Here is a 72089-nt window from a genome sequence, read left to right as displayed (position 1 = left end):
ATCTCGAGGGCAAACCCCGAATGAACATTAAACTACTTAAACTAACTTTTAAAATAATTATATAAATGTAGCTCTTATTTTAATACATTTAGGTATGTACATTTGTAACTTTTTAAAATGTTGAAAACCCCCAGTATATTGGTCATTCTTTAAATATAAATGATGGGGAACGTTATGCTTCTATCTCATCATGTTCATTGTTAAATGTAAGAATCGTTTATATTAAACTCAAAGTCAGAACTATTTGCATTGTTCATTGACTCCTTGTTCCAGGCACGTTCTTCCACTTCGTCTCCGATTGGAACTTTTTCCACGTTCGCATGAGGCCCTTTCCACAATTCAGCTTGATGGAGTTCTGTCACACATGTAGATTTTCTTTGCATCGTATTGCTGTTTCTGCTGAACGTCTTATTTTTCTCATTGGTCACAACCATACCCCCATAATTGGACTTTTCTACAATATTAGTGACAGAAGCCAAGTCAATATAGTTGACATATTCATTTTCACTTGAATTACTTTCCAAAGCGTTGGTGTAATCATTTATATTAACCACCTCTCCACTCTGTACAGTGGACTGATTGGAGCTGTCATTCTCTTCGACTTGTTTGCCTAACTGTGGCATTAAAACATCAAGTATGTCCTTTTTTACAAGGTTGGTAGTTTCCTCATCATGCTTGCTGTTTCTAGCTTTGATTGAATTGTTTTCATTGTTGCTGTTGTTCTTTGGCTTCGAAACAGGAATTTGAAATTTTCTATTTTGTCTTGGTTTTGTCATCCGTGCAGATGTTGTGTTTTCAGTTTTGTTACCTATCAGGAAAAAATGTGCAAATTCCAAAATGACAAATACTTTATGTAAGAGAATACAGTACAACAGAATGCAATTGTTCATGTTCATTGAATACAATTGCTTAGGTATAATTGCGTAACCAGGTACCCATCGAAAATGGGCATTCATTGCTCAATGGGGTTTTACCTGTGCCAAAATAAACCAAACTGCTTAGTAGGCATATATCAATTCACCTCTTCTATGTTTCTACGAACTGTCACAGGTGTGGTTCAATCATGAATCAATTCTGCTTCGCAATTCATGTCTGGTGGTATATTTAACATATATAATTGTATGAATATAAATAATTCATAGCGGTATACAAATATTACATTTACAGCATTAGACATATTTATAACTTGCAAGTTTCAATAAACCCATCACATCATGAGCATAAGCAATTTTAATAGTTGAACGTGTAACATCTATAATGCTTGTACCATTCAATATCCAACAGAAACAATATTACAGTATGCTCAGTATACAAATGTTGTGACTTGCAGTGTCACTAATGGCAACATACACACACGTGTGACGTCACTGTGCGGGGGAGCGTTACTACCCCGCGGGTCTAAACACACACACATGACGTCATCCAGTCTGAAGGTGGGAATGACGTCAGGGCCGGTTGAGTGATCGGGAGGCCGTGGGCAGAGGTCGCAATCGGGTACCCGATACCCGTACCCTACCCGATACCCGGCTACCCGTACCCGGCCGGGTACGGGTACCCGTTTGCGACCCTGGTGCGGCCGGGTACGGGTAAGGAATCAAAACCCGTTTGCGACCTCTGGCCGTGGGTGAGGCCACGGAGGTTGTGTAAGGCCGTGGCACTGAATGAACCCGGCTGGACACGTGACCGGATAAAGGTGGGGGCCGGGGGCACCTTGGGAGGCCACGTGGACAGCCGGACGGCTTCGAGAGGGTTTTGGAAGGAAGGCGTGACCGGGGTGGGGCCCGGACACGCCAAGGCCGATATAAGCGGCCTCCTCACGGGACTCGAGGCTGCCCGTGTCAAGAATGAAGATTCATCGTGAAGATGCCTCCTAAGAAGAGTCAAGCCTCCAGTCAGCGGACCTGCCAGTAGCCCACCTGGCTGGGTCACGCTCGTGTATCCGAGAGTCCATGTTAGCGAGTGATGGTGTGTGTCAGTTAGGACAGGTCGGTGGTTACCACCCTATTTTAAGTGTAACGTGTTGGTGTTAATAAAGTGTTGCTTCCCAAGAAGTTGTGTGCGCCTATCTGAGCCCATTACACAGATTAAAAGAAAAATAACTAATTATAATAATTTCTAGTCTTAATGCATAATCTGTGGAGGGCTTTTTTTTTAAAGGTTATGGGTAGAACCAGTGTTTACAGTAATTATAACTGTAGGCCAAGACGAATAGATTCCATACCTGTCAACCCCTTATCAGTGCTTACCTTATTATAGACCAATTCAGACCGTATTGGTCACCCCCGTGCCCTTATAAATCTCAACGGTCATCCTACAAAGTTAACTCACAAGGGAGAAACACAAAGACACTTTTTTTGCTCGTATTGAAACGGCTGTACACCGTATAGACCTGAAAACTCAATTTCCCTGTACAAGAATACGGTAAACCGTATGGGTTGACAGGTATGAAATAATCAAATAAAAATTTTTATGACATGTTTAATATATACTCATCATTCTAAATTGTTATTTATAAGACTCACTGTTCATTGCAATGTCCACTCCATCTGGTGCCTCATTTTCCAATTTAGACATCACAAAATTTACATCAACAGACGTTGCTTTTGCGCTGGGAAATTGAAGTGTGGTTATTTTTTCCCCAAAGGTCTTCTCTTTGTTTCCTTTTTCCACATCTACAGGAACGCCTTTCTTCTTGAATGTGTCACCTGGTTTAAAAACAATGTTATTTATTTACTGTGAAAGAAAATGTACGGTAGACTACATTTGAATACAATGCTATACAGTGGAAACTGGATGTAAGTATACCTTATTGTGTATAAGCATAGTTCTGGGGGGAAGGCAATGGTCAATTTTTGATACAGGCCCACGTGGGTATAAAACAAACATAGACATGCTCAGTTTCTACTGTACTGAGTAATGTATACATTCACGCTCAACATTGTATGGAACGTAACAATACTATAACTTGTTTTCACGTCAGCGCAGCCACGTCAAAATGTCAGGATGATTAATTAGCAATAACCCATTTAGGTCTGGTTTAAAAGCTGAAATGTGCAAATACTTTCCAAAATTTTACATTTACACAAAAATAGACGTCGACTTTAAATCACAAAATTTGGCAAAAATGTCTGATGTCTAGCCTCCTGTAATTTCAGAACACAATTACGCAATGGGGAACTATGTGTTGTTGTAAATCATGTGTAAGAAACACTTGTTATGAAGAACGATTGTAATTGTTACAACTTACAATTCATCTTTTTTTTTTCCATGGCTTTGACGTTTTTAACATTTTCACTTTCCTTGGCAAATACTGATTTAGTCTTATTCACAATGTCAGTTATATTGTGTTTAGCTGATCTGCTAAGTTTATTTTTTATACATATAGGAGCATCTGTATTCATTTCAGAAGGTTCATCTATTTCTTTGCCCACAATGAATTTCATTTTATTTGTATTGTTGAAATCAGTATCTTTATGAATGTCATTGCTACTCTCATCGTGGCTTGGTGTTTTGTCAGCATTATACCGAGATGTAATATGTTCATCTTTTTCATCTGGGAATAAATATTGATTCACCAATTACTAATAATATTTCACTAGTTTTTACAACTGAATGTCACGTTTTGTATGGAAGTACATTTGTGAAACATTGCACAACAGCGAACCTTAAGCACGTACAGACTACAAAAGTATATTTTTTATTCCAGCACCTTTGTTAATTATAATAAAGCCATCACAACAGGAGGCAGGCAAGTACTATTAGTGGTCTATCCATATTTGGGCTCCAAAGACAAAAAGCAGCAGTGAACATTGATTACTATACAGTACTGATAAGTCCTAATGAGTGCGAAGCCAGTCTATAGTCGTCTGTTTCCCTGCTGCCTGTTGAGCAGCATGGCCAAATCGTTATCGAGCATTGCTTCCACAAAGCTGAGAGCATTATGCATGCAATGTGGTGGTCACATGACATACGTACAAGGCATGATCGAGGTTGTGCCATCCTGCTGTTTGTGAGCAAATCTTTGTGTTGTTAAATATCAAATTAGTTGGTGTTCATAACCTGTTATGCATACCGTTAAATACTGTTTGTGTGCATAATAACGGATTTAAATTGATTAAATTACAATTATAAAATGGATATCTTCATATATAGTGAGATTACTATGACCACAATAGACATGTAAAACGTGGATAAAAAAATATATATTCTCGAATTTCAACAGAAACACCTAACAGTTAAAAAAATATATAACATTTAATTAATAAACAGTATATATTTTAACTTGCAATTTTTTGTTGAGTAAAACACTTGCCTTCTTTAGCTGTTTTCTTTGTTTTCTCTGCTTTCTTATCAAAGATAATTTCCCTGTTTATGGGGCTTATATTTTTACTGGTGGTGCACTGAAGAATAGTAGTTGTATCCTTTTCATCCTCAACATGTTTCATATCTGCATTTGAATTAGGAGCCTCCTGGCCTCTATTATAATTCTCTTCAGCAGATTCCTCTTTCATGTATGTAGGTTTAGCCTGCTCTTTGTTTTGTATGTCATCTTTATTTGATTTATCTAATGCCTTCTTTCCTGTGGAAGATGAATGCAACCCAATAGAAGTTACTTTCAAATGTATGACAAAGTGCAGACTTGATTCCTTACAAAAGCATAAAATGATGCCGCTTTATTTGAATAGATTTGTATTGCGTATATTGAATTCATTTTCCAAATGTCTTGCATTATTTACAAATTTTAACTTTTTTTTTTAATTAAATACAAATAATCATGGGTCTGCTGGGAAGAGCTTAAAAAAAACATCGTCGGAAGTTGTTAGGGGAAATGTGATGAACGCCCGTGTGCCCAGGCCACAGTACACTTACGCTTGCGTGGTGGTGGCTTACAAGGCTCTTTCTCCTCAGTGCTCTCCTTATCTGTTTTCTGTAATAAAGGAACATTGTTTAATCAGATGTCAAATTTTCTCATGATCAAAAATCTAAGACAGTTTAGCAAATTTATACGACAAAGAATCAATATATACCTACAAACCAACTGATGATTTATAGTGTACCAAAACTGAATCTATCAATTAAAAGTAACATTTACAGTCAGCTCTATGTATTCCTTTAAATAAAATTCCATTATCCATAACAGGTCCCTGCGGGGTGGGCTGGTAGGAACGAACAAATGCATGGCTATAATAAAATGAAATGGCGGGGGTACGATACGAAGGGAGAGTTTGAGGCCTAGTTCTAGGCTTTAGGCCTAGCTGTAGGCTTTAGGCCGCTGTGAGTTAATTTTTAATTTAAATGTTTTAATTAAAAACTATCTCAGGGAATTATAAGGGAATGTTACACTGTTTAGCCAGGAAAGCCTCACTGAGTCTAAAGGTTTTTGTAGGGTCCTGCCAAGTGTTTGCAGTAGGGGGCGATGTTGCTACACCTAATCGGACATCGGACGGACGGACGATATAATCCATTGTAGGCTGGTTCACTTCGTTCCTACCAGTATAAGGGGCCATCCACAAATGACGTCACGCACCGAGGGGAGGAGGGGGGTCAGACATTTGTGACGATGTGTGACGAGGGGGGGAGGGGGGTTGAGAAATGTGACGTCACATCAAAATGCGCAACTTTAAATAAATATTAATTAAATAGAACTGTTATAACACAAATTTGTATTAAGGAGCATTTTTCTTCTCCATGGGAGAATGGAGAAGCATACATTTTGTAAAATTTTTGAATTATTGTTATTAAAACATTTTGATTCTAATGATTCTACCAGGGCTTTTCATTGTGGAATGAATATATGATTGTTATAATTGTACTCTCCATTTTGCTTCGTTCTACTACGAAGTTTCAAGTATTTTTTTATAGTTATAATTACTTTTAATATTTTATAATTCTAAGAGAATTTAATTATAATATTCTGAACATCTGCAGTTTTATTTAGACGTTAAATGTTTTCAAGTGAATTTTATGCTAAATTTCAGCTTTCCAACGCCTCCTTATTAATACGTGTTTCCTCCTACAACATCAGAGTGCAGCGCCACATTAAATACGCAATACAATGACAATAGTTTAAAGTGATTTGAAGCATGTTTTATTTTCAAAATGGAAATATGGTTTTGGGGGGGGGGGGGCAGAGCTTTGTGACGTCATATTTGAGGGGGGCCTGACTTTTTGTGACGCCGTGTGACGAGGGGGGGGGGGGTAATAAATCGGCCAAAATCGTGTGTCATTTATGGATGGCCCCTAATATATTTCATACATCATTTAATACAAAAGTAAAAAACTAAACATTTTACCTTTCCCCGTTTGGCCTTCTGATTGAGCTCCTTTGACGTCTTCCTTTTACGTGAAAGTTCACCTTCAAAGTCTAAGTAAATTTGAAACATTGATACAGTAACTTCATACACCAGTTGATTTCGGTTTGTTCCAGAAAAATCAAAACATAAGTGTTTCAGTCTACTCAAGTTTACCTCAGATAAAACTGTTTATTTATCTACATTCGTTTTCAGAAAAGTACTCTTTCTTCATTACCATACAAAAACTATTGCATTTATTGAGTGGTGCTATGTAATCGTTCTGCCCTCTTATCTTGCAATGAAGTGTGAATGGAAAATGTGCGACATACTATTATATATCTAAACATCCCTTAAAAATGAAAACATTCGTAAATTTTGCGTGTAAATTGGTTTATATGAACTTCAAAGCCAATACAGGAATGGCAAAATTGATTATGGAATTGAATTGCAACCCCACATTGTGAGAATTCATCAAACTGCAAGTGGCTGAATCATTACATGTGTGGTGGTCAAGAATGACACAGGTCACACAGGTCACACAACCTAGGGGAGGGGTACGTACCGGTCTGGACCGGTCCGTACCGGCAGGGACGAGAGGCGGTTGGAACCGCTCTGAGGGGAGGGGGCTGGCAAGAGCCAGGGCCCCGAGACACCCCCACCCCTCAGAGAGGCGATATATAAGACGGCTCCCGGAGAGCGGGAGTCAGTCTATCTCATCTGAAGCTGAAGGAGGTGCCGCCGGAGATCCTGGACCCCAAGCCTCGAGGATGCTGCCCCGCCGGGACTGAGTGGCTGAGGGTGGCGTTAAGCGTCCCTGGGCTGAGTAGCTGTAGGCTAGGGAAGGAGAGTAGTAGGGAATAGAGTGGAGGCCATACCTCCCTAGGTTGTGTGGTTGGGCTGTTCCCCCAGTGAGTCAGGAGGACTAGTGTTTATTGAAATAAAAGCGTGTGGCCTCTAAAAGAAGTCTCCGTCTCATTCAAGATACTACAATTGGTGTCAGAAGCGGCCAAAGAACCTCGCCAACATGGAAACAAGACAGAAAGCGCTCACCAGGGGCCAGGAGAAGGACGTTGAGGGCGACGCTGAGCCGGAGGCGGGAGCGCCATTTCCGGGGGACGGGTCTGCGGCGGCGGGCTCGGGTTCTCCGGGGCCCTCCAGGAGTCCGCCAACGTCGGGATGGGCGATCCAGTCGGCCCATGCCCGGCTGGCCGATCTCCTCCATGCCGCTGCCTCCATCCTCGACGAGCTCACGCTGGGGGGAGCGGGAGCACCGGGTGGAGGACCAGGCCGGAGGATGGGAGGGGTTCCCGCCGAGAAACGCACCATTCCCGCGCAAAATTTTGACGTCACCTCCGGAGGGGAAGACGTCACTTCCGCCGGGAATGCGGCCGTCGGAGATGACGTCACTTCCGTAGGGGGGTTCACCGCTTCCGGGGGAAATGACGTCAACCGGCCAGGAGGTCAGGGGGCACAGGAGGCCCGCGTCACATCCAGCGTCGGCGGCCTTCCACCGGGAGGAGCAGAGTTTTCGGGAAGGTGCCCGCCGATTCGGTCGGATATTCTGCCGCCGGAAGACGCTTCAAATACTACACTTGGGACGTTGCTGTCTTCAAGGTGGGACTACATCCCGGCGCTGCAACAGCGCTTGCCTTCGCTGCAGGTTTTCGCGGCAAAGGGGGGGGACTGGGCTGCTTTTTCATGCCGTTTCGTGGCAAATGCCGAGACGGCTGGGTGGTCTGCCGACATCGCTCTCCGAGCCCTGCCTTCCGCCCTGGACGACGTGGCCTTGGCCACGTTCCTCCTCATTCCACGGAGGGAGCGCTCCACCTTGCAGGAGGCCCTCGATCGGATGGCCTTAGTGTATGGACCTCCATCCGAAACAAGACATCGTTTCGCCAGTCGGAGGAGGGAGGCGGACGAGACACCCCTTGCCTATCAGAGTGCACTGATGGCGTTGGCTCAAGCGGCCTATCCTTGGATGGACGATGTGGGCCTGGACTCCATCGTGCTCGAGAAGTTGCTGCTGCTGGCTCGAGAACTGAGAATTGCCGTCCACGTCAAAGACGAAGCTAACCTTTCCTCGCTGGGGGCGGCACATTACCTGCACACAGAATTGCTCCTCCAGCGGGATGGGCAGGTGGCGGCGTGCACCACTGCAAGAGTAGACGAGGTCCCGGATACCCAGGCCTTCGCGTCGCAGCGGGCCGCCAGTTGGAGGGGGGCTGACCGGCCTCGCCAAGGGGAACCCCGGCGGAGACACGGATTCCCGCGGGCGTGGGCCCGCGTCACGTGCTACAACTGTGGCCAGCAGGGTCACCTGGCATCGGGTTGCCCAGCACCCCGGCGCCGGGTTCCGGGTCGTCCACCATCGTCCGCCCGTCCGCCGGCCGCTCCACAAGAACCCCAGGCATGTCGCGACACCTCACGCACACGGTCCCTGCCCGCATCTCATACACCGCATACACCGCGAATCGGCGCGCCACTAAATCGCGTTGCGTTGAGCGGTGGGGAGCGGAACGGGGCTGATGTTCGGGGGCCACTTCGCGCGGTTCAGTGGTCCGAGTTGGCCCACAGGGTCATGGCCGCGGCGACGGGCTCATCGGTTATTCTCGGGGATATTGACGAGATTCAATTTCGATTATTGGTCGATACGGGTGCTTCGGCTACTATAATATCCGACCTCATATACAACGTGTTACCAAAGAGATGTCAGGCACTCGCCCCGGTCTCCGTCCCTTGCTTTGCGGCGAATGGGGGTTCCCTGGGGATTATTGGCCAAATAACTGCACAAATTTGTATTGGCGACATTAAATTATCTGGTCCCGTTTTGGTTTCCGATGCCCTGGCCGTTCCCTGTTTGTTGGGTACGGACTTCTTGGGGAGGATGCCCATCAAAATTTTAATTGACAAAGGCTGCATCGAGCTTCCTTCGGGCCGCCGGATGGCGTTTCTGCCCTCACCAACCCGGCTACGCACAGCTTGCGTGACTGTTCCGGCTAAGGCGTCTGAAACCGTGCGGATTCCGCCGGGTGCGCAGATGCTAATACCGCTTCAGTTACGCAAACCACTGGAGGCGGACGCTACGTCGGGGGTTTTGTTGTCTCCTTCCAATACGGCCGAGCGAGGGTTGGACCTGGTGGGTGCACAAACGCTTGTGCCTAGAGAAGGACAGCCCTTCATTCAGGTGCTGAATGCGGGGTTGCGGACGAAGGTCGTGCACCGAGGGGCTGTGATTGCACATGCGTCCTTGCCGCTGCACACTGACTCCGTCGCGGCTCATGTCGGTGAGGCGCCGGCGTTCGGGACGCAGGTGGGTGTCGATGAGGTATGGATGGATTCTCTCTGTTCAGGGGCTGAAAATCTTTCCGAGTCACAAAGATTAAAGCTGCGCATGTTGCTTCGTGAATTTCCCGATGTTTTTAGCAAACACAAATTCGATGTTAGGTGCACTAATCTATTGAAACACCACATTGATACGGGGGATTCCGCTCCCATTCGGCAAAATCCGTTCCGATTGAGTCCGGCAGAGAAGGAACATGTCCGGTTGGCGGTGAATGACATGCTTACCGCGGACATTGTGGCTCCCTCCAACAGCCCATGGGGTGCGCCGATTGTGCTAGTTAAAAAACATGATGGCAGTTTGAGGTTTTGCGTGGATTTTCGGAAACTTAACAAGGTTTCGCTGGCGGACGCGTATCTGCTCCCTCGCATGGACGAGTCGCTCGATGCCTTGGCGGGGGCGCGGTATTTTTCAACCTTGGACCTTTTGTCGGGGTTTTGGCAACTGCCCTTGGATGAGGCATCCAAACCTAAGACCGCGTTCCGTACGCCACAGGGCCTTTATCAGTTCAATCGGTTGCCCATGGGATTGCACTCAGCTCCAGCGACGTTCCAGAGATTGATGGAATTGGTCCTCGCTGGCCTGCAGTGGGACTCTTGTCTTATATATCTGGACGACGTAATTATTTTCAGCCGTACGTTTGATGAACATCTGGACAGACTGCGGGCTGTATTTCTCAGAGTGCGATCGGCTAACCTTAAATTTAAGCCTCAGAAATGTTTCCTGTTGCGTGAATCGGTGCGGTACCTCGGCCACGTTGTCAGTTCTACGGGTATAGCCACCGATCCTGCTAAAACTGACTGTGTAAGAACGTGGCCCACGCCCACGTCTGTGGGGGAAGTCCGCAGCTTTATAGGCTTTGCGTCCTATTACCGCCGGTTTGTCGAGGGGTTTGCGACGATCGCCAAACCCCTTCATGCTCTGACGGCTAAGGGGGATAAGTTCCATTGGGGGGAAGAGGAGGACAGGGCGTTCAGGGCGCTTCGCGATGCCCTTGTCCGAGCCCCTCCCTTATGCTATCCCGATTTCACGTTGCCCTTCATCCTGGACACCGATGCCAGCAATACCGGCATCGGCGCGGTGCTTTCGCAGGTTGTCAACGGGGTCGAACGGGTCGTTGCCTATGGCAGTAGAGTCCTGTCTCCGGCAGAACAACGTTATTGCGTCACTCGCCGTGAACTGCTCGCTATTGTCGTGTTTGTTCAACATTATCGACCGTACCTGTACGGTAGGCATTTTACGGTTCGTTTTGATCATGCGGCGCTACAGTATGCGTTGAAAATAGACCAGCCGTCCGGCCAGCTGTCACGTTGGCTTGAGGTCCTACAGGACTACACGTTCACGGTGGTGTACCGGAAGGGGACACAACATTCAAACGCGGATGGCTTGTCACGCCTTCCTCCGGGTGATGGGTGCGCGTGTTTTATGGGCTCGGGGAGATGCAAATCGGCCACGGGCACTGCTCCGGCTTCTCCCTTGGTGGCGGCAGCAGGGGTAGTCGATGGGGAACCTGGCGCCGAGGGGGACTCGCAGGTGTTGGTCGCTCGCGACTCGCTCCTCGATCTGCCTCTGGACGAATGGGGACGGTTCCAGATGGAGGACAATTCCCTCCTCAGGTTACGCCGTCGTGCGGCGAGAGGGGGAAATTGTCAGGAAAGGGTAGGTACTGTCATGTTGCGGGAGGGTCTCCTCATGTCATGGGACGCCAGCTCGCGGGGTTACAAAATCGTCGTCCCCACCGCTCTGCGGGGCAGAGCCGTGTGGGCGGCGCACGAACGCATCCTGCATTTGGGTATTCACAAAACGCTCGCTACACTGCAATTGGATTTTTTTTGGCCTGGAATGGCGCGCGATGTCGCCGACCTTTTGAATAGTTGCACGCAGTGTGCGCGGCGGAAACACCCGGCTAGGGCGGCTTGCCCACCCCTTCAGTCGATTCAGGTGTCCCGGGTTAACGAGTTGGTGGCTCTTGACATTCTGGGTCCCTTCCCTGTCACCGCTCGGGGTAATAAGTACCTGCTGGTTGGGGTTGAATATTTCACCCGTTGGCCTATGGCCTGGCCCCTCCCCAACCAGTCGGCGGCAGCCATTGCGGAGGCGTTTCTCCAGGGCTACGTCCTGGATAAGGGCGCCCCGGAACGGCTGCTAACCGACCAGGGAAAGAACTTTTCATCCAATCTTCTGCGGGAGGTTTGTGACCTTTTGTGCACACAGAAGGTCCGGACTTCCCCCTACCACCCGCAGACCGATGGTATGGTCGAACGTCTACACCGGACCATTACCTCGATGTTGTGCCATCAGGTGGACGACACACAGTTGGATTGGGACCTGAGGATTCCCGGAGTTCTGGCTGCATATAGGTTGGCGCCTCACGCGGCCACGGGCTATTCGCCCTTCTACTTAATGTATGGCAGGGATGTCGACCCCCCCATGGAGGTGCAATTGCGGGTCCAGACGGCGGCGTCGCGCTCAAAACTGTCCGAACACGCTCAGTTCAATATTCGGAAGTTGGTCGAGGCGAGGGTGGCCGCGCAGGAAAATTCCAGGGCTAGGCAACGAGCGAATGAGCGTCTCTATGATCGCCGGGTTACGGTGCACAAATGGGCAGTAGGGGATAAGGCGTGCCGCTGTCAACGTCATCGAAATTTCTGCAGGCCTGGCCGGGGCCGGTCGACATTGTTCGGGTCGTTCAGGACCAGTGTGTTAGGGTCGCGTGTGGACGGCGCTCTTGGTACGTGCACCCCTCGCGCCTGAAACCCTATGTCGCACCACGCACTCACACACCTTCATCTCGCAGGGGCCGGCCGCGTGATGGGTCCGGCAGGCTGGGGGAGGGGCCTCGTGATCCCCTTGTTGTTCCGAATCCCCCTGCCACTCTTTCGGATGCTGCAGGTGTGAGTCCACCAAGGGTGGCCTCACCGGAGGAGCGGGAAGCGGCCCGGCCGCCTGTCCAGCAGGAAGACGGCTCACGGGCTTTGTCCCCGGGGCCTCGGGACGTGCCGGACGCCCGTCATCTGGCCCCTCCTGACCCTCCGCAAGGAACGCTGACCTCTTACGATGGACCCGCCACACGGACTCGTTCGAAGGGTCTCAGGTTCTCCTGAGACCTGTCGCAGATACACTGCCTCCTCGCGGGGCCTGTTCGTTTGTGTGGTGTGTCCGCAGTGTTCTTGTGTACAGGGGGGTTGGGGTAAATTATTGGGGATTGTTGTGCTTTATTGTTTTGTTATTGTTGTGTTGAGGCTCACGCATTGTTCTTGTCGCGTTCAGAATTCCTGGTTCGCGAGTTAGGGTTGGGATGTGTATAGTGATGCAGCCGGGACGGCTGCGGGCTGTATAGGGGGGGGTGTTGTGGTGGTCAAGAATGACACAGGTCACACAGGTTACACAACCTAGGGGAGGGGTACGTACCGGTCTGGACCGGTCCGTACCGGCAGGGACGAGAGGCGGTTGGAACCGCTCTGAGGGGAGGGGGCTGGCAAGAGCCAGGGCCCCGAGACACCCCCACCCCTCAGAGAGGGGATATATAAGACGGCTCCCGGAGAGCGGGAGTCAGTCTATCTCATCTGAAGCTGAAGGAGGTGCCGCCGGAGATCCTGGACCCCAAGCCTCGAGGATGCCGCCCCGCCGGGACTGAGTGGCTGAGGGTGGCGTTAAGCGTCCCTGGGCTGAGTAGCTGTAGGCTAGGGAAGGAGAGTAGTAGGGAATAGAGTGGAGGCCATACCTCCCTAGGTTGTGTGGTTGGGCTGTTCCCCCAGTGAGTCAGGAGGACTAGTGTTTATTGAAATAAAAGCGTGTGGCCTATAAAAGAAGTCTCCGTCTCATTCAAGATACTACAATTGGTGTCAGAAGCGGCCAAAGAACCTCGCCAACATGGAAACAAGACAGAAAGCGCTCACCAGGGGCCAGGAGAAGGACGTTGAGGGCGACGCTGAGCCGGAGGCGGGAGCGCCATTTCCGGGGGACGGGTCTGCGGCGGCGGGCTCGGGTTCTCCGGGGCCCTCCAGGAGTCCGCCAACGTCGGGATGGGCGATCCAGTCGGCCCATGCCCGGCTGGCCGATCTCCTCCATGCCGCTGCCTCCATCCTCGACGAGCTCACGCTGGGGGGAGCGGGAGCACCGGGTGGAGGACCAGGCCGGAGGATGGCAGGGGTTCCCGCCGAGAAACGCGCTATTCCCGCGCAAAATTTTGACGTCACCTCCGGAGGGGAAGACGTCACTTCCGCCGGGAATGCGGCCGCCGGAGATGATGTCACTTCCGCAGGGGGGTTCACCGCTTCCGGGGGAAATGACGTCAACCGGCCAGGAGGTCAGGGGGCACAGGAGGCCCGCGTCACATCCGGCGTCGGCGGCCTTCCACCGGGAGGAGCAGAGTTTTCGGGAAGGTGCCCGCCGATTCGGTCGGATATTCTGCCGCCGGAAGACGCTTCAAATACTACACTTGGGACGTTGCTGTCTTCAAGGGGGGACTACATCCCGGCGCTGCAACAGCGCTTGCCTTCGCTGCAGGTTTTCGCGGCAAAGGGGGGGGACTGGGCTGCTTTTTCACGCCGTTTCGTGGCAAATGCCGAAACGGCTGGGTGGTCTGCCGACATCGCTCTCCGAGCCCTGCCTTCCGCCCTGGACGACGTGGCCTTGGACACGTTCCTCCTCATTCCACGGAGGGAGCGCTCCACCTTGCAGGAGGCCCTCGATCGGATGGCCTTAGTGTATGGACCTCCATCCGAAACAAGACATCGTTTCGCCAGTCGGAGGAGGGAGGCGGACGAGACTCCCCTTGCCTATCAGAGTGCACTGATGGCGTTGGCTCAAGCGGCCTATCCTTGGATGGACGATGTGGGCCTGGACTCCATCGTGCTCGAGAAGTTGCTGCTGCTGGCTCGAGAACTGAGAATTGCCGTCCACGTCAAAGACGAAGCTAACCTTTCCTCGCTGGGGGCGGCACATTACCTGCACACAGAATTGCTCCTCCAGTGGGATGGGCAGGTGGCGGCGTGCGCCACTGCAAGAGTAGACGAGGTCCCGGATACCCAGGCCTTCGCGTCGCAGCGGGCCGCCAGTTGGAGGGGGGCTGACCGGCCTCGCCAAGGGGAACCCCGGCGGAGACACGGATTCCCGCGGGCGTGGGCCCGCGTCACGTGCTACAACTGTGGCCAGCAGGGTCACCTGGCATCGGGTTGCCCAGCACCCCGGCGCCGGGTTCCGGGTCGTCCACCATCGTCCGCCCGTCCGCCGGCCGCTCCACAAGAACCCCAGGCATGTCGCGACACCTCACGCACACGGTCCCTGCCCGCATCTCATACACCGCATACACCGCGAATCGGCGCGCCACTAAATCGCGTTGCGTTGAGCGGTGGGGAGCGGAACGGGGCTGATGTTCGGGGGCCACTTCGCGCGGTTCAGTGGTCCGAGTTGGCCCACAGGGTCGTGGCCGCGGCGACGGGCTCATCGGTTATTCTCGGGGATATTGACGAGATTCAATTTCGATTATTGGTCGATACGGGTGCTTCGGCTACTATAATATCCGACCTCATATACAACGTGTTACCAAAGAGATGTCAGGCACTCGCCCCGGTCTCCGTCCCTTGCTTTGCGGCGAATGGGGGTTCCCTGGGGATTATTGGCCAAATAACTGCACAAATTTGTATTGGCGACATTAAATTATCTGGTCCCGTTTTGGTTTCCGATGCCCTGGCCGTTCCCTGTTTGTTGGGTACGGACTTCTTGGGGAGGATGCCCATCAAAATTTTAATTGACAAAGGCTGCATCGAGCTTCCTTCGGGCCGCCGGATGGCGTTTCTGCCCTCACCAACCCGGCTACGCACAGCTTGCGTGACTGTTCCGGCTAAGGCGTCTGAAACCGTGCGGATTCCGCCGGGTGCGCAGATGCTAATACCGCTTCAGTTACGCAAACCACTGGAGGCGGACGCTACGTCGGGGGTTTTGTTGTCTCCTTCCAATACGGCCGAGCGAGGGTTGGACCTGGTGGGTGCACAAACGCTTGTGCCTAGAGAAGGACAGCCCTTCATTCAGGTGCTGAATGCGGGGTTGCGGACGAAGGTCGTGCACCGAGGGGCTGTGATTGCACATGCGTCCTTGCCGCTGCACACTGACTCCGTCGCGGCTCATGTCGGTGAGGCGCCGGCGTTCGGGACGCAGGTGGGTGTCGATGAGGTATGGATGGATTCTCTCTGTTCAGGGGCTGAAAATCTTTCCGAGTCACAAAGATTAAAGCTTCGCATGTTGCTTCGTGAATTTCCCGATGTTTTTAGCAAACACAAATTCGATGTTAGGTGCACTAATCTATTGAAACACCACATTGATACGGGGGATTCCGCTCCCATTCGGCAAAATCCGTTCCGATTGAGTCCGGCAGAGAAGGAACATGTCCGGTTGGCGGTGAATGACATGCTTACCGCGGACATTGTGGCTCCCTCCAACAGCCCATGGGGTGCGCCGATTGTGCTAGTTAAAAAACATGATGGCAGTTTGAGGTTTTGCGTGGATTTTCGGAAACTTAACAAGGTTTCGCTGGCGGACGCGTATCTGCTCCCTCGCATGGACGAGTCACTCGATGCCTTGGCCGGGGCGCGGTATTTTTCAACCTTGGACCTTTTGTCGGGGTTTTGGCAACTGCCCTTGGATGAGGCATCCAAACCTAAGACCGCGTTCCGTACGCCACAGGGCCTTTATCAGTTCAATCGGTTGCCCATGGGATTGCACTCAGCTCCAGCGACGTTCCAGAGATTGATGGAATTGGTCCTCGCTGGCCTGCAGTGGGACTCTTGTCTTATATATCTGGACGACGTAATTATTTTCAGCCGTACGTTTGATGAACATCTGGACAGACTGCGGGCTGTATTTCTCAGAGTGCGATCGGCTAACCTTATATTTAAGCCTCAGAAATGTTTCCTGTTGCGTGAATCGGTGCGGTACCTCGGCCACGTTGTCAGTTCTACGGGTATAGCCACCGATCCTGCTAAAACTGACTGTGTAAGAACGTGGCCCATGCCCACGTCTGTGGGGGAAGTCCGCAGCTTTATAGGCTTTGCGTCCTATTACCGCCGGTTTGTCGAGGGGTTTGCGACGATCGCCAAACCCCTTCATGCTCTGACGGCTAAGGGGGATAAGTTCCATTGGGGGGAAGAGGAGGACAGGGCGTTCAGGGCGCTTCGCGATGCCCTTGTCCGAGCCCCTCCCTTATGCTATCCCGATTTCACGTTGCCCTTCATCCTGGACACCGATGCCAGCAATACCGGCATCGGCGCGGTGCTTTCGCAGGTTGTCAACGGGGTCGAACGGGTCGTTGCCTATGGCAGTAGAGTCCTGTCTCCGGCAGAACAACGTTATTGCGTCACTCGCCGTGAACTGCTCGCTATTGTCGTGTTTGTTCAACATTATCGACCGTACCTGTACGGTAGGCATTTTACGGTTCGTTCCTATCATGCGGCGCTACAGTATGCGTTGAAAATAGACCAGCCGTCCGGCCAGCTGTCACGTTGGCTTGAGGTCCTACAGGACTACACGTTCACGGTGGTGTACCGGAAGGGGACACAACATTCAAACGCGGATGGCTTGTCACGCCTTCCTCCGGGTGATGGGTGCGCGTGTTTTATGGGCTCGGGGAGATGCAAATCGGCCACGGGCACTGCTCCGGCTTCTCCCTTGGTGGCGGCAGCAGGGGTGGTCGATGGGGAACCTGTCGCCGAGGGGGACTTGCAGGTGTTGGTCGCTCGCGACTCGCTCCTCGATCTGCCTCTGGACGAATGGGGACGGTTCCAGATGGAGGACAATTCCCTCCTCAGGTTACGCCGTCGTGCGGAGAGAGGGGGAAATTGTCAGGAAAGGGTAGGTACTGTCATGTTGCGGGAGGGTCTCCTCATGTCATGGGACGCCAGCTCGCGGGGTTACAAAATCGTCGTCCCCACCGCTCTGCGGGGCAGAGCCGTGTGGGCGGCGCACGAACGCATCCTGCATTTGGGTATTCACAAAACGCTCGCTACACTGCAATTGGATTTTTTTTGGCCTGGAATGGCGCGCGATGTCGCCGACCTTTTGAATAGTTGCACGCAGTGTGCGCGGCGGAAACACCCGGCTAGGGCGGCTTGCCCACCCCTTCAGTCGATTCAGGTGTCCCGGGTTAACGAGTTGGTGGCTCTTGACATTCTGGGTCCCTTCCCTGTCACCGCTCGGGGTAATAAGTACCTGCTGGTTGGGGTTGAATATTTAACCCGTTGGCCTATGGCCTGGCCCCTCCCCAACCAGTCGGCGGCAGCCATTGCGGAGGCGTTTCTCCAGGGCTACGTCCTGGATAAGGGCGCCCCGGAACGGCTGCTAACCGACCAGGGAAAGAACTTTTCGTCCAATCTTCTGCGGGAGGTTTGTGACCTTTTGTGCACACAGAAGGTCCGGACTTCCCCCTACCACCCGCAGACCGATGGTATGGTCGAACGTCTACACCGGACCATTACCTCGATGTTGTGCCATCAGGTGGACGACACACAGTTGGATTGGGACCTGAGGATTCCCGGAGTTCTGGCCGCATATAGGTTGGCGCCTCACGCGGCCACGGGCTATTCGCCCTTCTACTTAATGCATGGCAGGGATGTCGACCCCCCCATGGAGGTGCAATTGCGGGTCCAGACGGCGGCGTCGCGCTCGAAACTATCCGAACACGCTCAGTTCAATATTCGGAAGTTGGTCGAGGCGAGGGTGGCCGCGCAGGAAAATTCCAGGGCTAGGCAACGAGCGAATGAGCGTCTCTATGATCGCCGGTTTACGGTGCACAAATGGGCAGTAGGGGATAAGGCGTGCCGCTGTCAACGTCATCGAAATTTCTGCGGGCCTGGAGGGGGCCGGTCGACATTGTTCAGGTCGTTCGGGACCAGTGTGTTAGGGTCGCGTGCGGATGGCGCTCTTGGTACGTGCACCCCTCGCGCCTGAAACCCTATGTCGCACCACGCACTCACACACCTTCATCTCGCAGGGGCCGGCCGCGTGATGGGTCCGGCAGGCTGGGGGAGGGGCCTCGTGATCCCCTTGTTGTTCCGAAACCCCCTGCCACTCTTTCGGATGCTGCAGGTGTGAGTCCACCAAGGGTGGCCTCACCGGAGGAGCGGGAAGCGGCCCGGCCGCCTGTCCAGCAGGAAGACGGCTCACGGGCTTTGTCCCCGGGGCCTCGGGACGTGCCGGACGCCCGTCATCTGGCCCCTCCTGACCCTCCGCAAGGAACGCTGACCTCTTGCGATGGACCCACCACACGGACTCGTTCGAAGGGTCTCAGGTTCTCCTGAGACCTGTCGCAGATACACTGCCTCCTCGCGGGGTCTGTTCGTTGGTGTGGTGTGTCCGCAGTGTTCTTGTGTACAGGGGGGTTGGGGTAAATTATTGGGGATTGTTGTGCTTTATTGTTATGTTATTGTTATTGTTGTGTTGAGGCTCACGCATTGTTCTTGTGGTGTTCAGAATTCCTGGTTCGCGAGTTAGGGTTGGGATGTGTATAGTGATGCAGCCGGGGCGGCTGCGGGCTGTATAGGGGGGGGTGTTGTGGTGGTCAAAAATGACACAGGTCACACAGGTCACACAACCTAGGGGAGGGGTACGTACCGGTCTGGACCGGTCCGTACCGGCAGGGACGAGAGGCGGTTGGAACCGCTCTGAGGGGAGGGGGCTGGCAAGAGCCAGGGCCCCGAGACACCCCCACCCCTCAGAGAGGCGATATATAAGACGGCTCCCGGAGAGCGGGAGTCAGTCTATCTCATCTGAAGCTGAAGGAGGTGCCGCCGGAGATCCTGGACCCCAAGCCTCGAGGATGCTGCCCCGCCGGGACTGAGTGGCTGAGGGTGGCGTTAAGCGTCCCTGGGCTGAGTAGCTGTAGGCTAGGGAAGGAGAGTAGTAGGGAATAGAGTGGAGGCCATACCTCCCTAGGTTGTGTGGTTGGGCTGTTCCCCCAGTGAGTCAGGAGGACTAGTGTTTATTGAAATAAAAGCGTGTGGCCTCTAAAAGAAGTCTCCGTCTCATTCAAGATACTACACATGTGTAGAGGAGTAGAAGAGGGTAGTGGCGTCGTGTGCGCTGTCCGGTGTGATGGCGTCACAGGACGTGGGGTCATGCGCTCTGGACGGCGCACATGACGACACAGCTCCTCGAGTATAAAGGGGAGACCCTGTGACGTAAGCGGGGTCATAGCGGGAGTAGAGGGTCCGAAGAGGGTGGAACGGGGAGCCAGGGGCAAGAGAGTAGGGATAGGGGTAGCATAGCGCCCGAGCTGGACGTGGCCGTGCTCCTCGGTCGGCCGTGTTTGTTGACCCCACGGCCGGCGCAGAGGAGACAGCACGGGGCAGCCGGCTGTGTCGGGACCCACTAGGGACCTAGCCCGGGACCCTTATCCCCTGGGAGTTGTTCCCCCCGAAAGATATCAAATAAACCGACGGCGAAAGTCCTTAACCTTTACCTCCATCTCTGAGTCGTCGACAACTCTTCTACACATGTGTAGTGACATAAATGGAGTCACTATGCCGTATAGCGCCAGCTACTGTCATAAGAGAGGAACTGTGCATCTTGAGCCTCTGGCACCAGAGTAGGTATGGCATGGAAGCGGGCCCTAGGGAGCATGGTTCTGGTGACGGTCAGAGAGAGGGCAAGTAAGGACGTGACAATCTGGGTGAACCCGAGAGGGCACGTGACTGGGACAGGGTAGTGAGGGGGCCCAAAGGGTGGCTTGATGGACACGTGGAGCTCGGTCGAGAACTTTCTGGTGAGATCCAGAAGGGGGTGTGGCCGAAGGCGGAGCGAGGCCACACTCGGGAGCATAAAAGGGAGGTCCCGAGAGCAATCACTGCTGTCTGCTGGAATGCTACGTCTCTTCGATCCTCGGTCATCACGTTCGGCATCGTGGGTCAGGCAGTGTGTTGGCTGACTGACCCAGTTCTGTAGTTACCTCGTCGTGGTATAGTTAACCGTTGTTACATTATGTAGTTACCCTGTTGGGGTTGTGTAATAAACGTGTTGCCTCCAAGTTCAAGCGTGTGCCTCCATAGAACCCACTAGACATGTTTACCCTTCATTCAGCTGCAATGGATGATTCACAATACTCTACAAAATACTTGAACCATAGTTGAGTACCTTGGGAGCTATTGGTATCTTTGTATTCCATTTCTGCATCTTGGTTATACGTTTCTGAAAATCCAAACTCATCCAGGCGTTTCTGGGAATAACAACAGCATAAGCTAATGAGTTATACTTATTAATAATATAGTGTATATGTAATGAAGCCGTAACAAAAACAAAGGAAACCTCACCTGTATACTCATCTTCGTGGCGCAGTTTGCTTTCCGTACAGCATCAGCAATCCTTTTTGTGAAATCTCGACCATTTTGACCCTGGAAATAACATGTAAGGTCATGTCGCCACATACAGTATGTACATCGATATGTGAAAGTTGTTAGAAAATCGGAGCACAGGCACGTACTCTCTCAAATGTGAATAGGTATTACAAACAATACATTTCATGCTTGTGTAGGGCTTGAGTATAGCGCGCCACGCATCCACCGCCTCTGTTGCTGTGCAAGCAAGCACAGTACAGTGGCGTGATGTGAGGTAATGGTTGTTGTTGTGACTTTAGGCGAAGTGGGTCGTTAAGGGTTGAAACAGGTGTCAGGGTAGCCGGGAGGACACAGGCCAGTGATTGGCTGGAAAGGTAATTGGGCATTAGCTGGCGTTGCTCCGGCGGCAAAAACAAGGCCACGTGACACGGGGGGCCAGGGGGCGAGCGATAAGCGGGGGGTAGAGATAATTAGGGAGATTAATTGGTGTGGGGATATAAGCCAGAGCGCAACGGAGAGAAGGGAGTCCTGTACGAGTTGGCGTCGTGGATGGAGCTGCAGTAACGGTGCCCGGAGAGTCGCAGAGCAAGTGATAGTAGAGTAAAGTGTGTAGAGACAGTGTTAGTAGAGTAAAGCACGGAGAGACAGTGGTAGCGAGAACGCAGCGAGCAACCAGGGTAGCCATGCATCGGAAGGATGCAGAGTAGGAGAAACCGTAGAGACGACAAGCGTAGCGATAGTGAGGTAGAGGGCACGGAGAGACGTGGAGCGGTGGCGCAGCAGAGAGAGGCGGAGCGGAGCGAGGCCGCGCCGAGATGCGGAGCGGTGGCGCGGCGAAGGTGGACTCTAAGAGGAAAATAAAGAGGAGAGAAAGACAACCCTTGTATGAGTCCTACACTTGTATGCCACCAACCTTCGTGGAAAACATATTCTCCATGGAGCTTTCAAATGTTTTGATGAAGCAGGTGGGGATCCATGATCGAGAACTTACGTTGTCGAAAAATGTCACGTGGTATTTCATCTGCACACATTGTCCAGTAAATATGGAAATAGTAAATTATTTGAATGCACAATATTTACAATTGTATAAGTGTAATAGGTTTGAATTTGTAATTGAGAAAATAAGAAATCCATCAAGTTCAGTGACTTCATTTTTACAAAATAATTATTTTTGCATAACCACACATAACAATATGGTCAGAAAAGACAACCTATTAGATTAACCACATGTTAACGTTATAAAACATTCCTAACATCAAGAATCAAATATCTGCCTCTGATTTTTGTAAAAAAAAATAGGATTGTGTAAAATGCAGCCTTACATACAAAAAGAAAAGCATTTAACACATTTTCCCCATATCAACCTTGACAAGGCACAGGCTTCATTTGATGTTAGATTTGTATTGTTAAATCAACTCATATCAGTACATTTTATATTCATACCATTCTTATTGCGCATGGCTATCAAAAAGGCGCTGTTTCACGAATGTGTAAATTTTGAAAAAATTATAGGTTTTACCCTTTCTGGCAACAAAATAGGTGAAAAGATGTTTGCATCTTTGTTTGCATGTTCACCACAAGTACATGTGGTTAATGCGGACTTGATTGCTTTCAAAATGTTTCTATTTGGTGTTTGAACATCTTAACACCTGTTTTCTTGCTAGAAAAAGGGTAAAACCTATTATTTATTCATATTTTGATACTGGCAACACAGGTCCCATTTTGAGTATAGTTTGTCAGGAGCAGGTGACATTGCTATGTTATCCAAATAAGGCAATCTACTGATTTCAAATTTCGAACGTGACATCAACACGTGTATTAACTAGGGCAGCCACAGGGCTCGAATCACCAACCTCTGCAACAAGTGGCAAATGCGCTCCCGCTTGATCATGTTATTTGAAAGCTGACACCAATTTCCTAAATATTGCACATTAAATATATTCACATTTTATAGCTATCCATTGTGAATGTAATTCAAAAATAATTAAGAAAGAGTAAATGAAAAATACATTAAGCAAGTATTAAAATAAAAATTGTGATATCACCTACCACACCCTTTTTCTTGGAGGCAAGGAAATATTTTTCCGTCTCTGGATCATTTTCTACCATACCCGGCCACCTTAAAACAATGTATTAAGTTTTAGATGTCACACTGCATTTACAACATTCGGTATTTTAACATACGTAATGAACATTTTACAGAGGTCATATTCCACTAGTCGTGCCTACAACCTAAATGCAAATTTAGTTTTAAATAAAAAAATGTTATCCATTGATATTAAAATACAGTACATACTGTGTTATTGCTACTATAGAAATTATTCCACCTTAAAGGCCAATCTTCAAAACAAGTATTACTTTGAGTGCTATATGCACAGCAGTGCTTTTAACCAATATATCTTAAATGTATCTGATCTATTTAGAACCCACCAGAGTTGAGCCTGGATAGTGCTTGGATGGGCAACCATGATACATACAAATCGGTGTCATCGGCTAATGTGGAGCTACATTATCAGACAAACTAATGATTATACTGTACTGTACCATGCCCCGTAGCCTATGCTCCCTGCCTTCACCAACCTGTACTGACCAACATGGTGAAGTATGGTAAAATGACCCCCATGGTGAGGAGGCCCTCATCCACTAGTGGATTGAGAAAAAGGTCTGTACATATCCTGTAGTGGGAAGATCAGACGTTAATTCTGATTGTTTTCAATAATAAGTGGTAAAAATTGTTCCAGCAGATTTACAAATTAAATAATAAACAAGTCTTTAATTGTGAAGACAGTGTTGTTGCATTAAAATGTTAAATGTGTGTGTCGTGACTGTATGTCACTGTGTGGTGCAGGGCTTATGAAGCCACGGCGGATAATGTGTTGGAATTATGTGTAGCCCGCTTGCTGGGCATGGTACCAGCCCTAGCGGGGCTTGGGTGAGCGCTGGTCAGCGCGGAGGCACCACGTACAGTGTGCGGTGCGGGCTCCCGGTGAGGGAGCGAGAGGGAGTGTCAGCCAGCCAGGGTTACGTTGGGGCATGATACGCTGGTTGACCTGCCGACACATAACCCTATGATATTGGAGGGGGGCCACCGGTGGACGGGGGCCACTGGGCGGTCACGTGGTATAAAAGAGCTCTCGGGAGCCTTCGGGAAAGAGCTCGAGAGTTCTAGAAGGTGGATGGGGCGAGGGGCGTAGCCAGCCCCAGTCCAGGGGGATATAACGGGGGCCCCGTGAGGGGCTCGGGGTTCTTCGTGTTGCTGGTGATGAAGATCAACGTCTGGTTAAGAAGCCTCTAGCCACACGGTCTGGGACCCAGCATGTGGTCCGGGCCGTGATAGCGAACCGTGTCTAGTTCTGCCGTAGCATGGCTAGATGGGCATTCAACACCCAAGTGTAGGTTGTGTTATGTTACGTTGAGTTACTGAATAAAGTGTTGCTCCCAAGACAACGTCTGTGACTCAGTTGGACTCACTACATGTGTATGTTGACAATTTGTATGTTACAGCAATGTCTGGAACATGATAGTCATGAATCATCTCATTCGATACACATGAACCACACTTCATGTTCTCAAACATGAACCACGCTTCATGTTCTCAAACATGAACCACGCTTCATGTTCTCAAACATTCAGTCTACCTAGACGTATTCTTTGGTTCTTACGGTAAAGTCACGTAGATAGAAAAATAATAAAACCTAAAGTGAATAAAAAAAGGCTACAGTTTACATTATAGACTGCCAGTACGCTCACCGAGGTTAAGAACCAGGCTACAGTCTACATTCGTGTTTTTTTGTTTTTTATTATTTTTCTTAAATTTGTATTTTTATTCACTTTTTTTTTATCTAAGTGACTTTACCGAAAGAACCAAAGAATATGAATTCCTGTAGTCACGAAAGTTTTAAGTAAAAAATCTACCTAGACGTGTTAATTTCATACAGTGACACACCAAGGGTAACCAAACTGCTTTGCCCAGACGAGGAAACCAGGTTGAAAGTCTGTCTCCGCATTACTCTCATAGCAACATTCCTCCTCTGCGATGCTGCATGAGTTGTACATTGTATCTAGGGGGTAGAGGGGGAAATAGATTAAATTAAACATATGCAAAATTAAAGGAAAATACCAAACACAGCCGAAAATGTGTGTAATTATGCAAGCTGGTGTGGTATATTTGTACATTTTTTTAAAGCACATTTCCTAGAACTATGAAAACGCCTGTTGTTCTGAGAAGCATTGCAATGGGTTGCATTTAATTAACATGAAATATATCGAGTACAGTGATGTGGTGAACCAAAATAAATACATAAGATTCGGTTTGAAACGTATTGTGGCCGTACGTAGAACTAAATGCTCTGTAGATTATAAAAGGGGGGGGGGCGGTGTGAGTTCGACTCGTCGATACCCTTGTTCATGTCACACGTCCACACGTCAACGAGCACCGAGGTATCCGGGGCATTATTGAGACGTCTCCATTTGCCGCACACTTGGTTGCTGCATTGCACCCAGATTTCATATCCATACTCTGAAATCAACCAAATGAAAAAAACAAACAAACCCATTTCACTTCAGAATCAGCATATTGATATTATACTGCCGAGGAGAAATCCGATGAGCAATAAAGCTCTTTTTTTCACAGATACCCAGTAGGGGCCACGGGGTAAGAACGTTACAACAACAAAGACACGATAGGAGTGCCAAGTACAGGAAATGTAAACAAATCGCTGAAACACGTACAAATAAAACTAAAACATCCAAGCAGGCAAAGCCCATTGGAGGTATTAACTTATTTCCCAGAAGCGGCCTGGCCACAAATGAAAGCTCAACAAAGTGGGTTATTGCGTGAAAATTTATAGTAGCCAAATATTCTAAACTAGCCTTTTGCCCGTCCAAGGACAGGTGTATTGCAGTAAATCTGAAACTTGCAAGCGAAAAGCAGCCCGTGACGTGATATTCATTGCATCCATTCGCATGCAATGTGTAAGGCTGCGGTGACACACTTATTTCATTTAAAGGTTATAATACCTTGTTCATCCATTTTACCAGTGGCAAAATATAATGGTAGGTTTTTACCCTTTTAACTGGTACAAAACTGACACCTTTATTCAAGGCATCATGTTTGCAATGACCACAACACAAGCAGTCAATAAAGCAAACAAAAAGAAGCAACTCTGATAAGGATAATAATATGCACTGTCCTTGAAGTTGATTGGCCCACACCCGAGACGGCTTTCTTTAGAGCCTAGTCCCCATTGGTGTAAGGCCAGATGACACCAGAAGGCGTACAACTCAAAAACAGTGCAATATCAGAGTATTGAGAGTTCGGGGTAAACATTTACACTATGAGATCTCTTTTACCAGTGGCAAAATATAATGGTAGGTTTTTACCCTTTTAACTGGTACAAAACTGACACCTTTATTCAAGGCATCATGTTTGCAATGACCACAACACAAGCAGTCAATAAAGCAAACAAAAAGAAGCAACTCTGATAAGGATAATAATATGCACTGTCCTTGAAGTTGATTGGCCCACACCCGAGACGGCTTTCTTTAGAGCCTAGTCCCCATTGGTGTAAGGCCAGATGACACCAGAAGGCGTACAACTCAAAAACAGTGCAATATCAGAGTATTGAGAGTTCGGGGTAGACATTTACCCCGAACTCTCAATACTCTGATATTGCACTGTTTTTGAGTTGTACGCCTTCTGGTGTCATCTGGCCTTACACCAATGGGGACTAGGCTCTAAAGAAAGCCGTCTCGGGTGTGGGCCAATCAACTTCAAGGACAGTGCATATTATTATCCTTATCAGAGTTGCTTCTTTTTGTTTGCTTTATTGACTGCTTGTGTTGTGGTCATTGCAAACATGATGCCTTGAATAAAGGTGTCAGTTTTGTACCAGTTAAAAGGGTAAAAACCTACCATTATACCTTGTTCATCATGACGTCCTTTTTACTTCTATGTCTTAATAGCGTTACGGAGATTGCGTGACGTGAGGGTTCTGCCTTTGTAGTGAGGGTTATAAGTTGACGCTGAGGAGCGGGGAGGAGGCTCCTCGCCCCCCCCATGTGGCGTGTTGGCTCATTATCGTAGTAATTCATCTGAATGCATGTTTCTCAACAACCGAGTTTGGCAACATCAACATTCGTGCAGTCAGGTTTTTTTTGCATCGACCCACAAACGGCAAGTGCTGTTAGTGAGTAGCAGCACCTAACATCACTAGCCCCGCAACTTCTTTATGACCCTTGAGCTACACCCATTTCAAACCTTTTAAAACAGTCTGCCTCAGCAGCAGACCATGCTTTCCCACCTGATCATGGACGCTTGTGTTGCGCCAGAAACGTCGTGATTTCTCTTATTTTATACCTACGTGACTTTACCGAAAGAACCAAAGAGTTTGTAAGTTGATGCCGAGGAGGGGGGAGGAGGCGCCTAGGCCCCCAATGTGGAGTGACGTCAGCCGCTAATTATTATGAATGGGGGGGGTCCATTTGGAGAACGTCACCTTATGATTATTGAGGGAGGCTGTTCAATGTGGAGTGACGTCACCTGCTCATGATTATATTAGTGGGGGGGGGTTCTCCATGCGGAGTGACGTCACCCGCTCATGATTATTAATGTGGAGGACGTAACTTTTTCATGATTATTAATGAGGGGGACTGGTCGACGTGGAGTGACGTCACGCGCGTTACACACTGACATTCTTGGGTAAATATAGTAGTAAATATTGTGTATAAAGCGACCTTTTTGCCGAGGTTGGCACAAGTTAGTGAATGCAGAGCATGGCAATTTACATTTGCAATTCTAGTCAAGAATAGAGTAGCCAGATGAAGATGTCGCAGGCTTTCGCCTACCAAATATTATTCATAACAAGAGGTTTGTGGGTTATATCGCGTAAGTATAAATGTTGCGTCTATTAATAACCCTCCACCATCCGACACGGCCAGTAAGGTTTGTCACGTAAACGAATCGTGCAAATGAGTTACTACTTTTTCCAACACACAGGTGGGCTGAAGTAGTGACTAATTGGCACGTTTTATGAACGTGATAAACCATACTGGCTGTGTCGGGTGGTGGAGGGTCAAAGACACATTTATATTTATCAAAGAATACAGTGGCTGTGAAACATTTGAAGGTACTGCATGTCAAAAGGCACATTGCCAAATGTATTTCTTCATTCTACACTGCTTTTTTCACAATATATTTCTCGTGCAAAAAGGGTCGCCGTTCAGAAAATGTTTGTTCTTACCTTTCATGTCACAATTGTTCAACTTAGGGGTGGCGTTACGCTTAAACAGTGCATCACTAATATTGAGACGTTCAGCCTGCACGCGGGACAATTGCGATATAAAAACAAGACAACGAAAAGTCACGTTAGGCTCTGTGACAAAGTGAAAGTCCCAACGCGTAACTAAATTGCGTGCGCCGATATTATTTAGCTGCTATCAATGTCCAAAATGATAAGGCCACTTTTTTGAGCTTATCATTTGTGGCCAGGTCGCTTCTCAGAAAACACATTCCTCCTGTGGAGAAAGCTGCTGGTAGGAACGTTGGGTTGCTCGGTCAATGGCCAGGGTCAACGGCGGCGTGGTGTATTCCGCAAATATGCCCGACTGTGAGGGCGGGCACAAGCCGGCGTGAGTAGGTTAAACGTTGAGTTTTATAAGGGCACCACGGGGTGACCAGCCCCTCCCCACCCAGCGCCTCCCCACCCAGCCCCACCCCTCCCATTTTTGGATGCACGACGGACGGACACAAAAATCCCTTGTGGGCTGGTGTAACCAGGAGGTTCCTACCAGTATAAGTTAATACCTCAGCGGCCTTGCTAAGATGCCTTCTAGGATAGTTTAGTTTTATTTGTATGTATTTTGCTGATTTCTTTACCTGGACTTTGCACAACAAATCGTGTATTTGTATTGTTTGTTAACGTTCTTACCCCGTGGCCCCTAATGGGCATCTGTGAAAACAACAAAGAGCTTTATAGCTCATCGGATTCCTCCTGCAGTTGAAGTAAATATTCAGATTCTAGATTTGAAGCTTTCGTGACTGCAAGGATTCATACTCTTTGGTTTTTTCGGTAAAGTCACGAAGGTAAAAATAAAAATAAATAAAAATAATAATAGAAAAAAGATAATAAATCATTATTTAAATATTTGATTTCTATTATTTGTTATTATTTTTTCCTACGTGGCTTTACCGAAAAAAACTAAAAATAATAGAAATAATAATAAGATCATTAATCATCATTATTTTATTATTTTATTTATATTAATTTTTATTTATTTTTAACCTAATGTGGCTTTACCGAAAAAACCTAAGAGTATAAATATTCAGATTCCGACCAAAATTGGGGAAATTACCAATTGCAAAAAGGGGAACAATGTTTGTTTTACTATCCTGTAAAATGTTATTTATTTGCGGGCAATGCAGAGCGAACATTACAATCGTACTGACCTTCGCTTTTTTTTGCTTTCTTCTATTATTCGACTCTGAGTTGTCCACTTTTAAAGTAGCAATGCAAAGCTTCGCCTCGTCCGTTTTAAATTCAACTTTAGGGTTAGTTTCAAACACCCTCGTTGTCCCATCCAACCCAGGATCATCCGTCGCAACTTCTTTTTGATCACCTTTACGAGATAAATACAAATCAAGTGACTCATTGTGGTTTTATGAAAAGCAGCCCTTGGCTTGTAAGTGGAATGTTTGCATATTAACTCGTTTTTTGTTTTAAAAATCCCATTATTTTTCTCACCATTAATTGCAGCATTAAATATGTCTTCATATTGCGAGTTTGTCAAGCTGACACAGCTATATTTTTTCTCCATCTGAGGGAAAAGACCGCGCTAATTAAATTACTTTCGAACAGGTCACAATTAAAATCTGCCTCAGGAGGTAACAAGATAACGCTTCTTCGAATCAAATCAATCATTTAATTTACTTTCATCAGACACCCAATTGCCATTTTTACTTGCTCAAGGAAGGCATTTGATTATATAAAATGTTAAGGATAATTTTTAATGTCTGAGGTGAACATAAAAAGTACAACGACACACCTCATTCCACGTCGTGAGGGGAAAAATATCCCAGACGGGCAAACGTGAGGCAAAAACTAAATTTACGCAAAAACAAAATCACACCAATAGTGTAATTGTAATTATAAGAGCAGCACTCAATTTAGTAAATAACAAAAATATCTTCACGCTGTGACGGGGAGCCAGGGTCCGTGTCGTCTGCGGTTGACGAGATAGGAGGAATGTGGGCGTGGCGATGACGTCACGGGGAGGGGGTGCGGGGCGGTGACGTCACGTTCGCGCGCTTTTTCTCCTGGCTTGAAGCCTCGCGTGACGTCACCGCTCTGTATTTTTCCCGCCAAATTTGTGTTAGCTCTTCACGCTTCTGATATCGATTTGAAGCTTTCGTGACTGCAGGGATTCATATTCTTGGTTCTTTCGGTAAAGCCACGTAGATAGAAAATAAAATAAATATATAAAAATAAATATTTATTTCAAATTTTCATAATAAATTTAAAATAATAAATTTCTATCTACCGAAAGAACCAAGAATATTAATTTCTGCAGTCACGAAAGTTTAAAGTCAAAATGCATCCACATTGAGGTTCTAGCATTACCTGCAGGATGTGGTAAGGAGTTTGCGGTGCGCATGACGGATCGCCCCTGGTCGCTTTATCTCCAGCATGCGGTTCCCAAATGGTCTGGAACCTGTAAAAGGGAAATAATAAAATAATAAAAATATAAAACAAAAAAAATTATCACGACGTTTCGACTGCAACACAAGCAATCATCATCAGGTGTGACTTTACAGAAAGAACCAAGAATATGCTTCTGATATCCCAAAAAAATATATATATATAACAATCTGTAATTACCGGCAAAACGTCGTGCGGTACCGCACTAGAATTGTAAATGTTTTGGGGTTTACTCTCGTACCTGTCAACCCATACGATTTACCCGTATTCTTGTACGGGGAATTGAGTTTTCAGGTCCATACGGCGTACAGCCGTTTCAATACGGGCAACAATTGGTTTTGTTAGCAGTTAATTTTCGACTCACTGAGTTACATTCACTAACACAGCCACCGTTAGCTGTGTTAGTACATGGCGGCTTGCCATCCTTTTCCACCTCCACGTGGCGATGTTCTTTTCTGAGCTCTTTCTAGCTTACATTTATAAGCAAATTTCTTACATTGACATGCTAATCTCTCACAATACAATGGCCACCCCCACAGCTTCCTTTGTCAAAATGTACCCGATCTTACATTTACATGCAAATTTCTTATATTGACATGCTAATCTCTTACAATACAATGGCCACCCCCACAGCGGCTTGCCATCCTTTTCCGCCTCCATGTGGCGATGTTCTTTTCCAAGCTCTCTACGAGCTTACATTTACAAGCAAATTTCTTACATTGACATGCTAATTTCTGACAATGCAATGGCCACCCCCACAGCTTCGTTTATCAAGATTTCTCCTATCTTATATTTACATGCAAATTTCATCTCTCACCCTGCCCACTGACCCTTGGGCTACACCCATCTAAAACCTTAAGAACTCCCTGCCTTAGCAGCACTGCCGCCATATATTTTTCCCTGCTTCAGTAGCTCTCACCTGATGACGATTGCTTGTGTTGCGATCGAAACGTTGTGATATTGTGATTTTTAAAAATTAGTTTTCTCTCTACGTGGCTTTACCGAAAGATCCAAAGAATAACAATTGTTTTTGTCTATTTTTGTGTGTTTTTTCCTTGTGATAGGACTTCGTAGGATCAACGTTGCGATTTATAAGGGCACGGGGTGACCAATAAAGTATTAATTGGTATGTAATAAGGTAGGCACTGATAAGGTATGTACTCCAACACACCGGTGTGCTGAAGTTGCAACTCATTGGCACGTTTTGTTTTTCGTGACAATTCTTCCTAATTTGGTTGTGTCGGGTGGTAGCGGGTCTAACCACACATTTATATTTACGCGATCTAACGTAAAAATGACTCGATTATGTAATATTTCTATTTAACGCATGCATGGGTTGCCACCTGTCCGGATTTGACCCAGACGGTCCCGGATTTGGCATCCGTGTCAGTGGTAAAAGTTGATTTATACCTGAAAATGTGGGGACATTGTGTTGCACATTTCCTGGATTCGCGTGCGGAAATTGTGGCAACCCGAATTTAACCTATTAATCGCTATTTCTATTGTACAGAATCATAATATGTATTTATACTGAAGGAATCTGATGAGCTAAAAAGCCCTTTTTCCACAGATGGCCAGTAGTTTTCACAGATAAACTAGATTCGAAGCTTTCGTGACTGTAGGAATTACTCTTTGGTTCTTTCGGCAAAGTCACGTAGAAAGACATAAAATAATAATATAATACGACGTTTGGATTGCAACACAAGCAACCATCTTCAGGTATAAATGAATGAGAAAACAAACATAGTAAACTTGGAAATATGATACAATACAACACAGAGAGTCGGCCAACAAAACAGTCAACACCGCACCTGGTTGATTACGTTCTTCCAAAGATTGCTAAATTTGAGAGAGAGAGACATACACATAGACACGGAGACACACAGACAGGCACACAAGCAGAGAGAGACTCACACGGAGACAAACAGAGAGAGACACACACATAGGCACACAGAAAGACAACGTCTCTGTGTCGAGGCCTTAAATAGAAAGAGATAGGGGTTTGGCAGAGGGGGAGTTGTGTGGAATTCCTGCCCATGGGGGGACGGACGAGCTGGACACTGGACTTCTAAACAGCTCGTCCGTTCCCTTATGGGCTGGAATTCCACACAACTCCCTCGACGTTTCGATTGCAACACAAGCAATCATCATCAGGTACGAATGAATGAGAAAACAAACCTAGTAAACTTAGAAATATAATGCAATAGAGTCGGCTAACATAACCGTCAACACCCTAGCTGGTTGATTACGTTCTTCTAAATTTGAGAGAGACAAAACACAGACACGGAGACACATAGACAGACACATAAGCAGAGAGAGACAACACAGAGACACACAGAGAGAGACACACACATAGGCACACAGAGAAATAACACATCTGTGTCGAGGCCTTAATAGAGAGAGAGGGGGTGGAGAAATTAGCATGTCAATAAGAGATTTGGAGCTTTCGTGACTGCAGGGAATACTACAACACGAGGACACAGAGATAGAGAGAGAAAAAACACTTAATCAAACAAACTTAGTAAAATTTGGAAATGTAATGCAATGCAACACAGAGAGTCGGTCAACACACGATTAACGCATAGCCTGGTTGATTACTTTCTTAAAAAAAATTGCTAAATTAAAAGTTAAGTGTGAAATTGAGTAGAGACAAGACACAGATATACGAAGACAGACACACAAGCAGAGAGAGACAACACAGAGACACACAGAGAGAGAAAACAAACTTAAATCCTCCCCGTAGAGGTGGTTCAAACTTGATTTAGAACTTTCGTGACTGCAGGAATTACTCTTTGGTTCTTTCGGTAAAGTCACGTAGAAAGAAAATAAATTAAATAATAGTATACGACGTTTCGATTGCAACACAAGCAATCATCATCAGGTATGAATGAATGAGAAAACAAACCTAGTAAACTTAGAAATATAATTTTACTAAGTTTGTTTTTATTAAGTGTGTTTTCTCTCTCTCTCTGTGTCTGTGTTGTCTCTTTAGTATTTCCTGCAGTTTGATTTCTCTCTCTCTCTCTCTGTGTCTCTGTGTTGTCTCTCTCTGCTTGTGTGTCTGTTTGGCAGACTGAGATGACCTGTAAATGCACCGGTAGATGTGTAATATCGTTGAGGACTCTTGGACGCCGGGGTTGGAGGCACACGTATTTATTCCGCGTCAATTGGCACAATCACGGACATACAACATTGGAGGGGGTATCGGCCCCCTCACCCGGCTAGCTGGGGATACACTTGCTAGCTATGCCTAACCTACCTCCTAGTCCTCCACTAACGGGCTAGGGGAGGCTATCTGGCCCGATACTGGTAAGTCGGGCTTACGGTACCCGGAGTCCCAGAGCACTGGCTCTGGCTCTCGGGACCACGCCGCTGGCTCGGTCCTGTGCGGCCCTGATAAGGGCGGCGATCCAGGGGAGTCCAGGGCCCTATCTGGACGATCTTCGGTCTTCACTGGTTTAGCTTAACATATCTCCCCGAGCCCTCCGGCTCATCCCCTTTTATACCAAAACCCCCCGCTGAGGGGTGGGGCCCCGGGGGATCCCAGCTCCGAGTCAGCCCCCCAGGCTGCCCGATGCGGACGTCGCTGGGAGCACCTGCCCGTGCACCGACATAGCCACGCCCACTGTGTTTCTTTCCCATCTGATCCCATTGTATACAGCCCCTCCGTAACACCCCTACAGATGTACCACCACGTGTTGGGTTTTGCACTTGTTGGGTTTTACTGGGGGGCCACCACCCTTGTCAAACAAGTGGCTCCCTTATATAGAGTGGTGGGCGTGTCCTCTCACCGATGGGCGTGTCATCTCGCCAATGGGCGTGTCTTCTCACCGATGGGCGTGTTCTCTCACCAATGGGCGTGTCATCTCACCGATGGGCGTGTCTACTCACCGAGGGGCGCTTTGCCATTGGCTCCAATCGCGGTGACGTCACGCGGGAGGGTGTCGCCTCGCTTCATTGGCTGACGCTTCCGCGTTGCTTCCCCACCGCCGCCCGCTTCCAAATCCACGTCGAGCAGCAGCAGAAGCAGCGAGTCGGACTCGAACGGCGATCGCTGATATACTCATGGCGTATCCAGGCTACGGACAGGTTTGTGTGTGAGAATGTTGAGTGTCTGCTGTCCTTTGCAAGAAAGCTGTTGTAGTTAAAATGCTTTTATTCGGTTGATGTCGGAGGGAAGGGGTTGGGGGGGGGTCTTCGTTGCAGTACGCGTGTTTGTTTTAATTAGGGGGGTTGTAATGGCCGCCTTGTCAAAGCTCTCTCTCTCTCTTCCCTTTGATGTTGGCCCAGTGCCCGACTTCGTGGTCAACCCTCGTCAGCAATTGGGTTTTTTTTCTCACTCTCTCTCTGGGCACGGGTAAATGGTGGCTGCGTAGGGCTTAGTTTCGTAAAACAGGGCTGAACTTGTGAGTTGTGCACGTGTTGGGTTTTGCTGGGTTATATTAGTCCTGTGTATAGGGGGGCGAGTAGTGCAGTGGTTACCGCACTGCGCTATGAAAGTATGAACCCGACACAAATGAGTTCCGTTCTTCCCGCTATCAGTGGCATCTGAAACGTTACTGGAGCCCTTCAACCCCTGAATGACCAGCTTGGTGAAGTATGGTCAAACCAAGCCTCACGTTTGACACTGCGTGGGGAGGCCTAATAAGTTATTAGGGTTTAGCCTATGGTCAAATAATCCGAAATGCGCCGCGTCAGATGTCGGTAGCTAAGTTATTGAAGCGTGACGTGCTTGGCTGTGTGACAACATTGTGTAACACAGGTGTGTCATAGGCTGCGATGGAGGTGTGTACTGTCGTTCTAATTCCCTCCGTGCATGTACCCCACCTTCACCAACCTACACTGAACAGCATGGTAAAGTATGATCCAAAAAACACACCCACACGGTGCGAGGCAGGACCTCGTCAAGCAGTGGGGGTTGACGTTACCACACCGTGTAGAGCTGTGTTTGGTTGGACTCTGGGCTGGGTTTAGCTCTGTTGGGTGTGGCCCCATTTCATAAGGGAAGCCAGACCGCTGTGGTATTCAAGCGATTCTGCTAGGCGTCTTTGCCGACATCCTGTGTTGAGTAACTCTGCGTGGCTCGTGCGTTGAACGTGGTGCCACAGTGTTAATCTTGTTAACGGGACTAAAATATGTAAACCAAAGCGTTTTACTTATACTGCCGGTTGGAGGGAAATCATGAAGCATAATGGTGGCTCTGCCACTGCCCACCAAAGCGTCACAACAACGAGACAACATTAACTACAATAGTCTGAATTAAAATGCAAGATAATTCGGTCACGTTATTAGATACTGCTATGGACTGGAGAATACCGATTGATGTAAATCGGCTATTTATGTATATCGTGAAAATATGTTGTGTTTCTGGATTGGCTGACCTCAATATTGGAGCTTGTGGAACATAGCATGCCTCACAACACCGACATTTATAAACGAAGTGGTGCAATTATTTTGGGATGCTTTGGTGTACACGACACTCTGAGTGACTACATTCATTTACAGCTTTGATTTAAAATCCCACAAGTTGTCATTGACAAGACTGAAATAAAAACCGCTGACACTGCATGAGATCTTTTCCACAAAATGCCAGGGCTTCCAGTTACCCTTTGGACCGCCACTCCGTAGACGTGTGCTTTGCGACCGGTAACCAACTGGCCATTGCAACGAAACGCCCTGGGCGTGAAGTGGATTCACAGGTTTTTCTGCATTCAACACCCAATTGGCCCCCAAGCGAAGCCGGACGTGGAAAGCCAGGAATGAATGTGGCCACGATTGTGGGGGGGAGGTCGGGAGGGGTGTGCAGGGGAAGATGCAGGTTTTCGTTCCACTATGTATACAGTATTCAGCACTGATGAAGCACTTACTGTGGGGGAGGGTCAGGAGCCATGTTGCAGTGGTGATGGGATGGGGAGGGTGGCATGCCAAGTCCCCTCCAGCCTCCTGATATCGCTTTCTCGTGTTTTTGTGGACTTGATGGTTTGTGTGGGACACATGGCATTGGTGTATTCACGCCATTGGATGTACCCCCCACCAAGTCATATTGCTATTTTGTATTCTTTGGGTCTATCGGTAAAGTCAAGTAGATAGGTTCAAAGAAAATATAAAAAAAACTACGACGTTAAGATCGCTTGTGTTGCGGTCTAAATGTCGTAGTTTTTTGTTATTTTCTTTGAACCTATCTATGTGACTTTACCGAAAGACCCAAAGAATATGAATTCCTGCAGTCACGAAAGCTTTAAGTCAAGATTTATTCCTATTTTGGTTTAGGCCCAGGTTTCAAACCTTAATTTGTTTTCTTTCTCTGCTTGTACAGAGTATATAGGCTTAGGTACATTTAAACACGATAGAAGTACACATTTATTTGTCCCAACTGTGAGTTCTGTTGTAGGCTCAGTAATTTTAGTTTTGCAATTGATCCCGACGTGTTGTGGGACCAGATACGTCGAGTGAGTCCTTGAGGACAAGCCCGAGGCTTAAGGTTTTTGTTTATCAATAGGAGTGAGTCATCTTTTACCACTTTCATAAGTGAGAATTGTATTTAATCTTTTGTAATGGTTATACATATCTGCCAACATATACGGTTTACCCGTATTATTGTACAGGGAATTTGAGTTTTCAGGTCCATTGTATTGTTTAACCCATGATTTTCTGTTTATTTTGTACATTTATTACATGAGTGTGTGTGCGCGCATCCACATATCAAGCAAGCATCAGTATGCAAGATCACAGACAGCATAATAAGTAGCATCATTAACACAAGTAATCAAAATGAATAGATAAAACAGTTTTTGTTTCGTAACATAATTTTTGTCTTTGTATTTCTCCCTTGTGATGGGACTTTGTAGGATGAACGTTTAGATTTATAAGGGCACGGGTGGACCAATACGGTCTGAATTGGGCTGTAATAAGATAGGGCAGTGATAAGGGATTGACAGGTATGGATATATTTAATCTGAGAACAACTGTAATGGTTTAATTTGAAGAGAAATAAAACGCTGTCGCAGCGTTTGGCGCACTGTACTGAGACCAGAAATCTGAATTCGGTTCCTGACCGTGGCTAACATCAATGGCAAGATTCCATCTGGCGTGGTCATGGCCCCACCTTTGCCGATCTGCAGTAAACCACCAGGGAGTAGTAGTGTACAGTCAACCCACATAGCCGGCATTTCAAATGAAGGCCTTCATCCAGCATTGGATTGTCATAGGGCTCTAACTGATTGATTTGATTATAAAGCGGCTTTTTCAGTATAGGTGTGAATTCCAGAGGTCCTATTCACATGAATATAATTAAAAGGCAGGTGTGTGTATAATACACATTACACCCTGGATCTCTGGGGGAGTCTGAACCAGCATAACTACGTGGTTCCGCACAATCTTACAATATGATAAGTAGAAGATGAGCTCAGGGATGAAACATAGACCCTAGTGTTAGAATGTTAAATTATATGCCAAAACTCTGCCAACTTCTGTAGATTGTAGCTCAAAAATAAGCGTGCCACACTAACACTGGCGGTGATGGCGCGTGTCTGGAATCCGACATTGTGGAGGCGAGGGATAGTGGATCGGACAAATGTTGCAAAAATTCCCTTCCTGTGGACATCGAGATGCCATACCCTCGCCTTACAGCAGAATGCATCATCTGCCCCCTTATGTATGGGATCGTGTTGTCCCCTCGCATGCGTAGCTCTCCTCCGGATGCTCTGGTTTTCGTGTATAAACAATTATTTCAATAGGGCCCATGCCAACTGTGATATGCCACTGGCTGTGGTGTAGTTTAATATCAACCAGTGTCCGTTGTGTGGCTCATAAGTGCTCTTTGAGCCACAATAGGACCCGCTAAAATTAAAAGTACCAAATACAGCTTTTCCACGACTCATTGCTCTCAATCTAATACAACCTGTAAAAGCAAGGCATCTCAATGTTTCTAGATCCCAGTGGACTACTGTCAACCCCTAATACTTTTTGGAATTCCAGTAAAATGTTTTCTAACTTGATCAATGCGAGCAATCAACAGATTCGGGCAATAGCCAACTGTGTTGATGAATCATTAACACAATGTAAATAGTTGTGCAACAGGCAGTAGTTGTGCAACGGCCAATTCTGTAGACCAATTCACGTGACCACGCACAGGTTGGGAAACAAAGCTGGAGACATAAAATATACAACATTTTTTGTAGAGCCATTGATATTTTCATGAATGAGTGAAGAGGACGCTTGTACACGATGTAAATGTTATTTATATCACTCGCCTGGTATGTAGCAGGTCATGGGTTCCATCTTGAACCTGACGCCTGTTTATTCGGAGTTTGCATGTTCTACCTGTGGTTGCGTGGGTTTTTCTCCAGGTGTTCTGGTTTTGCCATCCACATTTAGGCATTTGTGTTTAGATGATTTGGCTACTATAAATTCCCATATATGATACGCCTCCTCGGTGATCTGTCATGTGTGGCCAGGTCGCCTTGGAAATGGAGCTTAATAGCTCGGTGTGATTTACCTGGTAAATAAAAGTTAGTTTAATACAATATACTACTGCTGGATGGATGTGATGGTCTTTCCACAGTGTTGTGGTCTTGGAGTTTGACCATACTTCATTATGTTTAGAGCAAGCTGGTGAAATGAGGGGAGGGGGGAATATGGCTATTTCAGATATCACTTGGCACTTTAGTGAGAATCAAACTCGTGTTTGGGAATCAAACTAATTGCTTAGAGAATGCTCTTGTCGGTTCTCGCTTGGCACGTATTAATTGATTAAAATCAATACTTGCACTCATAAAACACGCTTTGAGTCATGCGTGTAAGAATATATGATTAACTAGCTTTACTACCCGGCTTCCACCCGAGACTTGTCTTGGATTAATACACGGCCTATGCGGAGGGTGGGGGGGGATGCGTGACGTCAGCAGGCACACTGCGTAACGCTGCCGCATGCGGGTGACATCACAGATGTGACGTCACCGCTCACTTGCCGTGCAAAATATATCCATTATTGCGCCCCCCCCCCCCCCCAAAATACAAAAGTCTATTTTATACTTTTCGCATTGTGTACAGTCGGGAAGCTACCCACATGCCAAATTTCAAGTTTGTTGCATGTTGGGAAGTATGCTAAACATTTCGAACAGACACACATTCACAAATTTCCCTTTTATATATAAAGATTATTTACGCAAATTATATGCAGGTGCCACCTTCAGGATAATAGGGAAAACGATACGAATCAAATAGTACGTATGGTACAGTGGAGACGAAGCGATTGTGAATTGTGCCGTCTCCTCACTCCCAGTTGTCATGTAGGTGATATTTTCATGGAGGGGGTTAATCGAGTAATGCCTAGCTCCCATTGCGTACACGGAGGATTGTCCGTATGAATGCATTTTAAATTATTTGTCACCACTTGCTTGCCAATTCTTAATAAGAGCCCTTCCCCTGGTGTGGAAATGGTGATCCATAATTACCTTTCTGTACATTGAGAATACATGCGTCACGGGTGTTGCGCCACCGTCCTTATTGCTGAGGGTGTATTGTGTACCACGCTGCATTTACAAGAGCAAATGCTTCTTGCTCAATGACAGGTCAGCTTTGCTTGCTAGCAGAATGCTCTCAGTTGCTTAGATACCAAGAGGTATTGCATAGCAACATACTGTAGATATGATTGAATTGTGACGTGCGGGAACTAGAGGCCAACTGCTGTGCACCACACATGGCTTAGCTGCTGCTGCGTACGATAAGGTTTCAATTAAATGTAATAATCAATACGTGGCCACGGATTGGTGTGCACCTGGGCGTTTTTCACACGTCCCGTTTGCGAGAGTTTCGTGTGCTTGAGAGCTCGCTTGAGCGTATCGCGATAGCAGAATGTTGTGCATGTGTATGTTACAGCCCTTGTGTCAATACACTGCTTGTTGAGGGCCACCACACTGCATCGTGGCGGGTTATTTGACCATAATTCATCACGCTCGTCAATGCATGTTTGGTGAAGATGGGGAGCATAACCTGGGAGCATAGAGGAAATGCAGTGCAACAATGGATTTAACTGCTGTCCACTATAACCCCACAGCCACCTATATGACAACCGGGCTCGCGTAGACGTCACCCACCCCAAGTGCTTGTCCAATCTCGATTCTGCTTATCTTGTGAGATCTGCATTCTGGGTGATTTTGTCAATCGCAGCAGAATATTATGGCGAATATTTTTTTAATCTCTGTAGATATAAAATTTCTGACTGCAGCTACACCGGAATTAATTGGGTAGCTTGCTGTGAAATATATTCTGCAGAGTTGATGCTCGAGTGTTTTTAGGGGGCTTCTGTCAGGTTGATTTGTCATCAGAGGGGGTGGTGTGGTTTGCGGTTCAATAGATCCGAGAGGGTATATGAGGGGAAAAGTTAACTGTGACTTACCAGAGAAGACATCACATCAGTTGGGTTTTCAAAATTAATCGAATGCGTTTCATTTGAAAGTGCGCATGTGCGTCAACTTTATTCCACGGTGATGTATTTGAAGTGCATAAATGAATCTTGCGTTTTAACTGGATGAATTGCACTGTAGAAGTCTGTTCTATTGAAAGAATTGATGAATCAATAAATCAATACGTATTTAGCCCAGTGATATGCTATTGACATTCAATGTCTTGTATAATTTAGTTGTTTTTAATTTGCATGTTTGAAATTTGTATTTTAAATGTTACCTCCGCAGTTTTACTCCATTACTCATAACGTCTATAAATAGCTACACTATTAATAGATTCCTTAATCATCCTCAACGATGATCTATCCACTACTGGCTGAAAACCTTTCCAAGCCATTACCATATTTCACGATCTTGTGACACAACATTCCATGTAGCACCTGGCACACTAGCCGATTTCATTGTTTCATCTCGGCTATGGACGGGTCCTCTTGTGTGCATTCCCTCCTTTGGCTTGCACCCCACAGTATCTCAATTGCCAGAATACTCAGTGCAGCAGCTGTTTGACCTAAATATGCTCCTGGAGTATGCTTGAATTAGCCAACTAGCAATGACAATTGTCAGCCTCCGCTCAGTCTACATTCCAACCCGTCCATCGTGCATGCCGCTAATCGGCGATCACACATCGCTCGCTTGGCTCCCATCCCTGTTGGCTTGCTTGCGACAGAACGATGCGTCGTCACGGTTGTTTTCTCGCCATCAGAATAAGGCGGAGCGCGTGCAACCCCGCGCACGCCTCGTGCGGGCTACGTCGCGTGGCATGGGGCCGGCCGCGCTCCGCGGACTACTTTAACGACCGGGTAGATCAGGAGGAAGCCCCCATTAGAATGGCGTGCACGTGCGAGATTGCCAACGGCATCGGTGGCCACGAGAGCGGAGTGGGGCCAGGGCCGCAGGTGACGAGTGATTTATTTAACTGATTTGGACAAAGAGGGGTGAGTGGCGCGACGGTTAGCGCACCGGTTAGCGCACCGTGCTGCGAGTGCGGTTGTCCTGAGTGTGATTCCTGGTTATGGTTAATATATCAATGGCGAGCGATTTTATATGAACCAAGTGTTGGGGGTCTGAAACCTTAATGAACCCGCACTGATCATCATATGATGGGCGAAGTATGGTCAAACGACCCTCATGACCCCCATGGAATGGGGGGGGGGGGGAGTCATTATACAGTAGTGGATTGACAAAGGGCATGTAAATTACAGTTGACAAAAGCCCAAAGGTTAGACTGAGGCGTCTCTTTTATCTGTTCATGCAGAAGCCACTTGTCATTTTATTGCATTTGAAATGGACCTTGCACCATTACTACTTTATTAGTTCAGAAGGCATAAGCTTCCATGGACTCGCAATGGTGGCACCAAGTATAATGCTGAAAGTTTCATTTCTAAGCCTCTTGGCTCCCTTTCATACTCTGACGAGGCATGAACCCGTGGAACTTCCCCTGTAAAAGGAATGGTGAATATTATGTACGTTTTATCATTTGGTTTTTATGTTTTACACATTGGAATATTTTAGTATCTTAATTTAAAAGTGAGTTTTTATTTTATTATTTAGGTATTTTTTTTACAATTAGTGTTTTCCACTTGGCGCCATCACTCCCTCACCTCACCAGTGTCGCCTGACGTCATAACCCCCCCCCTGCCCGTCCTCACCACTCCTGCGTCTCTGGACGTCATCACTCCCTCGCCTCCTCTTGTCTCGTCACTTCACCCCCTCTCCTCACCAACTCACCACAATCTCGTGTGACGTCATCACACCCCCCTCTCACCACCTACATATGGTGAAGTAATTAAATGAACTCCAAATCACCATAATCTTGCGTGACGTCATCCCTCAGTTCACTGGTGTCTCGTGACGAAATTTCCGGTCTCCGGACGTCATCACACCTCCCTTACCTCCCCAGTGTCGCGTGACGTCATCATCCCCCTATCTCGCCACCGCAGGTCCCCTGACGTCATAACCCCAATTTTTTCCCTCAACGTGTCGTGACGCCATCTCCCACTTTTTTTCACAGCCTCACCATAAACTGCCGTGACGTCGGTGTACTGTACTACTCTCAACAGCCCAGTTTCCCCGAGGTCATCAGCACCTCCCCTCCACCTCAGCCCAATTAACCCCTCCCCTACCCCTCACATAACCCCCACCTCCCCACCCAGCCAAACCTGTTTTATCTTTTGCTGTATTTCACGGTGCGTTTCGGACGGACACACGGTCATCTATATATATAAAAGGGAAATTTGTGAATATGTGTGTCTGTTCAAAATGTTTAGTGTACTTCCCGACATGCAACAAACTTGAAATTTGCCATGTGGGTACTTTCCAGACTGTACACCATGCAAAAATTATGAAAATAGACTTTTGTATTTTTTTTGGGGGGGGGGCGCAATAATGGACACATTTTGCACGGCAAGTGACCTGTGACGTCACATCTGTCATGTCACCCGCGCATGCGTAGTGCTTGGCGCTCTGCGCTACGAATCGGCGACTCGAGTTCGATTCCCGCTCACGGCCACCACCGGTGACGATTATTTGAACCGCTCCTGGGCCTCCCCTAGGTCGACTCAGCCTCAAACGAGTAACTGGTGTGGTATGTGAACATCGCCACTGGGGAGACAAAGGCGGCCGGCCGTGGTGAATTCAAGTCCCGGGCGAAGCCGGGTAGTAAAGCGAATGTGATATATAGCTTGGTTCACCATTCTTAAAAAAAACATTTAAAGGCCTTTGTTAGTCCCCTGCTGGATGAAGACCTCCACCTAGTAGTAGGTCGTGTGGGTTGTTTGACCATACTTCACCACTCTGGCCAGTGTGGGTTGATCAAGGGGGGAGCTCAACACTGGATCTATCATCACTCGTCACTTTGGTTAACCATGGTCGCGAATTGAATGTGTCGCTGTGTTTGTGGTGCAGTGTGCCATCGGTCCACCCAGCCTTTAATACCATGTGCAGTGTACATCACGTGTTGGTCGATTGGGCCCATTTATATGCCGTGTCCTATTTATGCCCTTGGACACAATTTATCGGTGTGGTTATTGTCTGGTTGGCTAATCAAGAATAAATTGGTCAAATGCAGTTGAGCCCAAGCAGAGCATTTTACTGAGTATAAGAGTAAATTGTACAATTTGACCAATGTTGTTTTTACTGAAACGACCCACAGGCTAAACTCTGCTGATTCACATAAATATGGTAACACAGTAATCCTGTGCTGATGTCAAGTTACATTGCACAAAAATGATTGGTATTAGGCGGGGTCTGTTAAAGTCTATGGCCAAGTCGCTCAGAATCAGAATGTGCCCGATCTGTCAGCTGGCTGACCAGATGGATGACAGGTATTGTAGGCTTTAGACTGAAGGGGCTGCATGGTGGACAGCGGAGGGCAATGCAGCAGCATCTATTGTAGTACGGTACTCCTAATGCTCTCTACCTTAACAAAACTGAACTGTCCATTGTGGTTGAATAACCCCATTGACCCGCAACAACTTGCGAGGCCTTTACTCACCAGTGGGATGGACAAAATGGCCTGCACTGGTGAATGTTGGTTAGGCTGTGGAGTGACGTGCTGAATATTTCTAACTCTGTAGCTTAACGCTTGGGAACGTTAAGTCATGTTGTTCTTGTTTGGTTTTTTAATTGAGTTGCTGCATTGCTCGTTTGACGTGGATGGGATGATGTGGAAACAGTGAGTCGGCACTGCTTCCCCCGTGTCTTTGTGACGTCGGGTGTGGCCACAGTAAGTGGGCCCAATGGTGGATTTCGGAGCCGTGTGTGATTCTGTCGGCTTACTACACCTTGACGAGAATGATCACTGGGCAAGCCTTGCTTTGTTGTCAAGTGGCAGTGTAAAATTGACTCTTGAAGTGATGAAATGGAGTCAGCGCGACCAAATAACTACCCAAGTAATTTAAACGTCATTTTACGTGGGAAACACGAATGGCCTGACCTGTTGCTTATTCACATTATATTCGTTTTTGTAATCTTACTCGGATCAAGATTACACAACCACTGTCAACCTCGCACACAAAACTTTAGAATTTTACACGCGTTATTTAAGTTTATTTCTTGAGAGTGTGATTAGATTACCAGTGTAAATTCATTGTTTCAGTCTGTTGCAACTAAATGTAGAGACGCCATTCGTTTAGGATGCATATTACGTTGTAAATTTTCATGTTAGCTGCTTCAAGTGTTACTCCACCTTTCATGTTCAGATTGCGCAAGCACGTCGTCAGGTTTCTGACCATTTTTAGGACTGCAAATCCACGCAAAAGTTGGTTTTGTAGACGGCGTGTGACTATTGAATCATTCCTCCCATGCCTTGCATGTCGTGTGACATCTAGTTTATCCTGCTTTAGGAGTCCTCAATGGTGGCTCGGTACAGTTTAGTGACCCCGTTGCCTGCCAATAAACACCCTGGCCATGACCTATGAATCCACGGTTGATAAGTCAGTGCTGCGCCAGCCCAGGTGACATTTACACTTAAGTTCTCGCATGCTTGGTGTGACTTCGGTGAGCGATGCCTAAGGGGTTAAATGCCAATGCAGATATGTGACTAAACACAAACCCTTCGAATTGAAATATAACTGCCGGTAGTCATGGGGAACGTTCAAAGCCTGAAGTGTGTGTGTGTGCGCGCGTTTACTGTGTGGTGTGTGCTTTTGGCGTGTGTGCCATTTGCTACACCCCCTACGACAAACAAACGGTGGTCGGGGTGTTCTTCCTGCTTCGCGCATTGCGTAAGAAAAAAACAGATTTGCACCACCAGTCTTCGCTTGGCCGAAAGCAGTTAATATGTAACAGACAAAGGTCGGGGGTGAAGTTTGTAAAACGCATTAGCTCGGCACAATTTTTCTGGACGGGTCTACAGAGATGCGCGCATTGGCTCCCTCGCAGGTTCGGCAAGATCTCAAAAGGGGGTTTGAGTTGGCTTTTCAAATTATTGCTAGATTTGAAGCTTTCGTAACTGCAAGGATTCATACTCTTAGGTTTTTTCGGTAAAGTCACGTAGGTAAAAAATAAAATAAAAAATTAATAAAAGTAATAGAAATAAAATAATATAATTAAGTGATCGTGAGCACTTTTCAATTTGAGCGAAATTTGGGTCACGCCAGTAGTAAGTAGAATATAGTGGCTTATCCATTGCAAAGGATGCAAGATAATATTTTTAAAGGTAATTTCATAGCAGTGCCAAACATGCTGTGATTACTGCCCCACAGCGTTATGGGGCAGAGGTGAGTTTTGAAACGTCAATCCCCTTGTTGGTGGATGCCTGCTTGGGGAAAACATGCTGACCACTGCACTGCACACAGCCACAGTATATCCCCTTTCAGCTGATGTTTGCAGTCTCTCTGGACTTGGGGACATTTCCAAAACCTGTGGATACTTTGGTAATTCCTGCAGTGTTCTGGATAAAACGCTCGGTTATTTATGTGGAAAATGGGGTGTTAAAAGTACATGCAGAGGCTTTGTTTTTTTATACTCAACCATATTGACATAGTAATTGAAGCGTTGAAGTGGAGATCAAAATATTACGGATGTTTAGTTGGATGTGACATTTTTACATTTCAATATGTTGCTCCTAGAATGAGTAATGGTCGCGCGGAATATGCTGCTGCCGAAACTTGAGCTCATATTTAACAGATTGCCATGTTAATGTAACACTGTAACATGCAATTCTGTTGTGTTTGTGCTCTGCGTGTAGACTCATTATTAAAAGGAACTCCAACGTGGCCGTGCAGATGTTCATATGTATTTTTAATGAGCCATTTGTACACAACGGTGTGACTAGTGAATTACAATTGCAGCATAAATGGATGCGTGTAATTAAAGTTTCATTAGCTGTGCAGTGGCCACAACGGAACACTTGTTATTGTGAGTACTGCAGGACATTTAAACATGCACGTGTAAGACACGGTATGAAGATCTGCAGAAATTACCACCTAAATCAGACACAATAGCCTTTTTGTGTAGACGGTTGGTAATTGAAACTCATTAACACTGTGCCATGCTGTTGCTGCCAATGACCTCGTTAGATCCTGGAAGCCATGCAGGTTTAAGCCTGGCTAGTGCTTGGGCGGGCGACCACCACAAATGTCTGGTTGTTGTAGTCTGCTGCGGGCCTACGTGGCGGGCTGCAGACAGTACAGAAAATGGCATTTGATGAACTGTACTCACTGGTCCCAATGTTCCCCGCATTTAACTAACCAACACTGACCAGCGTGCTTGAAGGATGGTGAATTAACTCCCATAACCAACATGGCGGTTGTATGTCTAAAAGGGCTGTACATACACACGTTTATTCAACAAGTTGAAGTGAATTTTTTTTAACCGGATGAGAACTTAAGAGACCAGGATGAGTCTCATTTGCAAGAGTGAGCTGGGCCACTACAAATGACAAAAGCAAACCAAATAAAATGCAGCACAGCAACGATCTTGGCAAGCGTGGAGCCACTGCTCGTTGCCATGTCTGTCCGGTTCCCACTTCTAGCCCCGCCCACTTTACCCCCCCAGCCTCACGTCCTTTTCCCCTAGCGCTCACGCGGCCTCCCCCTACCCCACACCCCCCCTTCTCTCTCTCTCTCCCGCCTTGCCTCCTCCCCCCTTTCTTACCTATATAAGCTCTTGCCACGGCAGCTCTCCCGCCGACTTCAGCATTTTCTTGCTGTGGTTGTCCCACCTGATGAGGATTGCTTGTGTTGCGATCGAAACGTCGTGATTTGTTTTATTTTATTTTATTTCTACCTACGTGACTTTACCGAAAGAACCAAAGAGTATGGATTCCTGCAGTCACGAAAGCTTCAAATCAAGATTGATCTGTATACAGTATGTGATCTCAGTAATTTACATGCTCGCCATTTGTGTACAGATGCCTGCATATAACTACTCCCTTTAAAAATGTTTACGTCAGCAGGTAAGGCCCACTGAGCTATATAGCTATTTTTCAGAAGCGACCTGGCCACAAATAATAGCTCAACAAAGTGGCTTATTACGATGAAATTTATAGCAGCCAAATACTCTCAGCGCATGTTCCTGTGTCGTCCCACGACGTCTGCCGCTGTTCATCAGTATGTGTACTCATCTGTGTGCTGAACTGCGAAACGCTGTTTGCTCTTGTGTGTGTGCCTATGTGCGTCAATGTTTATCCATGTGTAGTGGGTTACTTTAGAGACACTTGTTGACACACGGGATAACTACAACCAGGTCAGGGCAGTCGGCACGCTGCCTGACCCACGACCCCGGAGACGAAGTCCGAGCTCGACGGGTTCCATTCCATTGACAAACAGCACTGATCCAGCCTCGGGACTTCCCTTTTATGCCCCCTGGCGTGGCCTAGCTCCGCCCTCGGCCACGCTTCATTTTGGAACCTACCAAAAGGTTTTGGGCTATATCCCACGTGTTCCCTGCCTGGCTCTGCCCTCGGCCATGCCCCCTTCTGGAACCTACCAGAAGGTTCTGGGCTATGCCCGCACATCACCTTTACCCCACATCTCCTTACCCTGGCCTATCACGTGCCCTGTTAGCCGGCCGGGCTGCTACGTCCTCATATGCCCCTTTCTGCCAGCAACCAGCGCTACGCACCCTAGTGACCCATTCCGTGGCATTGCATGCTCTGCTGGCTGAACGGCTGCTACACCCTGCTCTGCTGGCAGGTCGGCTGTTATGCCCACAATTCCCCTCTCTGCCAGTAACCAGCGCTATGCGCCGTAGTGACCCATTCTATGTCACTACATATGCATATGTGTAACATTGTGCCTGTGGAGAGCGGTAGTGCAGTGGTTATCTTGCTGCGTTGTGAATCTGGCGACCCTGGTTCAATTCCCGGTCAACACCAGTGACGATTATCTGAACCAGTCCTGGGCCTCCCCTAGGTCGACTGGGCCTTTAAAGAGTACCTGATTTATCACCACTGGGAGACGAAAGTGGCTGGGATTGGCGTTAGCTACAACACTTCCTCCTCGTGTGCCGCGATGGCCTTCAAAGAGGCTCGCTAACAGCACTTGCCCCAGCAGTCTGTTTAAGGCTCTACGGGGAATCTTTGTCAGTATATGTACGCACACAGGTGCACACGTGGTTCGTTGTGTTTATTCCTCTTTGTACCTTTGTACCGAAACTGGTGCTCATGTAGAACTCGTGTGTGTGTGTGTGTCTGTGTCCACGTGCACTGGGAGCAGCAGTTCTCCGGGTACGGAGCGCCAGGCGGTGCTCCTGGCCAGTACCCTGGTGGATTCCCTGGAGGCTTCCAGCAACAGGATCCGCTTTTCGGCTACTTCTCGGCAGTTGCCGGGCAGGTTCGTATCCCCCGTCCCTATTCTCTCACTCGGTGATCTGGGAGGCCAACTACCACTGTCATTTCATGCTCATGCTAGCCTCGATAGAGTTTGTGAAGCCCTCCCTTAAATTGGGTCACATGAGCATTTAAAATTAAATCCGCTTACGCGGCGGTGCACTGGTTCGTGCGTCACGCTATGAACCCTGCGCTTTTGATTCCCGGCCACGGCTAACACTAGTGAAGAGTGACATCTGACCCGGTTCTCCTAGGCCTCCCTTTGCCAACCCACACTGAACAGCTTGGTGAAGCATAGTCAAACAACACCGTCCGCCTCATACAGCAGTGGATTGATCAAATGCTATGCAATTAAGGCACTTCAAGTAGTGCCAATGCACACACCTATAAACCCATGATTTGGAGGTGGGGTTGGTGAATCATGCTGAGATAAAGCTTGTCTGGTGGTGTGTGAGATTCCCATCTGCAGGTACTGAGGTGCCTGCTTTGGGGTAATACATCCAGCAGGTTGCCGTCCATCTATGTGGAGTTGGAGTGTTTTTCTCTCATTTGCTTGAATTTTCTCCAGGTGTTCTGGTTGTCCCCAACACACAATAGAGACGGTTCAAACAAACCAAGCAAATTCTGAAGAAAATCAGGAAATGAGGCTCGGGGGAGGCTTTTCTGGATAAATAAAGGGGGTTATGCTGTTATTTATACCAGACACTATAACTCATGTGCAGCTGGACTGAAGGGGTGTTAATTCAAAAAAATGTGGATGAGCGTTTTGTTCCCGAAAGGCTGGTTCTTCCACCAGTGGCATAAATAATGCCAGCCGTCACTTGGGCGGAAGGAAGTGTCCACATTTTGATATCATTACCGGCGTCAGTAAAAGATGCCCTGTAGGGATCTATCCTGAAATTTGTCTTTGGTAAAATAATACATGACTGTCCCTTTTTGCTACAGATGCTGCCTTTGTTTGAGATGAAAATTTATATATAAGTTGATGAGATTACGTTTATGGAATTCAAGAGCTAACCGACCTGCAGTGGTGGTAGTGCTTAGGCCACTGCCCTATGAAGCCGGTCATCTGAGTTCAGTTTGTGGGCACGACTAAAATCAGTGGCGAGTGATATCTGATCAGTGTTCCCGCCTCCCACCTCCCTTCACCATCCGCCACTGCCCAGCGTGGTGAAGCACAGTGTGCTCAAACAACCCCCTTGAGTGACGGTGTAGGAAGGCCTTTATCCAGCAGTGGATTTACACAAAGGTTAGACATAGATATAAATACTAACTCTTTATTTGGTTCTTATCCTGGAACCTGAGCACCTGTGTAATTTACTGGCTTTGTTCCACAACGTGATACATTAGTTCCCTAAACCTTCTCATCTAGCCCCTCACCTGCAGTTACTCATGCTGACGTGGAAGCTTGCATTTCGAGCGACATCGGGCACCAAATTGAATTATGATTGATTTCTGCAGAGGTTTAATACATGTCCTTTCCCAATGTGTTTGTGTGTGTGTGTGCGTGGGGAGTGGCAGTGCAGCAGTTAGTACGTTGCGAACCTGCCGTCTTGTGTTCCATTCCCACTTGGTCAACGCAAATGATGAGTATTTGAACTGGTTTTCGGAACTCCCCTAAGTCGACTCGGCCTCAAATGAGTACCTGTTGTGGTGTGTAAACATCGCCACTAGGGAGACAATGGCGACCGGGCGTGTTGTTGGCCACCCACCGCCTCGTGTGCCGTACCGGCCTTCATAAGGGCTCGCGAACGGCACTTGCCCCTACAGTCTGTTAAAGGCTATACAGGGGGGGGGCGTCTTTGTATTTGTGCACGTGCGCACTTTTAACACATTCGTGGCCAAGGTTGTTGTTGGTTGGCCGTAACGTGTGGTTCTATAGAGGTGAGCGCGTGTGTTTTTCAACAGGATGGTCAGATTGATGCGGAGGAACTCCAGCGGTGTCTGACCCAGTCGGGGATCAGCGGCACCTATCAGCGTACGTGCCGCACAGCCGATCCGCTTGTATGAGTAACTACCGTTAATTTGAAGTCCCTTCGCGTGTGTACGAGATTGTTATTGTAAGCTGGTTGATGTTTATGCGACGGTTATTTTGCTCATTTACGTACAGCTGTTTCAGTTACCCGTGTGCTGTTGTTTAATGCTATATTTTCACCTTCATTTGTATGTTTGCCGTCCTATGTGTTATTTATAATAAACATATCGACAGTTGTACGTCCTATTTACGCTGCAGTAAATTACTTAAGAGATTTAAATTTTAAAGGGAAAACAACACTTTACTGCCTTTGTCGGTAACAATGCTTTGTAACTGAATATTTACGGTAGGTTAACATTTTGTGCAATTTTGCTTCTGAATAGCGAATTTAATTTAAAATCTCATGTTGTGCAGATTGAAATTGATGTTTACTGTTGTCCCATTGTCATTACAGCTTTCAGCTTTGAGACCTGCAAGATCATGATTTCCATGTTGGATGTATCCTCTTTGTATTTATTTTTGCTTGGCAAATATATCTTTGTATTGATATAAGTGTTCATGGCTTTATGTATAGAGAAATGCTCTCTAAAAAATCCTTGTATATAAAAGCTTGTGTGCAATAACAATTGGCATAGATTAGAGCACAGGCTATAGGGGCAGGGCTTTGATTAGAACACATCACCAGAAGAGATTATTGCTGCTGTTGGAGACCAACTGCGGAGTAGCAGGCAAAGGAAGGAACGCGTTTGAGAGGCGTTCACTGCGATTGAATCCACTCGTGTCCAGGTGCTTTGATGGCTTATTACATCCCAACCCTGTGAGATATGGCGACAGCTTAGGGGGGAGGGGAAAGCGTTTATCCAGCAGTGGATGGATCAAGGCTGATGGTGATGTAGAGGCAAGAGGATTGTAAGCAGTATTTAAAAAAAAATATTACCAGGTAAGTCCCACTGAGCTGTATAGCTCTTTTTCCCAGAAGCGATCTGCCCTTATCTGGTGGACATTTATAGCAGCCAAATACTCTAAATGCATGTTTCTAAATGTGGAGTGCAAAACTGGAGGAGTCGGAGAAAAATCCACACTACCACAGGGAGAACATCCAAACTCCAAATAAACAGGTGTTGGGGTCGGGATCGAACCCATGACGACCTCCATACCAGGAGAGGTAGTTAACATCTCACCACCGTGGCGCCCCATAAATGAAAGTACGGGTGTCTTTTCAATGTTTTCCTTGATTTGCCACTCATCGATGGGCGCAGCGCGACATGTCCGGTAAGATGGGTTTCAATGAATTCAAGGAGCTGTGGACGGCACTCAACGGCTGGAAGCAGAACTTCATGGCGTTTGACCGGGACATGAGCGGCACGGTGGATCCTGGGGAGCTGTCGCAGGCCCTCGCGTCAATGGGTAACGGTTGCGTACCCGCAAAAAGGACTGCACGATGCGCGCGCGCGACCCTCCCCACATAAGCACGGCCGGCCGAACAAGCTGCAATGCCAAGTGGAATACGGGGAACAGACCTCCCTCGGGACGGAGTGTTGCACCGTCATGTGCCGAGAATGAGGAGCTGGACGCCACCTTTCCAAAACGATTGCGTGGATTTGCCTTTGGTCTACGGCTGACACTGTGGCCAAGGGGTGAGGGGCGGGCACGCGATCTGGCACGTGGATAATTAAAATGTGGAGTTTTTTTTTTTCCCCTTGTTTTTGTGGCTTGCTCGGAAGACTAACGCCTCGCACATTTGCACGGCCCTTTTTTGCATGAAAGGAAACAAATCAGCTTTGTGCTACCAATTTTGACAAAATCCTTACATTTAAAATAAGATGAAGCATTTAACTTCCCAAAACAATTGCACGTTATGATTGACGGCAATGAGTGGTTTATGCTGTCAGGTGTTTTGGTCAAAATGATTCCCTAAAATCGTTTATTTTCATGAAAAAAAGTGGCTGATGTGAAAACAAAACTGCTTTAACATTGGTTATTAATGCCTTTTCACCATAACTTACTGACCAGATGCTATTTTTTACATTGTTAACAATTTTCTATCATTTTTCAAACATACTATTAACCCATACGAGTAACCCCCCCCCGCATCCATAACGCCTGTTTACCCACGAGTCTACGTGTTGTTCTCTGGTGCACCGCGGCACCATTGCCGAGTCCCCTCGACGAGAGTCTCGGCCGTGTTGCTGCAGGTTACCGGCTGAGCCCACAGGCGATCAACAACATCGTCAAGCGGTTCAGCCGGGACTGCAAGATCTTCTTCGATGACTACGTGGCCTGCTGCGTCAAGCTGCGTGCGCTCACCGGTACGGCTCGCCACGGGAACCCACTTGCGGTTAAATGAGGTCTTTGGAATGTTCGTTCGGCTGGGTCTCAACTCCTCAGCATTCGGACCGTGGAACTGGGTGGCTTTTGATTAGGCATGAAAAGGAGTTCATACCTCCACTGCGTTACAATTTGTCGTCATCATTTGAAGCGACGGTTGGATTCAATATCGATTTATTGTCCCGTTCGCGCTGCCACATTTCTAATATCGTCGTATGTTCTGTAGACTTTTCTTCCATCAGCTTTAATCAAAAGCGATTTTCACATTGTTATAAGAATCGATTTAACTTTAATCGATTTAATTGGGGTTCAGCTATCTCTGTTTGGCGGAGTTTGTTTCAGAGGCATTGTAGGGTATATCCCTTTATTGGCGTAATGAAAAATGTTTGGCCTACGTTAGATGTGTTTTTAACTGTACGCCTGGGGGCCCACATCTGGTTCACTTCTGGACATGCGTGCTGAGATTCCAAGAGAGACTAGTGAGGGATAAGTGAGATAAAACAAGAGACGCGAGTGACCTGGAGGCAAGTGATATGAATTAGTGGTCACATGTAGAGATATGACGCCATATGACATCATGTGTCACTTGTACGTGCGACACCGTCATGTGCGCATACAATGCAGTAACGTATGACGACATCACCTTGTCCATTGGCGCACGCTATTTATTATATGCGGTTCGCAGGAAAATCTAGTTGAAGATCTCTGGCCTACCTGTTAAGGAAAACTGGTTGCAATAGATAGCTTGTTCGTTGAACACACAGACACCAGGTTAAAGCTGTAGTTATCCGATGGGTTGTAAAATATATACTTAATGCTGTGTAAGTTTAAAGAATTCATGAAAAGCGCAGTGTGTTGGGATTTGATAATGGACTGCCAGGAGGGAGTGCAAATACTTCCACTTTTTAGTATGCACTCTTGAGTTGGGAAATTTCAAAATGTTCACCTCATGAGCATAGGGACTATAGGATAATAATTCATGGCATTGTGCTAAGTGGTCATAAAACAAGTGCTTTTTTTTGCCAGCTCAAGGCTAATGCATTTCTCTCATGTCAGAAGGGGGCCACCACCAATGACATCCTTTCCGGCAACAGCAGACAACGGAATTTTTAGCTTTGCGTTTCTTAATTAGTAATAGAGGTGCTAAAACGGCAGTGGAAATTGCAAATGTAAGTCCATGCATAATTATTGGTCACTTCGTAATACAAATTTCTATTATCGTTCTAACCATTCCAGCCTCTGCCTTTAAGCAAACATGTACCGCCCTTGCATAATTCCACTGCTGGAAGAGGGCCCCTCCCCCTATGCAGTTTTGCTCGTGGGTGTTACTTGACCATATTTCACCATTATTATAAGTTCAACTTGTTGTAAATATATTTTAATTGCGACACAATCCTGCTGTCCTGCCTTCCCACTACAGCTGTGGTGTTTGGAAACCAGCACACCGTGGCTAACGTGTAGTATAGCTTCATTCAAACTTGGGGGTTGGGGGGGGTTACGTTTGAGTAGCTTTTTAGCTTTTCATTTTGGATTATTCCAAAATGAGGTTGCTCTCGATGCGATGTCATGAAGAGGTATCCGTTTGCATCTCTCTTAGAGCAGCAACCTTTCATGTGAGAGAATGGTCTGCGTAAAAGGATGCCACAGAGCTACCTCCAGAAATCTCAAGTGACCTCTATTCCACACAAGTCAGGGACAGCCTTTTCTCACCCACTATGCCATTGAGACTATTGTTTATCGCTTGAGATTCAAACTGATAATTTTAATTTTCAGAGCTGAGATTTAGCCAAATTTAGTGCAGAACCGAGCTTACCTTTTTTAGCACTGTGGCTAATGTGTATGTAGGGGAGTGTGTGGCTTCGCTCAAAAAGGTTATGTGTTGTGAGCTTCTTTTGGGAGACATTCGGAGAGAAATGATCTGTCATCCCGATGAGATATTGGCTAAGAGAGAGGCCTGCACCACTGGCTGAATCCAGTTTCTTAATCCACAGTGTTGAGCGCTTGATGGACTGAGTGGCCTTTTTGCTATGGTGTTTTTCTGTTTCAATTAGGGCAGCCCTCCTGGGAGTGCCAGGGAGCGATTTTTTTTTTTTTAACCTTTTCGTAGCATGCAACACCGCTCTCAACTAAACATTGAGGTAAAACAAACCTTCCTAAAAGAGGGCCTATTTAAAAGGAGGCCAATGAGAGAGTGGATCGTCGTGCTTGCGTGATGGCGAGGTAGGTTGCGGTTAATGGCGGAATACAGGAGGACGTTGACAAAACGGTGCAATCGCGCAAGCTTACAGGGTTGATGGCGCAGTGACTATGGACCGTAGCGTTTGGGAGGGAACCTGATCTCGTCAGATCTCAGAGGCTTAAGCGGGCCTGAGCCCGACGGAGGGGTTTTTGAATGGTTGTACCGCCATGGATAACAACGTGTAGACTTGTGGGGGGGGGGGGGGGGCTACGTTGTGGGCGTGCCGACCTCAGCGCAGAAATATACATTTTTGTACTCTGGCTCTCACGTCTGTGCTCTTCAGCTTCGCCGAGCCCTTACTGACCAGCGTCAGTAAGTAAATCTTATGACCTACGCTGCACGAGGAGGGCCCTCGTTTGGAAGTGGATTGATGAAGGGCTGTATGTGGTCACAATGGCCACTCTCTTCCATACAGTCCTTGTACGTTTCATCAGCATTGCTAGAGGCTCTGGCTGCTGGATCTGTACATTGTGCTCCTATTCTGTGGAGCTAACCTAGATGTCAAGGTCTGCTACAGTGATTATGGGGTGCCACAGTGACGAGATGTTAACTACCTCGCCTGGTATTCATGAGGACGTGGGTTCGATCCCGACCCTGTCGCCTATATATTTGGAGTTTGCAATTTCTCCCCGTGGTCACGTGGATTTTTCTCAGGCCTTCGGTGTTTCGCTCGCCATTTAAAAACATGTATTTAGAGTATTTGGCTACTTTCGTGGAGCGAAAATTTGTGGCCAGGTCGCTTCTAATAAATAGCTAAATAGCTCAGTGGGCCTTACCTGATAAAATACAAATAGTTTAGTTTAAATGATGTTACCATGATCTTTCACCCTTGGCTTTTTCCCATCCAGTTCTTGCTGGTGGTGGTGGTCAGTTTGTTCTGATTATTGTTCACCTAATGTTCTTGGCTTTGAGCAATGCCCCACATTTTCTATGCCCCCTTCCCCACCGTAAACTCGTACAAATCTCAGATCATATTTTTGCGTGCATCATTGTTACCGTTGGTAATCTCCTCTCCCTCGTTGTCTGTGGGTTTTACGAGATGTTGACATTCATACTGTGGTGGTCGTTTGTGCTTGTTCTATTTTCAAAATTACCTAATTGTAATACAACAGGAATATCTTAATTAGCATAATTTGCCTCCATATTTATAAGTAATCAATTATAAAGAATTTCCCTGGAGTGTTGTGTTAGAGTGCATGCATTTAAATGTTTTCATTTATTTTTGCTGATCTTTAAAGATGTTTTCAAAATAATTCCCAATGGAATTTTGGCTGGTAATAAAAATACACTCACGCCATAAGATTTTCAGAATGCTGTAATGATATTCTTTATTCACCCAGGAAGCCTCGCTGAATTGCAAACTTCCTTTCAGATAGGTACACACTGCGCTACGAACACAGCTACCCGAGTTAGTCCCTGGCCACTGTGGACTTAAGTGTCAAGTGGTATCTAAGCCAGTTATGGGTCCCATCTTCACCAATCTGCTGTTGTGAAGTGTGGTCAAACAACCCGTGTGACCGATACGGCGTGGGAGGAGGCCTTCACTTGGCAGGGGATGAGCAGTGGCTATACATCATAATTGTATTATTACATTTTCAGAAGGGTTCGACTTTGGTGTGTTTGGCCCCATCTGAATTTTGTTGCATTACCATTCAACCTCTTTTAACTGCTTGGTAAGCCTGGTTGTGATCTTGCTGCTGCCGCCGCCAAGTCCTCCAGGGAGACGTTGTGGCCGCGGGGGGGGGGGGGTGCAGGTGGCGTGCAAGCGGTCGCTGACGAGAGATCCCTCTTGCCCACAGATGCCTTCCGGCGGCGGGACACTGCCCAGCAGGGATACGTCAACTTTGCCTACGATGACGTGAGTGCCGGCGTTTTACCCTGCTGTTGTTAAGATTTGCGGGACAACGTTATACTGTGTTCATACTTTGATTTGTTATTATGATTTTTTAAAATCACCAAATAGCACTGATATACTTGCGTATAATTGTTGCGTATTAATAATTCTACCTGCATAACAAAAACTAGATGGTGCTTAAAGTCTGTGTTGGCTGGATTACTATTGGAATTGAACTGCTTAGCTCAATGGGCCCAATATGAAATTGACTCAAGTAGTTGGTGGCGGGGCTGTTTTAAACGAATTTTCCACATCGACAAGAACTGTGAATGTGCTACGTTACGAAGTAGCGCACTTGTTTTGGTTATATCTCACTGCCCCCGAGGGTGTGAGTTTTCAGCAGCCGCTTGGGATTCTTTTTAATTCGTTTTGCGTTTCTCCTTTCTACAGTTTGGTCTCGATTATCCAAGTTGCAGATTAGCTGTGCTCGCGAAAAAGGAAGCGAAATAGAGAAAAGTGGTGTACCACGCGCACGTCGGAGGACCAACGCGCCTGTGGCGATCCTAGTAGTTACTCGCTTGATGACCGATTTATTTTAGAAACTATCAGACTAAGCATTCTACGTTTTCACCCCCCCCCCCCCACACACCATTCTATATAGGTAAACAATAAATATAAATTTCGATTTAAAGCTTTCGTGACTGCAGGGATTCATCTTCTTAGTTCGTTCGGTAAAGTCACGTAGAAGGGAAATAATAAAATAATAAAAATAACACAATAAAATGTTATTACTTTTCATTTTGTATTTTTTTATGTTTTATAGTAATAGGTTTTTTACCCTTTCAACTGGTACAAAAACTGACACCTTTATACAAGGCATCATGTTTGCAATAACCACAACACAAGCAGTCAAAATGCAAACAAAAAGAAACAACTCTGATGATAATGATATGCACTGTCCTTGAAGTTGATTGGTCCACACCCGAGACAGCTTTTCTTAGAGCCTAGTCTCCATTGGTGTTGGACCAGATGACGCCAAAAGGCGTTTTATTTTTATTATTTTATTATTTCCCTTCTACGTGACTTTACCGAAAGAACCAAGAAAATAAATATAAACAATAAAAACAATAAATACGGTTGAGTTATTCACGTTTTCATTTTATCGTGGCCATCCCAATTATCCCAGGAAACTCGAGAGGCTACCAAGCGTTTGGCGCTGACGGGTGTCAAGCTGCTCATTTTGCGGTCGCACATTTTTGCGACGCATTCGGAACTAGATTTTTGCATGCTTCTACCAAGAGAGACCTACATGGCGTAAATGTAATTCTCCCGTATCGGTGTCACAGACTAGAACCGGTTTTCATGTCGCAAGCGACAGTGTAGTTGAGTCGAGAAAACGGTGTCTTGGAATTATACCGAGAGGCACAAAGAGGACGCATAGTTCTGAGAACTTGCACTAGTTAGGAACATGATTGACTGTTAAGAGGCGTAATGTGGGCTTGGTCAGAACACGTTACTGGAAGGGTTGATGTCCGGTGGTCAAGACTTATGATAGGAGTGGCAACCAAAGCAAGAAATGCACCCGTGAGCATATCCACCTCTATCTATTTGGATGTTGCGATTCAAATCAAGCCCCAGTGTGGAGGTGCTACTTAGATTATTGTATCGCAGGGCTGAGCGAGGCATCTCATCCAGCGGTGTATGAATAACGGAAGACGCTGATGACGTTTTATCTTGAACGTCTTTTGGCTTGCTCCTTGCTGATCTCGTCAAGGAACATAAACCATCACGCGAACTCTGGTCATCCACGCAGCAGATTTTGGTTAGCCATCGAACAAAGACGGTCACTGTGGCCGTCTGGAACGCACTTTGGAATCTAGATTGAAAATCATTTATTTCGAACTGCTTTTTGTGTTTAGTTTGTTGTCCTTCCCCCACACCTCCGATCGGTATGGTTGTCTACGTACGGTGCAAAATAATTTCTACATACATACGTATACAAATACACGTGCAGACGGCCACTCTGTCGCTGACACTAACCGCGTTGCGCCGCCTTTCTCTCCCCCGCAGTTCATCCAGTGCACCATGAGCATCTAAGAGGCCTCCGGCGGGCGTGGTGCCATCGCCTACACAGACCGCGGCTTTACCAAGTCACGGACTCGGGTTTCTGTCACCGTGCAAAACCACAAACCTGCGTATACGTACTGTAGTCGTGTAGGGTTTTTTTATGTTCGTGGTTGCACGTTTTTTTTGTACGGAACGATTAACCCTTTGAAGCCTGTGAGCCATTCACTTTTTTTTTACGTGTTAATGATTTCTCTCAAACTTTTCTGACAGTTGGTATCAGAACTGTGCAGCCAGATTTACACTCCATTAGCGATAGGTGATGCCAGACTGTGAAATGGGCGTGAAGTGCTTTGACTAGATGTCCCTCGTAAAGATCGGGCTTTATCTCCTTACGAAAATGTAACCTTTACTCTAAACGAGTAGTGTCATAGGCACTGAATGATGTTGAAAGCGTTCGTGTGGGGTTTTTTTTAGATGCTTGCATACTGAGTCTAGTAACGTTTTGCAAAGCGTATTACATTGTACATCAAAAAACGTATTAAAATCCTGTCGCTGCTGACTCGTGCCACAAAAATGGACTCGGAACTGCAACACGCTTGTTTCATATGCTGCGTCCACTACCAGGTAATTGCAGACTAGTGGCTTGTAGTTACAAGTTGCCCTTGTTCAAAAATAAAGTGTCTCAACAAACATTTGTGCATCATTATTATTATGCAATCAACAACACTTGTCTGTCATGAAATGTCCTTCAATGTGCCTGGTATTGTCAGATCGCTAAACCTAGGCAGGGTGGATTGGTTAACAGCCTGTACTTAGTTTAACACGTAGGCTTTCGCGACCAATAATGGAGGGTTTTTTTTGTTCGACCGCGTATATATTAATGCCGTTAAACCCGTGAAACAGTACTCGAATTGTAGATGTGGGTTTTTTCTCCCAACAAATCGGTGTGCTGAACTAGTAACAGAATTGGCATGTTTTGTTTCCGTGACAAACCCCTTTCTAATTGGCTGTCGTGTGGCGGTGCGGTTTAACGCCGCATATTTACGCGATCTAACCCCAAAATATACCCTCTATTTGTAACCCTGTACTTAGATGTGAGATTGATTGCAGCTGTTGCGAGGGTGTGCTCGTTGATGACCAGAAGATGGCACTACAGCAATGCGTCCATGGATGCACATCTTTCGGAGCATTAAGCGGGGTATCGCTTCTTGTGTGAGCCTTCTCCGGACCCCACCTGGTTTTATCACCGACCCACATGCAACACTCATTGATGGAATTGGCCAAACAATCCCAAAGCTATAAACCTCTGTTCGGTTTCATTTGAGATGTATGCGTAAACGAAGGTATTTTTTTACGTTAAACTGACCAGTGAGAGGAAAGAGGAATAAAGTTACTCAAAATCCTGTTGCTGCAATATCACACCTCACTCAAGTTTCGAGCCAGAGGGTAAATGTCAGAAACAAAAGTATGCCCAGAACGTTTATGTGGCAGTTAGACGCTATATAAATCCAGATTATAGTCTATCTGTTATGAGTTCGGTTGCATTGGCTTATCTTATAAACAAAGTACTTTCACTTTTCATTTTACCATGTAAGGCCCACTGAGCTCTTTCCCCCCGAATCGAACTGACTGTCACAAATGATAGCTCAACAAGAAGTGGCTTATCACGTGGACATTTATAGCATCCAAACATTCAACACATGTTGACTAAATCTGCAGGGAAAAAGTGGAGGACCTGGAGAAAAATCCACGTGACCACGGGGAGAATATGCAAACTCCAAATATACAGGCGTCAGGGTCGGGATCGAACTCACGACCCCTTAAAAACCAGGCGAGTTAACATCTCGCCACCATGGCGTCCCTGATCGTACAAGTAATTGTACAATTAATTTATTGGAAATCTTAATTTTACATAGTGTAATTCATGCCAATTGCATGTCGCAACGCTGTACAATAATGATATATAAGGGCTACATCCTAGTTAACACATTCCTGCGGAGGGAGCTGGTAGGAACGTTGGGTTGCTCGGTCAATGGCCAGGGTCAACGGCGGCGTGGTGTATTCCGCAATTATGCTCGACTGTGAGGGCGGGCACAAGCCGGCGTGAGTAGGTTAAACGTTGAGTTTTATAAGGGCGCCACGGGGTGATCAGCCCCTCCCCACCCAGCCCCACCCCTCCCATTTTTGGATTCACGACGGACGGACACAATAATCCCCTGTGGGCTGGTGTAACCAGGAGGTTCCTACCAGTACAAGTAAATGAAACACCAAAATAAGAAAAAGAACATGGTATGCACAATAATGTATCACAACAGAGAAATTCGTCTGCTAAGTGACAATCCCAGAGCACAATCCCAACTTCTCAACTGACAGCAAACCGTAACAATGGAGGCGGTAGAATGCCAAAAAGTAATGGCCAATTGAGGCCAATCGGTCAAACGTCCAAATGTTATATTCCTCGGCATATGCCTGGACATTTTCGATTCATGTGATGTGGAGTGGGAGGATATACTTGACTGTAGGGGCTGCGCATGAGAAAGCTCGTCCACCAATGGTGTTGAGTTTTATTGACTGGCATGTGCTCCAGCCAGTATGCTAGCTATCTGGTAAATGTTCAGTCGGCAATAAAGCCATGCGCTCACTCGTTACTCGCATGCCTTACCTATAACCCTAACTTGCACCATAAAACCAGCCAACCAGCCACGAGATCTAGCCCTCCTTCTTCTGACCCTAACCTTAACCAAATACTCACTAGGAAATGAAACCATGGTACATTATCTAAATTATTTAGGCGTGTTATTGTACACACGAAGTGTGTGCTTCTGGCAAGGTATAAGGTACAGTAAATAGACCTAACAGAATGACTTGATATCGATTATTGGTGCCAGAGATATGTGGCACAACTTGAGTATATTGGCACAAAGACGGAGCAAAGTGTAAACATTACGAAATGTGCAGTGGGTATCTCCGGGCCCATGGATCGTAATGATGAATAGGTGACATTTTGGGCAATGCAACTAACGTCATGCCATGTAGAGAGGCAGGAGAGGTAGGTCATACTGGTAGGAACCTCCTGGTTACACCAGCCCACAGGGGATTATTGTGTCCGTCCGTCGCGCAGGGAGGGGCTGGGTGGGGAGGGTGGGGCTGGGTGGGGTGGGGAGGGGCTGGGTGGGGAGGGGAGGGTGTGGAGGGGCTGGGTGGGGAGGGGCTGGGTGGGGAAGGGCTGGGTGGGGAGGGGCTGGGTGGGGATGGTGGGGGTGGGAGGGGTGGGGCTGGGTGGGGAGGGGCTGGTCACCCCGTGGTGCCCTTATAAAACTCAACGTTTAACCTACTCACGCCGGCTTGTGCCCGCCCTCACAGTCGGGCATATTTGCGGAATACACCACGCCGCCGTTGACCCTGGCCATTGACCGAGCAACCCAACGTTCCTACCAGCTTCCTCCGCAGGAATGTGTTAGAAGTAAGTGTGCTCGAGTTGGACACATCGCCGGAAGGGATGAAGGCTGGCCGTTGGTCGAGACTGGTGAAGGAATGACTCTCGCAAGGGGTGACGTAGCGATGAGGATCAATCTGCTCGTGCTCAGGAGCGAAATGGATTTGTATCGCAGGACGGCGAGGGATGGCATGGCGAGGCCTTCACCCAGATCGTGGTTGGCGATGACGTCGAAAGGGTGGCGGAAGGAAGCGTGGCATGTAGCGTGTGCCTATGAGAATGAAACACAGTCGTAGAACATCCATGAAGGCAAATTCTTGGAAGATCCAGCGAATTAGGACAAACGTGAACACGTGTGGGTGCATCGCCTACTGTTCGCCACTAGAGAGCGATACAGCCTCGAACATTGCTTTGTGTACTGGGTTGTACGGGCTGACGGATAACGAACGTCTCAGTCAAGGTTTCCCAAACTCCAGTTAAACTATTATTTTTAATTCTCCCAGGTAAAGCCCACGGAGCTGTATTGTTTTTTTTCAGAGGTACAAACGATAGCTCAACAAAGTGGCTTACCATGTGGGAATTTATAGCAGACTGCTCTCAACGCATGTTTCTCAATTTGGAGGGAGAACCCGGAGAAAAATCCACGCAACCACTGGGAGAACATGCAAACTCCAAATATACAGGCGTCAGGGTCGGGATCAAACCCACGACATCTGGTATACTAGGTGAGGTAGTACTGGTAGGAACCTCCTGGTTACACCAGCCCACAGGGGATTATTGTGTCCTACCGTCGTGCATCCAAAAATGGGAGGGGTGGGGCTGGGTGGAGAGGGGAGGGTGGGGAGGGGCTGGGTGGGGATGGTGGGGAGGGGCTGGGTGGAGAGGGGAGGGTGGGAAGGGGCTGGGTGGGGACGGGCTGGGTGGGGAGGGTGGGGAGGGTGGGGCTGGGTGGGGGGTGGGAGGGGTGGGGCTGGGTGGGGAGGGGCTGGTCACCCCGTGGTGCCCTTATAAAACTCAACGTTTAACCTACTAACGCCGGCTTGTGCCCGCCCTCAGAGTCGGGCATATTTGCGGAATACACCACGCCGCCGTTGACCCTGGCCATTGACCGAGCAACCCAACGTTCCTACCAGCTCCCTCCGCAGGAATGTGTTTTGTACTACCCTGCACGCGCACAATGATTGTGAGACACGTCCCCACATGACGCGCTAAGCAATTAACGTCACACGGAACACATACACGCACACGTGGGACACGTGCGCGCACACACACGCACACAGATCTTAGTCTTACTTGGAATCGGCTTTACGCGTACAACATGAATTGGCCAATAACAGAGATTGTGGGCAAAACACTTGAACCAATTGGGTGTTATCAAGTACTGTAGTTTACTATTATTGGCCATTTGAATATAAGTCTGTGTACTGCAGTATTCAAGTTTCCCTACCTTTTTGTGGCATTAATTTCTGCTCTGGCTGTGGACAAGTTAGGCCACTAGTGCAATAGAGTTTTTTGTATCAATAGATAATAGCTTATGACATAGAATCATTCCGCCCGTCCGTAGACATGCGTTTTTGAGAAGCGATATCAGTGTTCTTCACACATTTTTCAGAGGGGTGGCCACAGTGCACTTTCGCCGATAAGACATCATCGGTTTCAGGGCCGCCACGCATTTGAAACAATTGGTGGTTTGACAGCAGCACGATGATGATGGGGGGTGGAGGGGGTGTGTTTCACTATTGGTGTATTGTCGGGAGCCGCACGTTCGGCCACGTACTAAGAGCCACCAAGGGGCTGCCCGTGACACTGACTTATTGTCATCTGGTGGTCCGAAGTCGGTTACAACGTGGTCGTACCGATACATCGCTCTCAAGGGTCATTGGGGTGGGGTGGTGTTTGACCATACTTGATCGTGTGGGTTGGTGAAGGGGGTTGCCGGCGGGGGTGGGGGGGGCTATGACGACGAAGGCAGGGGTGGGGGAAGGGGGGGACCGGTTAAGATGTTACTTGCCACCAACATCAGCCGTGATCGGGTATCCAACTCAGGTCACCAGGTTTGTAGCGAGATGGGAGAATCACTGCCACCCGGTCCCAGAGGTATGAAGTGACAAAACGCGGCGTTCGTTCAGAGTAAAGTTTATGATTTTAAGCTTGACACTTGCAACGGACATCGGAGCATTATTTGATATAAGCGGGGTTCGTTTCCTGGTTTTTCTTTTAATGACAAAACAAAGTAACACCTTTTTAGAGGAGGGAAAAAATAGCAAACGTCTGCGCATTATACAAATGGCCTTTATTACATTAAATATCAAAATATCATGAGTGACATGTCCGTGAGAGAGGTCACGAAGTACAACCAAGTTCCATTACACATCGAATAAGTTACACGGCCAACAGCATCGCTGCTCTGCTCTGAGAATTGTGAGTTGATGGGTGGGGAATGTGTGTTTCTGGCTGGGTACAATCACCACTGCAGTGTGGAGAGGAGGTGACATATACAGCATTACTACCTGTGTAACGTCTATGGCGCTTCGAATGGCGGCATGCAATCACGTGGACACGAACAACGGCAATCACGCTTTGTCTTACATTTTGTTTCGTTTAAAAATAAGCTTTTAACACATACAGTGTGGCGGGGTTGGGTCTTCTTTGTGTTAATATGTGTGAGAGTTAGCGGTCTTGGTGAGCACGCGCTGGTTGGGCATTTCTCAGTACATGGGCGATGTCTCGTCACCTGCGTGGCGGCGGGAGGAGGGGGTAATTGTCGAGTGTTGTGGAAAGAGAAAGAGAGAGAGACACACACAAGCACGGATGAGTTGCCATTCTCAACGATGTTATCCGTCTTGTTTTCTCATTTAGCCATCCCGATTTCCGCCACCGGTGTCGCGTCACGAGAACGACGATGAATCCGTTCGGATTTCGCGAGCAGAGGCGGTGCAAAATTATTCGCGTTGGAGAATGGCCCACGGAAGCGAAATACCTCGCTGATCTCGTCAAGGAGCATAAGCCATCACGCGAACGCCGGTCATCATCCTGGCCACAGCAGCGGCTTTTGGCTGGCCAATCGGACAAAGACGGTCACCGCATCGCGCACTTTAAGGTGCGCTTCTGCCGGCCGTCTGGAACGCTCTTTCTTCTGACATTAGGAAGCCACTGGAGTGATGCACTTTCAAATAATCCCACTTGAAAACTCATTTTTTTAGAACTGATTTTTGTGTTGAGTTTGTTGTCCTCCCCGCGCACCTCCGATGAGCATGATTGACTACGTACGGTGCAACAGAAGTTCAACATACCGTATATACAATATGACAGAGCTAATATCTGAGAATCCTTCAGGTGACCTCTCGTTCGAACAGCAGCACGACATCTCCCACCTGCCCTGCTGCAAGAGAGTTATTACTGACATTTTGAATTCTCGGAGTTGACATTTGGCTAAATTAATTGCAACACTACATTTAAAGTGATGGGTGTTTTTTTGTTAAGTAATTGGTGGTCGGGCTGAAACCACCAACTCGCTGTCGACTTGAGAACCCGGTTTAATCACAGGCAACTGCCTCAATTTGTGACAATGACCTTCGGTGGTTCTAGCTCCGTGCTTTGACCTCTGAGCCACACGGCCACCTCATGAGAGAGTCACAGTACTTGAGTCCACTCACTACACAAACAGCATGTAAAATTAATAGTTTTACTTAATTTCCCCTAAGTTCCTTTTGCACTTGGTCTATTACTATAGTACTAGACTGCCTTCAACTTTTATGAACGACTGGGTGTTTAAGGTCAGCGATTTGTCGTATTATCTGGCTGTATAGAATATGAAAAAATACAATTACTTTACTATGCAAGTAAAAAATGTGTGTTTTCATATTTACGGTTTATTTCTTTATTTAGGGCACCTTTAGAACATATGCTACAGGCCCCGCACTAGCTTAATCCGGCACTGACCCGGAATACATGCGTGGTTCACATTCCAGATAAAAGCGCGCGCGTTATGCGCCAGACCTACGATGCGATGCAGATATGATTGGGCTGAACGTTAATGTAGCAGCCGTGATGTGGAAAGCTAATGAGGTCGGCTGGGAAGGTAAATGGGGCCAGATGCCTGTTACTGTGTGCGCCTGCGTGCGCGCGTTCGATTTACACTGATGGACAACATCAATGGCGAATATTTGAACCGGTGCTGGGCCTCCCCTAGTTCGACTCAGCCTTAATTGATTTCCTGCTGCGGTGTGTAAAGATCACCACTGGGGAGACAAAGGTTTCCGGGCGTGGTGCTCTCCACCCACCCCCTCGTGTGTTGTGTTGGCCTTAATATGTGTTACTCGCTCACAGCACTTGCCCCAACAGGTTGTTGATAAGGGTTATACGGGGGGTCTCTGTCTCTGTGTTGGGGAGTGGTGGGCGGTGGTTCAAGTGCTGCACTACGAACCCAGTAACCTTGGTTTGATTCCCGGCCACGGCTAACATAAGTGGCGAATGATATCTCAACCGATTCTGGCCCCCTCCTAGGTCGACTGAGGCTTAAATGAGCACCATTTGCGGTGTGCAAAACATAACTGGGGAGGTGGAGACAGCCGGGCGTGTTATTGACCACCCTCAACCACTCGTGCGCTTTCCCGACCTTAACGGGTGCTCGCTGACACGACTCGCCCCAACAGTCTATGTACATCATGGGACCTCTTTTGCCAGTACCAAAATATAATAATAGGGGTTTCCCCTTTTTACTGGCAACAAAACAAAAAACATACTCTGATAATTATATATCCATTGTGCTTGAATCAGTTTCAAGGACAATGCATATATTACACTGGTCAACAACAATTTTTTTTTCTGGCCTGGACTTTTGCAGCTGTTTTAGACAAATTTCAGGGTGCTGATTCCAAATCTGATTTCAGATTTGCTCTTTCACATCATTTTTATGCTATCGGCATACCCCATTTTCATTGATTTTACCCGAAATTAACTCTGTCACTTATGATTGCAAGTTGTTGCGAGTCAGTGACTGCTTTAGTGTTAAAATATGGTGCTGTATTTTTTGGATAGTGTGTTTATAATATCATTTTATGTAGATATCCACATTTATTTAATATTTTTCTTCTGCAGTTTTTATTTAAAATGCAATATTTGATATCTCAAAAACCTGATGTGATAGACAAAAACTGATGCCAGATTTGGAATCAGCACCCAAAAATTTCCTTAGAACCGTTGGAATACCTTATGCCAGAAAAAGTGTGTTGACCAGTGAATTATCAGAGTATGTTTTTGTTTGCATTCTGACCACAAGCATTGCGGTTAATGCAGACATGATTTCTTGTAAAAGGTTTCAGTTTGGTGTTTTAACATCTTAACACCTGTTTTGTTGCCAGAAAAAAGGGGGAAAACCCCTATTACACTGGTCAACATACTTTTTCTGGCATAAGGTATTCCAATGGTTTTAAGGTAATTTTGGGGTGCTGATTCCAAATCTGGCATCAGTTTTTGTATATCACATCAAGTTTTTGAGATATCAAATATTGCATTTTAAATAAAACTGCAGAATTTTTTTTATTAAATAAATGTGGATATCTACAAAAAATGATATTATAAACACACTTTCCTAAAAATACAGCACCATATTTTAACACTAAAGCAGTCACTGACTCGCAACAACTTGCAATCATAAGTGACAAGAGTTAATTTCGGGTAAAATCAATGAAAATGGGGTATGCCGATAGCATAAAAATTATGTGATAGAGCAAATATGAGATCAGATTTGGAATCAGCACCCTGAAATTAGTCTAAAACAGCTGCAAAAGTCCAGGCCAGAAAAAAAAATGTTTTTTGTTGTTGTTGTTGACCAGTGAATTATCAGTCAGTGTACACTGTACAGGCTACGCGGGGGTGATCGTCGTCTTTGTTATGCGTGCGTTGTTCCACGTGACTGATAGGAAACGCCCATTTATTGAAATCACGCGGGGCGTGTTTACAAATCATCTGGCACGTGCAGCGCGTATGACGCGACTTAATTTGCACCTGAACGGAAAAGACTGGTACACGTGGACGACGCTAGCCGTGGCGAGTCGACCGTGAGGACCGGAGTTTTAGAAACTCTGGGCTGTGGGGGTTTTCACTGTTGCGTGCCGCGTTCTTACTCCTGTGTGTAGACACCAAGGGTGGCACAGTCGGGTTTTTTACAATCGGGTTTAATTGTCTTTTTATATTAAACCCGATCATCTGAGATTGGGAGAATCCGGTTTAATTGGTTCTAATTGCAGAACCACTTCTCAACGATGGGCTTCATCCATTCCAAGCTAAGGAACTCACTGGCGCCCACGATTGTGGAGGAGAAGCTCGTGTTCATCAAGACCAACCTGCCCGCCGCATTCTACGACTACCCCGTGCCCGACGGCCCCCGAGTACGATAGCAGCACAGACGAGGAAGCAGCCTAAGCCTATCAGAGTTTCGTATTCATTAAACCAGGTTTTAATTACCCGAAATCGGGTTTAATTGTATAAAAAATAAACCCGATGCCTGCCGCTGGAAATATCGGGGTTTTTCCACCCATGGTAGACACAAGTTAAAGATACGGGGGGAGGGCTGTGCGGGGGATATGTTGACACTTACCGTCATACTGTCCCTCCATGAGATTCTGAAAGCCTGTGGAGCACAGTCGGGGAACAATTCATGTTATTATGCGTTCATTTGACTTTCATCAATGTGCCAGGTGCTGGACATATTTAACTTGCGCAACCTTAGCCACAAAAAGCGGATCAGACCATTTCCCTCCAGGTGACGCTGGTAACTAACCCTGACCTCGCCGACATGGTGCAATAGCCTCAAGGACAGGGCTATCACGTGGAAGTTTACACCCCCACCCCCGCATTCCTCTTTGTGGTACAGTCCGAAAAGCTCACACTGTATGCCCCCGATCTCGTTTCGACGCCGGACTGCTAAGCGAGATTGAGTGTGGTTACGATTTGGATGGGCGACTGACTGCTTTAGGGGGCAACCGTGCAGCATCGTTTGGCGGAAGCGTGCGGTGTCCTAACACCACTCTTTCTAGATTTGAAGCTTTCGTGACTGCAAGGATTCATACTCTTTGGTTTTTTCGGTAAAGTCACGTAGGTAAAACAATGAATAAAATAAATGAAAACAACTAAATTAAATCACGACGTTTCGGAGGCAACACAAGCTTCCTTCATCAGGTGTCAAAAGGCACAGCAAAATAACTGTAGCGAGAGTTAGTTGTGATGAGACATTGTTATATAGGGTCAGAGGAGGGGGAGGAGCCAAGGGGGACGGGCGCAGGATGGGGGGGGGGTGAAGCTGATACTACACGACGGAGCCACGGATGGGGGAGGGGGACGCATAGTGCGGGAGAGTGGCGGTTGAGGTTTAACATGGTTAATCACATCTTTCCAATGATTGCTCAATTTGAATCCATCTTCTCGGTTGAAGTTATGTCTATGTTTGTATATCTGTATGGCCTCATGGACAAATCTTTGGTGGTATCCAGACGGCTTGTTGTCGGCTAGGGTTACTGCATTGCGAGGTGGCCAGCAAATGTCAGCCACAGCAATGGGTTGAATGGAGTGTCAGGCCCCCCAGCCACCCCCAAACACGAAACCGAACATGTATTCGATTGGCCCAATGCGGCAGCCTCCTGAAAACACATACGCCTCTTGAGACTCGGCGAGGCTTCAGTGGATGAAGGACGTACACGTTGCATGTAACTAACTGTTTAACTAACAATTTGTAAAAAAAAAAAATTCCAGGTAAGGACCACTGAGCTGTACAGCTCTTTTTCAGAAGCGACCTGGCCACAAATGATAGCAGCTCAACGAAGGGGCTTATCACGTGGCCATTTAGAGCAGCCAAATACCCTAAACGCACGTTGATGATAAATGTGGAGGGGAAAAACTGGACGACCCGGAGAAAAATCCATGCGTCCACGGGGTGAGCGACACGCAAACTCCAAATATACAGGCGTCAGGTCGAGGTCGAACCAACGACTTCCTGCATACACGGCGAGGTAGTTAACATCTTGCCACCGTGGCGCCTCTGTATGTATGTTGAACTTTCTTCGCACCGTACGTAGCCAACCCTGTTAATCGGAGGTGCATTTCGTACCTATCCGCCCTGAAGTATCACAGGCAACGGCTGTGCATTCGCTTGATGGTGCACGTGGTGGGCATTACGCACCAGCACCCTCAACGTGTCATCACACCTCCTCTGTCTATTAGAGATGCCCGCCGCTTATTAAACACAGTGCCCGTAACCATTCGCCGTCGTGAGTCCCATGATTTGTTCCGAATCGCGATACGATATCAAGAATCGATTAGGTACGGGTCTCCCTCGCTTTATGCGGCTTCGGTCGGTGCGATTTCGCGTCCACGCGGCTAACCTATTTCTTCCTAAATTCGCCATATCATGCGGTTTTAATTCACTAACATGCGGCTGTGCGGCCGCACGTGGAGTGCAAACATTGTCAGGGCTGCTCGGCAGGCAGCTGTCCTGTGCGGTTTCGCATTGTGCACCCCCTTTTCTTTTTGGAACGCATCTACTGCCGCAATACTTGCGAGGGAAACCTGTACGGTTCAACAGTACATCGTGGCGACGGTAGTCGTGCCTCTCCTTGCTACAGGGCTCAGCTGATCTGATTGCACGCAGCATACGCGCATGTCTACGTGCACAGCACTCTCGATCCACTGCTGGATGAGGGCATCCCCCCCACGCTTCGTGAGTCGTCGTGGGTCAGGGAGGGGGGTTGTTTGACCATACTTCACCACGCCGACACACGGCATGTACGCGTCGAAAATAATTATCGATTCGTGCACGCACGA

The 72089-nt window shown here is 47.2% G+C and overlaps 2 protein-coding genes across 3 annotated transcripts in view; one reads left to right on the top strand and one right to left on the bottom strand.

Annotated features, from left to right (window-relative positions):
* The first annotated feature begins 34596 nt into the window (after positions 1-34596).
* On the top strand, positions 34597-60523 carry SRI (sorcin). 2 transcript variants are annotated; one of them, XM_078858311.1, is made up of 8 exons: positions 34597-34741; positions 49278-49394; positions 51299-51368; positions 51820-51863; positions 52625-52772; positions 53561-53674; positions 57732-57790; positions 59837-60523. In XM_078858311.1, exons 1-8 carry the CDS (start codon positions 34718-34720, stop codon positions 59861-59863), a joined length of 603 nt encoding a protein of 200 aa, XP_078714437.1. In that variant the 5' UTR covers positions 34597-34717; the 3' UTR covers positions 59864-60523. The 2 variants fall into 2 exon arrangements, with proteins under 2 accessions (XP_078714437.1, XP_078714428.1); XM_078858302.1 differs by having other exon boundaries at positions 52625-52778.
* Positions 60524-65547: 5024 nt separating this feature from the next.
* LOC144933483 (uncharacterized) overlaps positions 65548-72089 on the bottom strand; it is a 20328-nt gene continuing 13786 nt past the window's right edge. Inside the window, exons 4-5 of the mRNA XM_078858291.1 lie at positions 69871-69903; positions 65548-66003 (exon numbers count right to left, since the gene is read on the bottom strand). Of these exons, the coding sequence (XP_078714417.1) occupies positions 65978-66003; positions 69871-69903 (59 nt within the window). The 3' untranslated portion in view covers positions 65548-65977. The remainder of the gene's footprint in view (positions 66004-69870; positions 69904-72089) is intronic.

The sequence above is a fragment of the Lampetra fluviatilis genome, chromosome 1 (assembly GCF_964198595.1).
Source record: "Lampetra fluviatilis chromosome 1, kcLamFluv1.1, whole genome shotgun sequence".
Lineage (NCBI taxonomy): Eukaryota > Metazoa > Chordata > Hyperoartia > Petromyzontiformes > Petromyzontidae > Lampetra > Lampetra fluviatilis.
The sequence above is the reverse complement of the archived record's forward strand: the minus strand, read 5'-3'. Positions and strand labels throughout refer to the sequence as shown.

Excerpts from the sequence above, each read along its gene's own strand:
- SRI (XM_078858302.1), top strand. The coding sequence starts at position 34,718 with ATGGCGTATCCAGGCTACGGACAG. Across the intron at positions 51,864-52,624 it reads TCATGATTTCCATGTTGGAT|CGCGACATGTCCGGTAAGAT; the intron begins GTATCCTCTTTG and ends CGATGGGCGCAG. Across the intron at positions 53,675-57,731 it reads CAAGCTGCGTGCGCTCACCG|ATGCCTTCCGGCGGCGGGAC; the intron begins GTACGGCTCGCC and ends TCTTGCCCACAG.